The sequence below is a fragment of the Diadema antillarum genome, unplaced genomic scaffold (assembly GCF_040938485.1).
Source record: "Diadema antillarum isolate AM-2024a unplaced genomic scaffold, OU_Dant_1.0 scf00000043, whole genome shotgun sequence".
Lineage (NCBI taxonomy): Eukaryota > Metazoa > Echinodermata > Echinoidea > Diadematoida > Diadematidae > Diadema > Diadema antillarum.
The window spans coordinates 1,550,595-1,618,566 of record NW_027270932.1 but is presented as its reverse complement, the minus strand read 5'-3'; the positions used below and the strand labels follow the sequence as shown (position 1 = coordinate 1,618,566).

The 67,972-nt window shown below is 38.9% G+C and overlaps 2 protein-coding genes across 2 annotated transcripts; one reads left to right on the top strand and one right to left on the bottom strand.

The window, feature by feature from the left end:
• The first annotated feature begins 9,914 nt into the window (after positions 1 to 9,914).
• Positions 9,915 to 35,260, top strand: LOC139713406 (urease accessory protein UreG-like). The gene is made up of 7 exons (XM_071625144.1): positions 9,915 to 9,969; positions 23,864 to 24,009; positions 25,000 to 25,124; positions 25,675 to 25,771; positions 27,127 to 27,274; positions 28,219 to 28,322; positions 35,123 to 35,260. The coding sequence occupies exons 1-7, from the start codon at positions 9,915 to 9,917 to the stop codon at positions 35,258 to 35,260; spliced, it is 813 nt and encodes a 270-aa protein (XP_071481245.1).
• Positions 35,261 to 39,862: 4,602 nt separating this feature from the next.
• Positions 39,863 to 48,709, bottom strand: LOC139713250 (coiled-coil domain-containing protein 63-like). Its single transcript, XM_071624998.1, has 11 exons — positions 48,637 to 48,709; positions 47,805 to 47,904; positions 47,047 to 47,177; positions 46,323 to 46,504; positions 45,467 to 45,580; positions 44,708 to 44,963; positions 43,916 to 44,133; positions 42,732 to 42,900; positions 42,044 to 42,219; positions 41,271 to 41,447; positions 39,863 to 39,979 (listed from the first exon to the last, which is right to left on the bottom strand). The coding sequence occupies exons 1-11, from the start codon at positions 48,707 to 48,709 to the stop codon at positions 39,863 to 39,865; spliced, it is 1,713 nt and encodes a 570-aa protein (XP_071481099.1).
• Between the last annotated feature and the right edge of the window lie 19,263 nt (positions 48,710 to 67,972).

Below are 67,972 nucleotides of genomic sequence, written 5' to 3'. Positions count from 1 at the left end.
CCAATATCTTGTATCATTTACATAAGTGGCTACGACCTGTAGTATTACTGGTTCATTATTTTGTCTGACTTCAATGCCTACCGGTACCGATGAAAACAGTATAAGATGTGTGCGTATAGGATGTCTGACTGTCTGTCTGTCTGTCTATGTGTTTATCGGTAAAGATATACCGACAGACAGACAGAAGAGGGGCGACTGACATCTCTGCCTCATTGCCCTCTAAATGTGGGTCCACTTCAACAATGTTCAAAGCACCGCCTCCGCATCGTTACTTACCAATCATATTGTTGATAAAAACGCTGAACATTTTGAAAGACGAACAAGGTAACTAGACTACGTGCGCGCACTGTACGGTAACATACGAGCCAACTTTAGACGCAGGCTGGCGATTACAACACGGCATCGTCTCGCTGACGCTAAAAGTGCGTTGCACTGTGGTCTAGACCACAGTGCAATGCACTTTTCAAGTTTCAAGTTTCAAGTTCCTTTATTTCACCAAAGCAAGGAACATATTAAAAAAAAGACCAAATACATACATCAATATTCGGATACTTTTACAAACATATCAGTAAGCGGTGAAAAGGAAAAACAAAATACAACAAAAATAGATTGACAATTACACGTCCATAGGTTTAACAGTAATGCTATGATAGGTATATAGCAGCCAGAAGGGAAATGTCCCTTATTTTAGCTGACCTAAAATTATTCACTCAATTTCAATTATCTATAATGTGTGAAAATTGATGTAAAACGTAAAAAAAGACAAGACAAAACAAAATACACAATGACAATAACAAGATACAAGATGTCTCGAAACGTAAGGGATAAAAGATTATACTCTTGACCTCAATGAGTTTGGCTGTAATTATAGAGGAGAGCTTTTTTTGTAATCAGATTTAAACATATTCAAAGAGTTAGCATTACGAATTGCACAGGGGAGAGAATTCCACTGGGTATAGGACCAATGTAAATGATAGATCGTTGATAAAAACAAGTACGAGATAGAGGTAGGTGAAAATCATTCGCGGATCGCGTGCTGTAATTATGAATTTGATTATTAAAAGTGAACAAATCTAACAGAGTCTTCGGTAATAAACGATTTATACACAAATACATAAAAATGCCAAAATTATAATTTGTATCACGCGTTAGGACTGTGTGGACTAAGAGATCAGCGAACAAAAAATACTATCATCATAGAGTGTAACGAACTTTTCTTGTCAGGTAATGTGATGGGCAAAACTACGCTTTATCACGTGATCAGCTCTTGACCAATCCTATAGCAAGATTCTTAGTACTAGGTGTTACAAAAAAAAAAACATTTCCCACTTTTGATGCTTGATAGTTCGAAAACTATACATCAGATAAAATTGCCATTAATATGAGTAATAGCTGAATGTGTACAATTTAGTTGGAGGTGATTTGAATATGAAATCCTGTATCAGTTTCATGAAATCCATGATTAATATCAAAGTTAGGTTCCAGATTTGGTCAAATTTTAACCCTCTGTACAAAACCTGAACTTTACACAGGAACTAATGATGTGTATGTGAGTGTGTACTTACAATGACCCTGAACAATGGACATGGATACCACCTGTTCAGAGCTCTGCTCCAATGCACATGAATGCTTTATTAATTATTCATCATGGATTGCCCTGGGCACTGCTAGTCTGAATTCAAGACAAAGGGTGAAATTCATGCACTTGAAAAAAAAATAAGCACATGTTTCCATATGCTTGCATACACCACATTTCAGAATGAATCGACTCTAGCTGTGAAAGTGGAATTCCTCATGAATAAATTTTAGAGCATTCCGATCTTGGCCATTGTTCAGGACCATTGTCTGGATGTCAACAACACACTCGCATACACACCAATTGACTTCTGTGCAAAGTTAAAGTTTTGTACAGAGGGTTGAAAACAGAGCAAAATCTGAAACCTAACTGACAAATCAATGTTTAATTTAATGAAACTGAATGATGCTTTCATTCTAAAATCATCTCCAACAAAATTGTACACTATTCAGCTACTGCTCATATCAATGTCAGTGTTATATCTGATGTATAGTTTTTGAACTATTAAGGATCAAAAGTGGGAAATGTTTTTTGTAACGCCTATAGTATGTGGAACATAATACATAATACCCTTGATACTTCATCGTGTGTTTTGTGCGCTTGTATTAAAGACAAAACGTTCTCCCAGTCGCGTTCATAATTTAAGATCAGTACGTAATACTGCTGTAGACAGACCGAGGAATATTATCCTGTTTGAAGTGGGTCTTCTCAGTTTTGGTTTTGGTTTGGCTGTTGTTGTTGTTGTTTTTTTTTTCTGTTTCTGTTTTTTTTTCTAGCTCTGCTGCTTTACCAACATGATTTAATAATGAGATTGTTGGTTGTTGGGTTGAATGACGCTTAAGAAAAGCTATATCATCATAATGGTCTTAATAACCTCGCCCTCGACTATAGCAGCAGTTCAAGTTCAAGTTCAAGTTCATATTTATTCGTTTTTTCCACAATATACAAACATAAATCTCACTTTCTCAAGTGACAAAAACAATGCATACACTTGTACAAAGAAGACAACAATAATGGGAAAAAACTAACAGTAGCGATACATTGCGACAGTTTCTAAGATAACGAAAGTGAAATAGTTTTCAATATATGCACTGTGTGAAAAAAAAAGACGGAGGGACCCACGAAAAAGACAGCTTGTAGAGTGTGGTCCCCTCTTGTATTAAAAGCCCGATGCAAAAATTGAATTGAAAACAACAACAAATCGGCACAAAAGGTTCGTCACTGACGGAAGAACACTCGTCCACAATAGGTACTTATCATCGATGGTATTGAGTCGCAGACATTATGTGTAATGAGTGTTCATTGGAATACTAGTCAATTAAGCACAACTTTAGTCTGGAAACAAAGACTAGCAATGACATTGAGATGACCTTGAATGCACTACACAAGTAACGATAAGCTACTAGTAGTAAATTACGTGTGTATAGAACTTGTGTATGTGCTGCACATTCATGTTGCACACTATAGTCCATGGGCCAGGCCAGATATTGGTACCACCAGAGGTGGCAAAACCTTTTTGGTGTCATTTTGTTTGTCGGGCATAGATATGCTTATCAAGCTATGATAGCATTTCCAAATGAGTAGCTTAGTCATAATAAATGAATTCTTAACCAATTTGGTCTCGTTGTTATATCCCTATACTTCTGAATCGAAATTAACCGCTATACAAATAAGAGCACTGTCTTCTGAATGTTCACAGGTGTTCTGTTGTAAACGCGGTGCGCTTAGCCTTTATTCAAGGCAGCGAAGGGAATATCCAAAGATTATGATGTCCACAGCGCTTAGTCTTTATTCAAGACGGTGAAGGGAATATCCAAAGCTTATGATACAGTGTATATCCCTATATCTAAATACAACCTAAAAAAAGCAATTCGTTGTGAATTTTACCGTATTTTTCAATTATTTATCATTTTCCGGTGAAAACGCTACCGTGAAAACACTAATGCCACGCCAATGTCGCTTTATTTCCATCCAACAATGAGAGATTATGCAAAAACAATGTACCGGTACACTACAATACATTATGATAAATAACATTGTAAATGAACAGGGTGATTTTTGTTTTAAACTGATGTATTTGTTGAGAGGGTATAACAGTATGGATAATCCCTTTTATTAGGAACTTATGATAACGGTATATACATTGGTCTAGATAAAGACTAAGCGCACCGCGTGACAGCTATGGACATCATAATCCTTTGGATATTCCCTTCGCTGCCTTGAATAAAGACCAAGAGCACCGCATTTACAACAGAACACCTGTGGACATATACAGAAGACAGTGATCTTCTTTGTATAGCGGTTAGTTTCGATTCAGAAGTATAGGGATATAAAAACGAGGCCAAATTGGTTTAAAATTCATATATGACTAAGCTACTCTTTTGGAAATGCTATCATAGCTTGATAAGCATATCTATGCCCGACAAACAAAATGACACCAAAATGGTTTTTACCACCTCAGGTGGTACCAATAACCCATTTTTCGGGTCTTGGCCCATGGACTTCTAGGACACAAGGGAAGCCAGATGATGATGATGGCTGTTGTATCTTCACACCTAAAACTTCGTCACTTTCTTGCATCTTTCGATGCCTTTGAGTTGAAGAACCTGTTGAAGGAGGCACAGAGTTTTCACGGATTGTAACTTACACGGAATGAGTACCAAGGCAACAGAGTGTACAAGGAGTGTACAACAGAAAGAAGACAGACTAGAAACAACAAAAGAGTGACGGTATTATCATTGTAGACATAATATGAAGGAATGCTATGGATGAAATAGGAACCAGTCCTTCTGAAGGAATGATACATAGAGTGACAGAATAGAAGGAAACACACACATTGTTACCAGATGGAATGCAGGGTAGGGAAGGAAACAGAGAGAGAAAGAGGAAGGTGTTTCTGAGATATTGCGATCCCGAATAAAGTGCGACATTCCCGTAAAAACATTTGTCTCCGTTGATTTCTTCGTGCGATTGACCACAACTGCACATGAGGCCCTATGTTTGCAGGGTGGTTGAGATTCGCCAGCATCTTTTCACGCACGGAGTGGCTATGCTAATATCCGTCAAGGTCAGTTAGTTTCTATTCCTGGGCTTGCTATACTGTGCTGCCATAAGCATACAGGTTGGCTAATGTGTACGTAAGTACTTTATTTTACGAACGCAGAAAGTAGAATTAACATTTACTATGCTTCATTGCTGTGTGTCTAGAGTAAAGATAAAACTATGACGTCTGGCGAGTTAGGCTAATTCAGCTCTCGAGGAGATAACATCAACACTTGTTTTGAGATTGTATTGGTACTGGTCTTGCCGTCCAGCTACTCTCTTCCCTCTTTCTGTTCTGGTTACTTTATACTAACTATTACTTCTCTCCTTTTTTTTTTTCGGTTGTCTCTCATTACTGCATGCTAATCTTCCACCAGATGGATTATAGTGTTTTGCCCTTTATATATAGTTGTAGCACTTCGTCCTCGAAAAAGTGTTTCGGCTCGTTTGTAATAATTTAATCCAGGGATAACGGGAGTCGAGGTCGTCCAAGGCCAGCCGGCACGCGACTGGCCTTTAAATACTCGGCCTGGATAGTGAGTCTAAGGGGGTGTTGCAAGAAAGTTGCAATTGATTGCAACTCGACTTTCTTGCAACACCCCCGTAGAGTTGCGGTTAGTTTCCTCATCGGCACCTTTCTCCACAGCCGATGAAGATGCACAACTGGTTCCGGAGCGTGCCGGACTGAGAGTGGCATGTATCACCATTGTACCAGCACTGTCGTGGTGCAAGGACCGAACTGATTAATAAACATAAATCAATCAATGCTGCTAGTACTTCATCGGAACTACAGGGCTTTTTACACTTGTAAATTTTTGCTTTATAGTCCCGTACCAACGGTGGGGCTGGGGGGGGGGGGGGGGGGGCTTAGCCCCACCGTTGGTACGGGACTATAAAGCAAAAATTTACAAGTGTTAGCAGGGTTAGCACAGCAATTGCGGTGCCAAACAAGTGAGTGTAAACAGAACGAAAAAATAATCCTGGGCTAAGCGACGGAGACGAAGTCCGACCCCCACTGACCAATCAGAAACGAGGTAATCAAGTGCTGCCGGTGCGTGTCGTGTACGTGTACAGTACACAGCGTAATCATGAATAGTCATGTGGTTTCGAAAGTCCGGGGCAAAGAAATACGAGTGTGAAAAGGTCAGTTTTCTCCTTAGCCCCGGACAAGAGATATCTAGTACGGGACTAATTGGCGAGTGTAAAAAGCTGAAAAAAAATTGGTACGGGACTAACGATAGCCCTGGGTTAGAGAAAGTCCGGGGTTAAGAAACACAAGACAAGTGTAAAAAGGGCTCAAATCTTCCTTGCATTTTAGTCTGCACCACGCTACCTGACGAGAGCAACTATAATGAGTGTGTATCGTGTTGCTGACACGATTATTAACCATCCTATGACTTGATTTCTGGCAGCATTATAGGAGAGACCAACACACGCCACAGTATATTGGCATAAAATCAATACATTTTTGTTGTTGTTGTTCTCAGCTGGTTAGGCGCTTCACTGGTGTTCGAAGCGGCATAATGTTTAAGCTATCCGGACGTAAACATTATGGATTCATATCAAAACAAAGAATGAACTTGTGTGTAGATCAGGTGATCAGAGCTGGCCTTCAATTGACACTCCGCAGGTACCAATTTCATTGTTTCGCACAGCATGCATTAACAACATTTTCTATTAATATTAACAAATACCAGACTTGTCAGGTGCAAGTGCCAGCAAGCATCATTACAAGGATCATTATAAATTACTATTACATCACGATGCTTATCTCAAGCGAATTTAGAAACCAGCCTTATTGTCCACTACCTTTTTTCTGCTCATGCGCAAATGGAACTGTGAATCCTCTCATTCTAATTCAGGCAAGGTTCTACTGTTGTTGTTTTTATCGCTGAGTCCGCACTGGTGGATCAGTGCCGGGATATGATTAAGTAGGCCCTAAGTATGGAGAAAGAAAATTAGTCTGATACTTACATTTAGGCCTATAGCATGCTTTGTACTTGGAGCATCCATATCGTTAGAGAACTAGCCACTGAATGTCTTAACTAGAAATCCATGTCTGACGACCTTTTGTTGGTTTTGTGATGTAAGGTCACATAAGTCTTGGCAAAACAAGCTCAGAGAGACAGCGTATTATTATAATACTCTCTAAAAAAATCGAGTGAAAATATTTACTCTTAATGGAGTGAATACAAAAAAGAGTGAAATTGGAGTGAATTTTGAGTGAAAATGTTCATTTTCACTCGTTTTGGAGTGACCTCAGGGATCACTCCAAAATCTTCGAGTGATCCCTGAAGTCACTCCAAAATGAGTGAAAATGTACATTTTCACTCAAAATTCACTCCAATTTCAATCTAAATTCACTTTTTTTGTATTCACTCCTTTAAGAGTGAATATTTTCACTCGATTTTTTTTTAGAGAGTACTCCAAGGAGGCAGGGAGGTGCATGCCTCACTGGAGGAAGAGAAGAAAGCATGGATAAGTATATGAAGAGTTTGTTTGCAAAAACCGATAAGTCCATATTTGCAAAATGGAGATATTTGCGATTAAAGGTCAAGAAAAATAAAGAGAATAATAAGAAATTTTTTGCTCCTTTTGACCATAACTTGAAAAATATACCTTTATATGTAGTGACCAATATATCATTTAAAAGGTATTATTTTGTACTTTATGACAGAGATCGTACTTCAAAATCTTCAAAAATGGACTTATCGGTTTTTGCAAACAAACCCTTCAATATTATTCACCAGTACCCATTATCATTTCATAATCATACTTTACAAACGATGTAGGATTATAAGGAACGTGACCTCATTTTTTTTTATTGGCATTTTCACCTATGATTATCATAATTTTCTTATATTCTTCCCGTAAAGACTTCCTTATAGGACAACCACCCCAAAAATTTTGCAGAACCACTCTACACTTTCTTATACGCATGCGCGCACATTTCGCAAGGAGGCAGCAGGCAGCCCAAAACGGAAGCCAACTGTTTCCCAAAAGTGTATCGGGCCAAGAAGTAAAAGTATGATAAGAGTAGATATTACACAGTGCTAACTACGTGTATTCATATGCCTGTACAAGCGGTATAAGTGAGAAAAATCTCTTTGATCTCAGCCAAGTATATATTTTTTCGATATACAGTTCGACCTCGATTATCCGGCCATTTCGGGACCGGCGCTCATCCGGATAAGCGAATTGGCCGGATATGGGAGGCACAATGTTTGTAATGTATACAGCTGCCGTCCAAGCTGCCGTCTCAGTACACTGGCAGCTAGGCAGGTAGCGTACCCCGCAACGGTGGTGTAATCTATGATAGCCTGCGCAAAATTGTAGTCCCTTAGTCCCAAAACTAAAGTATATCTTGTAGGTAAATCGTGTGAGTTTTGTAGAAATCTTAATTGAGTTTAAAGTCACTGGTTTTTTTTTCTAAGTTTTTGGATGAAAAAAAAAAGTCCTTCACTGCGTGAAAGCGTCCGGATAATATAGAGATTTCCGGATAAAAGGAGGCCGGATAATCGAGGTCGAACTGTATGTGGGTTCTATATATGGGCAATTCCGCGGTTAGTAACGTTACATTTGAACAAATTTAGATATTTGTTTTTACTACTAAATTACCATTTATTCATTTAAAGCCAAAATTATGTCAAAAACATATTCATCATTCCCAGGTTTATGATACAGAAAAGAATGAATACAATCCAAGAAATAATAGCATTGCTATGGCAACTTAAAGGGCTGGTTAGTAACGTTACGAAAAAAGGACATGACAAAAAAATCAAAGTCTTGTCACAAAAAGTGTGCAAAAATTCAAGATACTTCAAACAAAGTGTTGCATTAATTTCAATTATTGCATCTTGACAAATGTTCACACAATGCTTTTTAGCAGTTCGACCAATAATTTCTTAGCTAGACCCCCAAAAGCATGGTTAGTAGCGTTACGGTTAGTAACGTTACATTTGTCCAGAGTAATTCCGCAGGTCATTTCACCCTTTTGTAATTGACAAAATGTCACATGACTTCTAGAGTATTTAAATGTATTTATCTTTTACCCTTTAGCAAAACTTTGAGGAAAAAATTTCAAAGGAACCCACTGTAATTTGCATTTAAGTGAATTTCAGCATCCCCAGTCCCACATGTACAATTTAAATGATGGTTTTAGATCTCGCGAAATCAATAAATACGAAAGATAAAATCTACTGAATTTGAAAGACCTTAATGATTGGTGAACATCCATGGCATTAGTTGATACCTAGATTAAAGAGTAAGATAAAGAGGCACATTTCTTTTATCCATGTCATGTCCACCTAACTGCGGAATTGCCCATATATACTCTTATTTAACTAGCAATGACTCGCCCTATTGAAACAGATTGTCCAGTCAATTCTTTTAGTCGATGAATATTACCTTGGGTTTTCTGAGATATGTATAAAATATGCACTATTCCATTCAATTCAATTGGCATTTACTTCCATTTTTCCGTCCACAAAAACCTTAAAAAGTAGGCTACACATTACACAGTCATTGTTTCGCATAAGAGAATTTCTATTCAATTCAATTCATTTTTTTTTCATTCTCAAAAATAAAACATAACACAAAATAAATCGGGAATTGCTTTATCTTAATAATCAAACGAATCATGAAGTAGGCTGTAATAAACTATAGGCCCTACATGAATTTCCAAAATCCAAACACTTAAAAGACTGACCAAAAGAAAAAGAAAATAGAATGGAAAAAAGTAGCATACAAGCCTACTAAATATCATCCGAATATTACAAAGTATAATATAGTGCCGCGTAATACCTAAAAAAAAAACATCGCGATCATAATATTTCTATGAAATAATTGCTCTGTTATGTACCAAGGAACAACATCAAAATTACATATGTCCTCCAAATCCGTAACACCTATTGGTTTAACTGCAATCATTATGAGTACAGTTCTCATATTGCTCTGGAATTTATTATAGATAATAAACACGTCCTGTAACATAAGCATGCATACACTAAATCATAATGATTGTTTCATTGATCGAATTCTTATACAAAACGTACGCGTACGTGTGCGCCGAGGCATAGACACAATTTTATGTTTGTGTAATCAACTAATTCGCTCTCCGAGGGCAGCCCAACCATGTACAAGTGCTGTACGGTCGTTCGATGGGAAGCAGGCCCCCATCACTCCCATGCATCCTGAGATTATGACGGCGATGCTCACATAGTATCGTAGGCGTACACGTGGTTCAGTTTGATCCCAGCGAGACGCGCGCGTCCCGGTCATCTCACCTCAGCGCAAGATGTCTGAGGATACTAACCGGAGTGAAAACAACGACATCGTACCGTTCCTGAAAGGTAAATCTCGCACATGAAATTCATGAATTGCGCTTATTTAATTCAACTCTATAGCCTGCATTATAGATATGACATTATAAATAATATTATTGCACAAGTCCTGTCGATGGGGCGTGGCGAGAGGATGCGTAAAGATGTTATTTGAAGTGTACTTAATTACCCAAACGACAGTTTGCGACGTCCCTCGATTGTTTTTCTCACATGTTTGAACCTGCTTCTCACCGATTATCAATTATGCAAAGCATGCTATGATATTCTTTCTATCGCGAAGGCGAGTCTTTCTATTCTAGACAAAAACATGCGAGCTCTCAGTCGCTTCTTTCTGTGTTTGCGGTCAGCAGATGCAGACTATTGGTACCTTGCCTACTCATTAGTCCCGCGATCCTAATTTAAAAGAAAAACCAAAGAAACGAGGAACATATTCCATCAATAACTAACGGGTGGATAAGACAGAGAAAATGTTATTTTACCTGGATTCACGAATACACGGGTTCCATTACACATAAGCTTTCTATCGCCTGGATCGTTTGTTCATGCCGACAGATATCACAGCACGCGTCGGTCGAGCAGACAGGGGCGGCGCGGCGAGCGGAGGCAGCACGAGTCGAGGTGTACGCACGCCACATCTGCTAATCAGCACCTGATTGGTCAATCAAAGGTCACGTGGTCGCAGCAAAAGGTTACGTGACTTTTACTGAGTCTTCCCCCAACCCCCCCCCCCCTTTTTTTTTTTTTTTTTTTTTTTTTTTACTCCACTCAAGTTTTGCAGAGTTCTCGGGTATCGCAGTTCTCGGCGTATCGCAATCCTCGGGTGTCACGCCCTCATACGGCTTGACTCGTACACAATCACCGCTACGAGTAAAAAGAGTCCAGAAGCTAGACTAATTCACAACCAGAGAGTAGCGCAGCAGTGCCATTGCATGTCGCTCCGTTATTGCATGCTGTCCGTAATGTCGGGCCAGTCAAAAAAAGTGCTGAAAAATACGATCACATTGAAAAACAAAAGTGGGGGATAAAAAGAAAGTATGATACTTCCCGAAGAGGTCCGATGCCCGTATAGACTCTTTAAACTTCGATGAAATCGCTATATACTGAATGATTAACTGCTGCCACCAAAAACAAGAAGATAACAGCAAGTCATAACGTTGACCGAAAGATCGGTGTACTGGGTGCCCGAATAGCGAATAGCGAATACTGAATACGAATACCGAATACCGAATACTTCTATGTGAACGCAGCCTTTCTGTAAGGTATTCAAATTTTCTATACTTTTTCTCCCTCAACAAAAAATGAAAGATTGAAAGATTACCAGATGTTTGTCCTACCTATAGATAACAGCAACTGATGAATGTCAGGTGAATTCTTGTCTTAGAAACTCATTCTGTGGGAGCAGGTGAATGAAATGCTTCGCTACTATAATAGGCCGTAGGAAACGAAGCACCCCCGAATTTCAACGCACTGCAGAAACAGTCTATTAGGCTGCGTTCACAAAGAAGTATTCGGTATTCGGTATTCGGTATTTGCTATTCGCTATTCGCTATTCGCTATTCGCTATTCGGGCACCGAGTACACCATCACCCGCACCGTCAACTCACCATCCCATGCAGTGAGGATTTCTTCCTCCTACATCCCAGCAAATCTTATTAACAATTTCTAAACTGCATCAGAATATCAGTCTACATGCTTATTTTTGCTGAAGGGCAAATCCAGACCAAAAGTGTCATTATTTCATAATACACGAGAGACGGTATACGCTGCAAGAAAATCAAACAAGCTCGATTCCCACTTTGCTATACTATTCGCAGCTATCCGGTACTTTCGAATAGTGCCCTCTTATGTGAACCGGTGTGAGGAAATCCTATCGTTCGATTCAAGCTATTCGCGTGCCCTCGAAAAACGAACCCGAATACCCGAATAGTATACGTCTATGTGAACGCAGCCTTAAAGACACAACACGCAACCCATTCTTTTGAGCTGTGTGTGATGCCATGGACGAAAGGAAAATTTACCTCATGGTCACGAATCTTTGATTTGTCATGTGTTCGGGTCAGGGATTTAGTCAGACTAAGGAGTTACTGGTAACTCCTTGGTCAGACAGAAAAATCCTTCAATCCGGACCACGAGTTTTGATAACAGGTTTTTACTTTTAAGGTCTTACTCCGGCAGGAGGGGATTCCGTAAGGCTGCGTTCACATAGAAGTATTCGCTATTCACTATTCGCTATTCGCTATTCGCTATTCGCTATTCGCTATTCGAGCACCGAATACACCAACACCCGCACCGTCAACTCACCATCCCACGCAGTGAGGATTTCTTCCTCCTACATCCCAGCAAATCTTATTAACAATTTCTAAACTGCATCAGAATGTCAGTCTGCATGCTTATTTTTGCTAAAGGGCAAATCCAGACAAAAATTGTCATTATTTCATAAACGAGAGACGGTATACGCTGCAAGAAAATCGAACAAGCTCGATTCCCACTTTGCTACACTTTTCGCAGCTATTCGGTACTTTCGAATAGTGCCCTCCTATGTGAACCGGTGTGAGGAAATCCTATCGTTCGATTCAAGCTATTCGCGTGCCCTCGAAAAACGAGCCCGAATACCCGAATAGTATACTTCTATGTGAACGCAGCCTACAGGCTGCGTTCACATAGAAGTATTCGCTATTCGCTATTCGCTATTCGAGCACCGAATACACCATCACTCGCACCGTCAACTCACCATCCCATGTGGTGAGGATTTCTTCCTCCTACATCGCAGCAAATCTTATTAACAATTTCTAAACTGCATCAGAATGTCAGTCTACATGCTTATTTTTGCTAAAGGGCAAATCCAGACAAAAATTGTCATTATTTCATAAACGAGAGACGGTATACGCTGCAAGAAAATCAAACAAGCTCGATTCCCACTTTGCTACACTTTTCGCAGCTATTCGGTACTTTCGAATAGTGCCCTCTTATGTGAACCGGTGTGTGGAAATCCTATCGTTCGATCCAAGCTATTCGCGTGCCCTCGAAAAACGAGCCCGAATACCCGAATAGTATACTTCTATGTGAACGCAGCCTAAGAACATTATCCGAAACATTATCCCCTACAATAAAGACTGATCTTTCGGTCAAGGGTCGAAATTTGCTTGGTCATTTTCAAGTAAAACTTCTTTAAATGCAATAACTATTTTCGAAGCAAATCACAAGGGTACCTCCTCATTGAAAATACTCGGGACATAATTTGCATTAGTAGCAATTGCTAGTCATGTAAATCGAAATACAGTTGAGTTCGTAAATGACAACAACTGAGATAGAGAGCATCATAAAATCATGCTGTAACAGCGCCATGAGCATTTTTCACAATCGCATCACGCATACTATGCGTGTCGTGCTGTTCCGATTGGAAAAGTAGACTCTGCGTGATTGTGTTAAAACCGTCGAAGCTGTTATGTAGACACAGTTCCTCTGGTCGCTCATCTACAGACATCATGGTATCACTACGTGTATAATAATGTTTGTTTGGGAGTAAAACCAGGCTTCGAAATTGATATTTTTTGTGTGAGTGTGTGTGTGCGTGTCGACAGTATTTTTAGGGAACATTCTTAGGATTCTTCCTCCTCCGGTCTAGTGCAGTCCCCTTCTAGCGCATAGTCGTATACGGTACCTTTTGTTTGCTATAAAAGTGTGCATTGTCCGAGTAAAAAGCCTGTACAATTCAATTTCAATTTCAATTCATTCATTTCATTCTTTTTTTTAAACAAAACATAACACAGAATGAATCATGAATGATTATCATATGCATACTTTCGACCCTGTATGAGACAAATGATAGTTAACAAAGAAGATAACATGCATACCGGAAAATTAAGTTAGTTATGTTAATAGAGAAAATAAGAATTGAGAGGTCCGCGAAAAAGCATGCTTGAATATTGTGAAGCTCTCAATTTTCTATATGCAGCTAAAAAAAGCAAATTGGAACTTTAATGAGAGCCCCAAAGAGGATTTGTGATTCTTTTTTTTCCCCAGGAACACTATTTTCATCAATCGACTGCTGTCACAGACGGTTAGCTATCCAGTCTCATTGTCATTAGAATGCTGTTCATGCATGATTATAATCACAAAATCTGAGTACGGAACGTTACAGACTGAACTGTGACGATTCTATTGAAAGGGCTGAATTTGATCCTTTGTTCCATAGGCGTTGATCAGAAGCTCGGCTCCATCTGACCTGGGCCCCGTTTCATAAAACTTGTAATCAATAACAAGTTACAATAGTTGTTATAAGCTACTGAAATCCTTGCAGCCGATTGGCTGAGAGCAAAATAATTTGTCATAGAAATGTGTCAGGTGTTTAAAATACTGATAACACGTTTTAAGAAACGGGTTCCTGGATTGTCTCGTATAGTACATGTTTTCTCATCACACCCAATAAATGTAATCTTTGCACATTCGCATTACGCACGGTTCGAGCTTGTCGAATGAAAACAAGGTTTGTTCTGATTATCTGGGGTCTGTGGAGCCGGGAAATGTGCAAACGCCTTGCCAGGAAATGTGCAAACGTCGGGAAATGTGCAAATGTCTCGCCAGGAAATGTGCAAATTTCATCAACGGGACATGTGCAAACATGACGCCGGGCCCAAATGTGCAAAAGTTCAATTTTGCCGGGAAATGTGCAAACGTCGCCGGGAAATGTGCAAATCATTTACTTTAGCAATACTGTGTATAAAGATGGTAGATAAGCTCCATGTCAAAACTGCCCATGAAGTTCCACCGTTTATGTTTTCTTATTGAAATCCTTTTCTACATTTTCAGTATCTTCTTGAAAAATCTACGACAGATTTTCACTAAACTTGTCAGATAACCTCATTACGGTGATATGATTTTTATAAGTTGAATTTAGTCCCCAATCCACCCCCCCCCCCCCCGGCCGAGCCTCAGAGTCCCTAAACTCTGGATTTTTTAATCTTCTTCTGTCGAACCGAAAAAGATAGAGCTAAGTTAGTGCTTTGAAGACAATGACTGAAATTTCATGTTTGATTATTCTTGATAAATCTCAAGAAGGATTTTCACCAAACTTGGCAGATAGCATCTTTACGGTGATATGATCTTTGTTAAATTTTGTTAAAATGGGGGGAGGGGGGAGTTGAACCTTCAGGTCCCTAAACTCTGGAATTTGTAATCTTCTTCTGTCGAACCGAAGAATATAAAACTTCGTTATATGAAGACACTAGTTACTAAAATTTCAGGTTTGATTATGACGGGTCTCCAGGAGTGCCCTGATAGGGGGTGTGAGGGGGAGGAGGGGGATTTTCCACATTTTCTGCATAGTCTTGTAAAAATCTATGACGGATTTCCACCGAACTTGGCAGATGGTATATTCATGGTGATTTGATCTTAATTTGTTAAAATGAGCGCCCCCCCCCCTACACACACACACACACACACACACCGCCGAAGAGGAGGGGGGGGGGGGGGTTGAACCCTCAGAGTCCCTGTACTCTTGATTTTTTTAAACTTCTGTCGAACCTAAAAAGTTAGTGCTATAAAGAGATTACTGACCGAAATCTCATGTGTGATTATGGCGGGTCCGGGGGTGCTCTGATCGGGGGTAGGTGAGGGTGAGGGGGAGGAGAAGATTTTCAAAATTTTCTCCATCTCCTTGAAAAATCTATGACAAATTTTCACCAAATTTGGCAGATAGCATCTTTGTGGTGATACGATCTTAATTTGTTAAAATGAGCCCCCCCCCCCCCCGCAGAAGATTGATGCCGGGGGGGGGGGGGTGGGGGAGTTGATGTCTCCCATTCGCTAAAGTCTGGATTTTTCTTTTTTTAATCTGCTTAGATCTGTCGAACCGAAAAAAAAGAAGAAGATAGGTGAAATTTCATGTCTAATTATATCGGATCCAGGGGTGCCCTGATAGGGGGGGGGGGGATGGGAGGGGAGGTGCGGGATGAGAAAGAATTTGTACATTTTCAGCATCTTCTTATAAACAAACGTGGGAGGTAGCATCCCAATAGAATCTCACTAAGGGGCAACAAACCGCGGGGGGGGGGGGATGGGCATTGTTTGAGTGAGACGAAGGCTCAAAGGGATTGAGAGTGAGGATATATAATCATATCTCTCTCACCATACGTGAGAGAGATTATCAAGATAGTACTGTGCTTTATTAGTAAGTACAGTTAATGCATGATGTAGGTTCAAGTTTACTATGGCAGATGAAGGGATGCCCAAAAAGGGGAGGGGGTGTTGGAAGGAGGCTTAATTTTCACATTTTCGTCTTTTTCTTGAAAACCCAAACGCGTCCCTCGGTTAATGAAATTCCATTTCAGCTTTAAAAAAAAATCGAAAACCTTCTACTGAGTATACAAAAGTGATGGAGTTAATAGAGTGCTATATAGTAAATTAATACATGAATTAATTTTAAGGGCGGGGGAGGCGGATTTTTCACATATTCAGCTTCTTCTTGAAACCCGTTATAATAGATATTCGCCAAGCTTGACAAGTAACGTATTTATCTGGTGATAATGATCTCAATTTGTTTGAATGAGCACTGCCCCAACCCCTATAGGTGGGAGGAGATGGAGCCCCCCCCCCCCCCCATCTCTGCCCCTTGAAAGGGGCCAAGACGATGGGGTGGGGTCGTTCGGGTGGAATTCAGAATTTTCTTGAAAACCCTATATACATATGAAAAAAAAGAATACATATGTATTTGAAGAAATTTTCTGTACAGCCAAGAGTAATAGAACACAATTTTATCACATTTTTAGAAGGTAGAGCAGATACTGCGATGAAATTTCACGCCCGCTTATGACGTGGGGGCTATACTGGTTTTATCCCCAGCTTTGGGGAAGGGGAACAAAATTGCCCCCACGAACAAAGTGGGATTACTACAGATGCTACCTCCCACGTTTGGTGAAAATCCGTCAAAGATTTCTCAAGAAGATGCTTAAAAAGTGGAAAATTCTTCTCTCCTTGCCCTCACCCCCTCGATCTGGAGACCCCTTGATCCGCCATAACCAAACATGACATTTCATTCATTAACGTTGTGTCTTCATAGCACTAACTTAGCTCTATCTTTTTCGGTTTGACAGAAGAAGATTAAATTAGGGACGCTGAAACTTCGAAACTTATTTGAACAAATTAAGATCATATTACCATAAACATGCTGTTTGTCAAATTTGGTAAAAATCCTCGTAGATATTTCAAGAAGATGCTGAAAATGTGGCATATCCACCTCCACCCCTCACCACTCCCCCCCCCCCCCCGCACCCCTTGATCCGCCATAATCAAACATGAAATTTCATTCATTAATGTCTTCATAGCACTAACTTAGTTCTATCTTTTTCGGTTTGACAGAAGAAGATTTTTAAAAATCCAGACTTTAGGGACGCTGAGGCTTTAACCCCCCTCCTTCGGCGATGAGGTAGGGGGGGGGCTCATTTTAACAAATCAAGATCATGTTACCATAAATATGTACACGTATCTGCCAAGTTGGGTGAAAATCCGTCCTAGATTTTTCGAGAACATGCTGAAAATGTGGAAAATCCCCCTTCTCCCCCTAACCCCCCGATCAGGGCACCCCTGGGTCCGCCATAATCAAACATGAAATTTCAGTCGTTAATGTTTTCATAGCACATAACTTAGCTCTATCTTTTTGAAGATGAAGAAAAAAAAATCAAGCGTATAGGGACTATGAGGCTTCAACTCCTCCCCCCCCCCCCCTCCTCAGGGGTGGTGGAGGGGGAGGGGCTTATTTTAACAAATTACGATCATATCACCGTTTAGATGTTATCTGCCAGGTCTGGTGAAAATTCGTTGTGGGGTTTACAAGAAAATGCTGAAAATGTAAAAAAAAAAAAAAACAAGACAGATGGTCGCTAAGACAGGTGGTAAAGATGATAATAATGGTTCATGGGCAGCTTTGATTGAGAGTTTCTCTGCCATCTATACATATAGGTGAAATGAATGGTTTGCACATTTCCCGGTGGCTTTTGCACATTTCCCGGCAAAATTGAACATTAACTATTTGCACATTTCCCGGCGTCACGTTTGCACATTTCCCGTTGATGAAATTTTGAGATTTGCACATTTCCCTGCAAGACGTTTGCACATTTCCCGGCGTTTGCACATTTCCCGACGAGACGTTTGCACATTTCCCGGCGTTTGCACTTTTCCCGGCTCCATAGGGTCTAGTCCATAGGGATATTCTGATAGATACATGCCGTCCATATTTCGTACCGTATAGTAGCAATAGTAGAAGCCAAACGAGACGTAGATAGATATAGGATGAGGTATGGACATTCTTGATAAAAATCTTCATTGTGACTGACACTGGGGGTGGTATGGCCCGCTTGACGTTCAGGTTGAACAATTTTTGTTTCGCCGAGCATCATACCTCCTTGGTTTAAGGGATGGTATAGTATTGGTTTAGGGGAGAATTTTGCTTTTAACTTTTTGCGAGATACTTAGAAACCACTCTGAAATGTAAAAAAAAAACATACAAAAAGAATGATGAAATGGTTGAAATGTCCAAAAACAAAGTAAAACACAGTGATCTTATCATATAAGGTGGGTCCTACCTTTTATTGGGATCGCTTTGTTTTGGATATGTCAGCCAGTTGTCATCAAATAAACTTTGCATTCCTCTTAGAATTATTATGCTCTTTCATATTTCACATGAGAGGTTTTTCATCATCTGAAAAATGATAATAAAAAAAAACGTTGAAAACCTTACGCCCCATCTCAACCAAAACTGTACCATCCCTTTAATCAAGGATTATGATGACACCTTCTCGGTTTGATCCGGTCCATGGTTTGATTATGGTTTGACCAAGGAGCTTCGAGAAATGGAGTCAAAACAGTCTTATTCGCTTTGATCCCTTGCTCGAAGCCGCCACTCAAAAATATTTGAAGTATGTGTCAAACTGGATCTGCTGCTCAGATGCGAAGACAATTGACTCGTGTCTCATTGCATAATCACCAGCCACTTTCCAAGGAAGATATGTCTTTGTGATGGTAATTCCTTTTTGCTATCCCTACTTACAAACGATGGGCGGTAGACAATGGTAAAGGCATGGGGGTGCGCGAATAGAAATTACTCAAATATTGCTGAAATACATATCTTACTCGACTGTACGTGTCCAGTCTGTACGCTAATCTGACATATCAATTTATAAAGAACTATACTTGAAGATGATGCCATATTTTAGTTTCATTTGGCGGAAATAAGGAGAAAAAGTGATAAGAAAATGAGGGTAAAATTTCAAACACTTTCACAAAATACCGCTCAGATTTACACTTTTGCACATATTGACTTTTGTTTTATATGCTTTATCATTAGGTGAAATTTCGTTGCATTTGATATATAAACGAAAAGCATATAACCGATATTATGTTAGCGTTAAAAAAATGAATCTTCAGATTGCTCAAGCATTGAACATCAAAGGCACAAATGCACCTGTGGAATTCTTTTGTCCATCCATAGAAAACTGACAGCTGATTGAATAATAATATAGTCAGTTGTAACTCCATCTCTCGAACCTCCTTGGTTTGACCAATAACTTGATGAAAGAGTGTGTAGATAGAGATCAGTGGTGTGATGTAACCGCTGCAATTACGTAGCTTCAATGGAGTGGGCGGATTATGTAACACGTATGTAAACAACAGGGGGCGCTATTTACGCAAGGCTTTGTCCAGTTCAAGGACGGTACACACCCTACTTTTACGACCTACGTCAGTGGCGAGACCCGAGGGTGGACCAGAGACGCTGCAGAGAATGGTCTTTCTCTTTCTCGTCTGCTCCAGATGTTCACACATTGAATGTAGATAATGTGCATGAATATGAACTGAGACAGGGTGTAGGCCTCCTGTAAGTTGCTGATGTACAATAGACCGGTTCTGCAATGTATTCTTATTTTACGCATGTTTGGTTTACAAGAGTTGCCCTTGACAACCACAAAGCTTGTAGGAGGCTTGTCCTGCTTAGCAACAACTTAATGAACTCCTGCCAATGGAACTTAATAATGAAGGAGCGGACGAATGAAATACTTCGTTACTAGGCTGTAGGGGGAAAAACATCTATATTGTCGTACATTATAATAACGGTCTACATTTTTTTTTTCGTTTTTTTAATGACTCTTTTAAAGTAATGACCACTATTAAGTGAGGCTCGAGAACTAATGTTCGAAAGAGGTAGATACGATGCAATTTATACTCAAATCACACCTTAGTGTAAATTGATTGGAGATAACAATACTCCCGTCAAAACACTTCAACTCGAACAAACTGTACATTATGATTTTGCTTAAATATTGTAAGATGTTATTTTGACATTGTATGTGAAGAGTTTGTTCGCAAAAACCGATAAGTCCATTTTTGAAGATTTTGAAGTACGGTCTCTGTCATAAGGTACAAAATAATACCTTTTAAATGATATATTGGTCACTACATATAGAGGTATATTTTTGAAGTTATGGTCAAAAGAAGCAAAAATTTTCTTATCATTCTCTTTATTTTTCTTGACCTTTAATCACAAATATCTCCATTTGGCAAATATGGACTTATCGGTGTTTTTTTGCGAACAAACTCTTCATATATAGGCCTGTAGACACACAGAAACAAAATTGTTCGCTAACGATGATTTGAAATAGGTCCAACTCAACGGGATGTCTACTGCCCATGGCTTTCCTTCGACAGAAACTGATTTCTAGGACTTATATGTTCATCGTGATTCTTTTAAAAGCCAGACAGATGACCGATTTCTGTTTCGGCTATCAATCCCTTCAACAGGAGCTGAGTTTTAGCCATGCTTCCCCTAGGTCCTTCTCATCGCGATGTTTTTGAAAACCAGAAAGATCTCCGATTCGTGTTTTCACGGTTGTCCCTTTGACAGAAATTGAGTTTATGGGAGAGTGCTTCTTTTTCTAGATCCTATTATACTCATCGCGAAATTTTTGAAAACCGAACCTATCGCCGATTTATTATTATTATTCATTTATTTATTCATTTTATTTTTTTGGTTTACGGCTGTCCCTTCGACAGGAATCGATTTTTGGGACGCGTTTCCGTTGAAAAGATCAGGTGGTTAATTCATGACAGTCTAGCTGATGATGAACTGAATCACGAATTTTGGAGGTCAATGTGAAAGGCAAGGTGACAATGTTGTTTAGTCATCATCGCCACATGCGTCTGCGAGGGTCCTGGATTTTTGTTCTTTTTTTCTCTCTTCCTTGGTCTGTTTTGTAAGTACTCTCCCTGCCCCCCCCCCCCTCTCCCTCTCTCTAACTTTCTCTGTTTGTTAGTCAGGTGTTATCCGAGCTATGCATGCATTCGTCCCCTAACCGCTTTTCAAGATGAGACTGATGTAACGTTAAAAAAATATATATATCTATCAAAATTTGGAAGAGAAATGAAACTAAAATCGTATTTTGTGCCTACCTGTTTTTTTTTTTGTGCACGCAATGTTATGTAGGCACCACTTGCGACAGCTGTCTATCAATGGCAAATATTTTCGCTACAAGTTGTAATAATAGTTTAGGTACTTTGACTGCATGGACCTTGTAGTCCATGGGCCAAGACCTGAAAAATGGGCTGTTGGTACCATTTGAGGTGGCACAACCTTTTTGGTGTCAGTTTGTTTGTCGGGCATAGATATGCTTATCAAGCTATGATAGCATTTCCAAATGAGTAGCTTAGTCATAATAAATGAATTTTTAACCAATTTGGTCTCGTTTTTATATCCCTATACTTCTGAATCGAAACTAAACCGCTATACAAAGAAGAGCACTGCCTTCTGTTTGTCCGCAGGTGTTCTGTTGTAAACGCGGTGCGCTTAGTCTTTACTCAAGGCAGCGAAGGGAATATCCAAAGGGTTATGATGTCCACAGCTGTCACGCGGTGCACTTAGTCTTTATCTAGACCAATGTACCGTTATCATATTTAAAGTTCCTCATAAAAGGGATTATCTATACTGTTTTTATACTACCCTATCAACAAATACATCAGTTTTAAACAAAAATCACTCTGTTCATTTACAATATCATTCATTATAATGTATCGTAGTGTACCGGTACATTGTTTTTGCATTATGTTATATTGTTGGAGGGAAATAAAGCGACATTGGCGTGGTATCAGCGTTTTCACCGTAGCGTTTTCGCTGGAAAATGATAAATAATTGAAAGATACGGTAAAATTCACAAGGAATTGCTTTTGTTGTTGTTGTTGTTTTTAGATAAAAGGATATACACTGTATCATGCGCTTTGGATGTTCCCTTTGCCGTCTAGAATAAAGACTAAGCACTGTGGACATCATAACCTTTGGATATTCCCTTCGCTGCCTTGAATAAAGACTAAGCGCACCGCGTTTACAACAGAACACCTGTGAACATACCATAGAGCTGCATTTTACAGCTCTATGGAACATACAGAAGACAGTGCTCTTCTTTGTATAGCGGTTAGTTTCGATTCAGAAGTATAGGGATATAACAACGAGACCACAATGGTTAAAAATTCATTTACTATGACTAAGCTACTCATTTGGAAATGCTATCATGGCTTGATAAGCATGTCTATGCCCGACAAACAAAATGACACCAAAAAGGTTTTGCCACCTCAGATGGTACCAATATCTGGCCTGGCCCATGGACTATTGCAGTTGATGATGACTTTACCTGGCGGTACTGCACAGACCCTATAGTCATCTAACCACAAGGTTTGATGATACTGTTCAGAGGATGTTGGAACAATAATTGAAGGCCCCTCGACCTCGTGTCCGGGCATGTAAACACCTCACTGTAGCATTGTATGCCATTTTTTTATGCAACCAAGAAACAAACAAAACAAACATAATATATAAACAGCGTACAAATGACCAGCCTTTAGCATTAAATTTAGGGTTAAAATAAGTCACTTAAACTATCGGCCATAATGAAATAACAAAAGAAGATGGATGTCTATGAGATATATAAAAGTAGAGGATCAACCATTACAAAAGCATGGACCACTTCCTCAAATGACGTTGTAATTTACCTTTCTTTTGTGTTATGACATATTCAGTTTCTTTTTATACTTTACTAAAGCCATGAATGCATCAAAATTCAGAGTTGAACCTTAAATTCTACATCTATAGATATAAAACTTAAAGGGGAAGGCTAGTAACAGATCAGTGGGAATCAGTGGAAATGCTGGGAGATGATTGTTCCAATCCTTATGGGATTCATTCAAGAGTACATTTTATATCTATTGTTGTGTGAAAATTATTTGCGTCAGAATGGTCTCATATTCAAGTAATGTGCAGTTTAATGTTTCCAGGTTAGCATGCCTGGTCAGTGATGGGGCATTAAGCTGCACATTACTTGAATATGAGACCGTTCTGAAGCAAATAATTTCCACACAACAATAGATATGTAATGTACTCTTAAATGATTCCCACAAGAATTGGAACAATCATCCCCCAGCATTCGCATTGATTCCCACTGATCAGTTACTAGCCTTCCCCTTTAAGACGAAGAAATAAAAAAAAATTACATATACAAAATTGTATGCCATGTCGGTGGAACATGACTGTATCACCTCTGCCATTCACATGTCTAAACATGGTTTAAAAAAAAAACAATGCTATAGCGCCCTAGTTTGAAATAGGTCTTACACATATTGCGATCTATACTGAAAGCAACATATCAGTGATTTGTGTTTTCATGACCCTATCTTTACGTGAAATACTTGTTTTTAGGGAAGTGTGTTTCCTTTTTAAAGATTTGTTAATGGCAGCACTAAATCATATACAATCCTAGGGTATTTTCTCCGTTTCTCTGTATTGTTTTGATATGTGTATTGACCGTGTGTATGTTTGTTCATGACTAATCTTTACCGGTTTGATCATTTCTTTTCGTTTATTGCCCAATAGGGGGCGGTATATCAGGGGCATCCCCGGCGGGCGCGGGGCACTCCCACGACCATGGTCAGGAGCATGGCCACACCCACGAGCACCTTGACAACGCGGGCTTCTTCATCAACAGGGAAATGCCACTGAGTAGAGCGGACTGGAAGCAGGCAAATAATTATACTCTTCGGTCCCAGCATGATGGAGACAAAAATATGATGAGCTTGTGATATCTTTAAGATGTTGTTAAATTCATATCTTCCCATTCAACAATTCTGTTATGGATAGCTTAAAGGGATCGTATAGTTTTGGTTGAGACTTAACTTCAGGTTTTTATCATTTTTTTATTTTTTTCGGCGAGATAGTGAGAAGCCTTTTATGAAATATGAAAGAGCATGTAATTCCAAGAGTGATTCAATGTTTATTTGATGAAAATTGGTTTTGAAATGGCCGAGATATCCAAAACAGAGCGACCCTAATAAAGTGTAGGACCCATATTCTATTACGATCATGTTGTTTTACTTTTGTTTTTGGATGTTTCAGCTATTCCAAACCCGATTTTTACCAAAAACTTTGAGTTCCTCTGAAAATGGTATGCTCTGTACTACTTCATAAGTGTTTTCTTGGTATCTTGCAAAAAAAGTTAAAGCCCAATTTTCATCTCCACCAATACTGTACCATCCCTTTAAGACCTGGAAGTCACAGAGTGGGGATTAATCGGTGGCCCGATTTATTCGCTGCTCACCGGGGTACATTAAAAAACCATTAATAGCACGGGTCAGCGAATAGTATCATCCATCGAAGCTTATGTTCATCAGCAACAGTCAACCTCAGTCGAGATTCTTCGGCTGTGTGTGTGTACTTACATAGAGAGAAGTGATTTAAAGCTATACACAATTCGTAACGGGGATTCTGGAATATCCAGTAGGGAAATAAAATTGCACCTAGTTGAGTACTGTGTATTTGTGATTCATTGTAATCAGCTAGTATGATGATAGCATGTATTCAAGATATCAAAGTACTATTCATAAGATAAAGAGCTTGCTTCCAAAAGGTGCTAAATCCATCATTTTTTTTCAATGGATTTAGCACCTTTTGGTTGCAAGCTCTTCATATTTATACGATTATAATCATTTCATTTCTCGCTCGTCTTTGTATAGAGAGCCTTTACCGTCGGTATCGGAGGCCCAGTCGGCTCGGGCAAGACTGCTCTCGTACTCGCGCTCTGCCGCCACCTACGGGACAAGTACGGCATATGCGTTGTGACAAATGATATTTTCACAAAGTAAGCACCGAGCAAGGAGCTCCTTGCTTTCTCCTTGCTCGCTTATCGTTTGGAATGCTGTCAGTTTTTTCCCTACTTTGGCGTTGGATCTCCATGTGTTTGAAGCTCCTTGCACCGAGTGATCACTGTACAATAGATCATTGTACATACAATGTATTCCTTTGTAAAATAAATTATCATGACAATGCATGAAAATATCATTGGCGTTTTCAAATAATAGTTTTGGAAGGGATTATTGCTTGGTCTGCAGTGTATCTCACTCTGTTTTTAGACAAGCAATCATGCAAACTTTTGTTTTTACATTGAAGATTTGTGTGTGCGTGTGTGTCTGCTTATAATTTCCTTCACCCGAGCGACTTTGTGATGTGCAGGGAACAACATAGCACATTTTGACAGCTTCACTTTGTCAAGTTTAAGTTTAGCTGTCACCGAAGCTTTCAGAAAATCACCAAAATTTGATAGGTATAGACTATTTTAACCAAATCAAGTATTTTGCCGACACCCATCCCTAATATGAATGCCTATTGTCATGTCTCGCCATAACACACAGAGAGGACTGGGAATTTCTTGTGCGGCACGAAGCGCTGCCGGAGGAAAGGATGCGAGCAGTCGAGACGGGAGGGTGCCCTCATGCGGCCATTAGAGAGGTATTGTTTGCTGTTTTAGGTTTTCTTTCTTTCTTTCTTTCTTTCTTTCTTTCTTTCTTTCTTTCTTTCTTTCTTTCTTTCTTTCTTTCTTTCTTTCTTTCTTTCTTTCTTTCTTGTATCCGGCTGAGGAGGCGGTGCAAGAAAGTTGCAGTCAATTGTGATAAGTCATATTCTTGAATGTCATATAGTTTCGGGGAAATAATTTTGGGGGGTCTTGGTGGAAACGAATTCCAAAGATGTTAAGCTTCAATTCGATATAAAGTTGGCCTACTTCACTGTAAGGAAAATATAACAAAAGTGGAAATTAGAAAATTGTAAAGGTTGTATTGCTAAAGACGGCTTTACGTGCATTTTTCTTCCATTTATGATCTCCGGGTATGAACGTCATGACACACATGACAATTGCAAATCCTCCAAAATCAACTGTAAGTCTTGCAGTTACAATTTATTGCAAATTTGCAATAGACAAAAAAGGGAAAAGATGAAACGTGTGTGTTTTCCTCCCAACAAAGAAAAACATGCAAATGAGTTGATGAATAAATGCAAACAAACCAGAGAATTGTCATCTTATACATTTAAAGATAATGATAACATTCTAGCATACTAAACAATTGTTAACCTTCATTATTTTATGTTATTGCCATGCACTTGTCTTTGAGTAGTATTACAAATTTAAAGTATTCTGTCTGTGTTATTGGTATAATATACATCTGTTACAAGACCGCTCGATGAACAGACCAGGTTACCGAGGCACTAAAATTGCAGGTATACCTGTACAAGGGTGTTTTTTTTTTCTGACAAACAAAAAAATTGCCTGACGCTTGCCCGAGTCTATTCGACATAGCAACAATAATATGCAGATTTGGCTGTATTGCAGCATTGAAATGCCTTCAGTAGACCTACGTAGAAATGTGATGAATATATTGTAAGTAGATTCTATGGGGGTGTTGCAAGAAAGTTGCAATCAATCGCATCTCCCCAAAATCAATCGCGAATCCTGCAATTGACTGCAAATTTGCAATCAATTGCAAGCTCCATTCTTGCAGTGGATATCCTTGCGATCGATCGCAAGTAGCAGTTGATCTATATTGCAAAGTCTGCAATAGATATTTGCAATTGATTGTAACTTTACTTTCTTGTAACACCCCATTAGAGACTTAATGCATAATATTATGAAATCGAATAATCGAATACACCTTGTAGTAATCAGGCATATCGTACACTCCGCGTGCTTTGAATGCCGATTGGCTTAGAAAACTCCATAGCGTTGTACGCACGATAAATAAATGTTTTGGCACATGTTGGGTTAGAGTACATCTTTACCTATATCAATTATTACCTTGCACCTGTTACAGGACTATTCGGTGAATCTTCAGACCATCAAGGACCTCACGGTCAAATTCCAGCCGCAACTTGTCATCGTCGAGTCCGGTGGCGACAACCTGGCGGCGAATTTCAGCCGCGAGCTCGCCGACTATATCATCTACGTCATCGACGTGGCAGGTACAAAAATCTAGGCTTACCTTTTTTTTTTCAGATATGCAGTTTCGATCATTTGTTCCACAGATATCATTTTCTTCTGGTTTTATGTGTAGTGAATAAACCCAAGACGGGACACGCAAGAAGCGATTCAGAGAAGCACGCGAATTAGCCCAAAATGTGTACAGCGTGACGTCTTTCTCAAGTTTCTAGTATTTTATGTATTCAAAATCGTGGGTGTTTGATTTTCCTCCTCTATTGCTCGATAATAAGGCCGGAGCAATCGTGTTTCACATTTATGGCTATAGCTTTCCGATGAGGACCCTATAACATTGCTGTCCCTCCACTTGTGTATTATTCATTACATTCCGGCATTTCCTGAAATCCAGTCTGCTTGCATATTTAGTTGTTCAGTCAATTATTACGTAGGCAGACTTTCTGATTGTCAGAAATAACTTTTGTCATATAGGTATAAACTCTGAATATATTTGTAACCGATGCAATACCAGGTCAGCCAATACAAAGAGCAGCAGATCCCCCCCCCCCCCAAAAAAAAAAGAAGATACACAAGCTTTGGTTTGTAACCTTTGCGAAGTGCGAAGGAATTATGTATGCATCTAAATGCCGCGATAAACGTGCTGACCGCACGGAGCAGCATCAATAAGCCCTTAGGAGATGTGTTTTGAAAAATTGCAATATATAGGCCTATACTATAGGTTCTTAAGAATAATATGACAGTTAAAAGCTGTTCTCTCCCCGTTAAAGACAAAGAAGGGAACAAATAAACGTTCATGGAAGAGAAAAGCATCACTATGTTTGCAAACAGCCGGCTTCCTTCGTTTTGTTTTCTCGTTACCTCAGGTAAAGATACGTTCATGAGGATATTTGCTCTCTTAGCTCAGTCTGGTGTATGTCCAGATCTTTGATTCTCACTGCCGATTCATGTTCCCATGACAACTGATACACAGGCGGAGACAAGGTCCCTAGGAAGGGCGGGCCTGGTATCACCCAGAGTGATCTGCTTGTCATCAACAAGACAGATCTCGCCGAGGCTGTCGGCTCAGACTTGGAGGTGAGCTCGGAATCAGAAAGTCGACCGTTTAGGCCACATCCGATATCTGGCAGAATGACTGCCATATTTACCCAATTTCAAATGTTTACCAGGGTATGACCCATTCAAGTGGCGTTGATTAGAGCTCTTTCAGACCGTATATAAGCAATAACAAAACATTTTACATGAAAAAAAGAAGATATGAAGTATGGTTGATTTGTGACCAGATGGATATGTAAATGAATGAAACATGACCAAAACAATGGGGAAAAGTACATGACGTAATAGAAATTACAAAATGAATGTATTCATTTATTCAACACATCTTCTCCCCCTATCTCATTGTCTACATTGTAAACATGTATTTACATAATACAGTAGTATTTGTATTATGGAACTATGTATTTTTGTGAAACAGTCTTTGTAATATCAATAAACAATGCAACATTCAACGATTGGGCTAAGTCACCTGCATTAAATAGGAAACACAAGGCACAAACAAAATAAAAAACAAACTAAAGTCCAGTAATATACCCCAATAATTATATTATATTGGATGGCTATGAATGGGATACCAGGGAATATTGCACGAGTTAGGGCCAATATTGCACGAATCGAAGATGAGTGCAATATTGACCCTAACGAGTGCAATATTCCCTGGTATCCCATGAATCAAGGCCATCCAATATAATTATTATCATCTATATAATCAAGCAGAGCAAGCACAAACTGCACAAAATTACCCGGCTTCAACTTGTCTTGGAAGTTGACTCGGCAGTCACATCCCAGCGCTGAAAAGGGGAAGCCCCTAAAACTGCGTATGAAACAAACAACTAGCAAACAAACAACTAGACGACTTGAGACTTGAGACTTGAGACGGTTGGACGTGTATTTGCTGAGCTCCGGCAGATTGGACTTTATTTTCACTATTGGTGTCTGGTCACGGCTATTTGTACTTCATTTTGAAAAGCTCAGCGAGGTAAATTCGATCAGTTCATAATTTTGTAGATTGCCTTATTCTTTGGGAACGTTTACAGCGGATTTGGTCAATTTTTTAGCGATTCTACGTACTTTAACATTTTGATTTTGATTGCCTATTTGCGCAACTCTGCATCATTGGCGCTCACAGAGTATTGACTCGACCTTGGCAACTACGCCGTCTCCTTAGCGACAGGAGACTGGACAAGACTCTGCGCACCCCTTACAAGTGCGTATATCACACATCTCCAGAAGGAGCGCTCCACATAGCAACACCGAGCAACGCATCTCACGTGCTCTATTGTTACTCCTTTGTGACGTCATGGCCAACTTCAACGTTCTAGATGATGAGGTGTCTATCAAGGAGGAGGATCCCAGCCGAGCTATTAATGATGCTGTGTCCTATGCAGTGGTAGCTTCCATGGGTGTAGATGCGGCGTCCATGAAAGGTGTGGGCAAGGGCTCCGGAAGTCAAGGACGTGGTGCAGCAGGTGGAGGATCTAGGTCTACCAACACCAAGGGAGGAGACACCACTAGCCCTACAGTGGCTGGAATTGATGATGCGCTGATAGCCAACATAGTCGCCAAGGTTATAGTTGCTATCCAGCCTATCATTGTCCAAGCCGTATCTTCCGCTGTTACCGCTGCAATGAAGACCTTGCTTGAGGAACAGAAGACTTGGAAGGAACAGAATGAGGAAGGAAGGGCTAGTGGGAGAATGAAAAGGTCTGTTCAAATTGGTCATTTCGAAGTAGAACGACTCGAACAATACACAAGGAAGGAGAACGTGAAAATCTACGGTCTGAAGGAGGAGCAGGGTGAAAATACGACAGGAGTGGTGCTAGACCTAGCGAAGCAAATGGGAGTAGACATCAAGGCCACGGATTTGAGCATCTGCCATCGATTGGGCTCAACATCGGCGGATGACCATCAAAGGAAGAAAGCGCGCACCGTCATTGCTCGTTTCACCAGGCGTGAGGCAAAGGCAACCTTCATGCGAGCCAAGAAAGGCCTAAGAAAGAGAGAGGATCTGAAACATGTTTACATCAACGACGACCTCACCCGTCTCAGGAGCAAAGTCGTCCAAGAGATGAGGAAGGACACAGGCATACTACGCGTCTGGACAATAGATGGAAAGATCCATTACATTAGCAAGTCCGATGGGAGGCAGAGCATCAGAGTTCTAGATTCGCTGGACAACCTCCATGACATCGGATGGGACGAGGACCGCATCAAGAAGTTGGGGGTTTACCTTGACATCTAGGAACTCGCGGCACATGCCTGCTCCGATGACCATAAATATCATTGCTCATCGATTTCAAGGCTGAAGATTGCAGGGCTAAATGTTTGCGGTATTTCTAAGAAATGTGATTATGGCTTCCTACAAGATTTTGTCAAAAAGCATGATATCATTTGTCTCAGTGAAACTAAAACCGATTTGAATTATTCTGAGTATTTTCCTGGGTATCAATATGTGACGGCCCAGAAAAGAAACGTCTCTATCCCCCTCAGTGGGACTCATGGGTTAGCAATAATTGTTTCTGAGAGATTCAAGGGCTGTTATGAAATTTTGAATCAGACTCAGTCTGATTCTATTTTGTGGATTAAACTCGACTTTTCTGGATTCTCTATTTTGATTGGCTCAGTGTATATTCCGCATGAAGGGTCAAAGTACTATACTGACGATATTTTTGACATTATCTTAAATGATTGTACGACTCTGCGGGCTAAATACGATCTCCCGTTTGTGTTGGTAGGAGACTTCAATGCCAGAACAGGGATACTTGGTGATTTTCTTACAGTGGAAGATGATATTCAAAATGAAATTGGTTTGTCATTCATATCCGAGAATATAACTGATTCTCAATCTGAACTTGAATTGCTTGGTATTTGTACTAAAAGGTTCAACAATGATCATCATGTTAATAATAACGGTCATAGATTATTAGATCTTTGCAAAAGTATGGATATACATATAGTGAATGGCAGATTCGGTGATGATTTCGGTATTGGTCGTTTAACATGTGGCAGTGCCAGTACTGTTGATTATGCTTTGGCATCTCCCGAAGTGTTCACAAAAATTGAAAATTTCTCCATCGGTACTTTTGATAAATTTCTATCAGACAAACACTGTCCGATTTCACTCGAAATTGTCAATAAATTTGCTCATGCTGTAGAAAGATCTACTGAAAATTATGTTTTTAGAACAGACGTAGGTAATTGTAATGATGAAAAGTCAATCAAGATCAAATGGGAGGATAAGAAAAGAAATATATTCGTTCAAAATTTTGATGATGCAGAAATACTTGCATCAATAGATTACATAGAGACACTTGCTAAAGGAAACATCTCTCAAAGTGAAATTGATAAGATCACTGGTAATCTACGTAATATCTATTTAGATGCTGCAGATGCGTGTAATATGGTTATTGAGTCTAAAACAAAGAATTTCAAGGCACGCCGAAACAAATTTCACGCAAATTCTTGGTTTGATAAGGAATGTTCTGATGCAAGAAAAGATTTTATACGAGCAAGAAATGTCTTCCGTCGAACTAAAACTGATCACAGTGAGAGTGAAATGAAACGTAAAAGTAAGCTGTACAAAAATGTTATCCGTTTAAAGAAGCAAAATCATACCTGGCAATTAAATTCAGCGTTAAGGAATTTAAAAAGTTCAAATCCGAAAGATTATTGGAAACTGATTAATAGGAAGAATAGATACTGTGAAACATCTCAAGAACTATCATCGCATGATTTTTATGATCATTTTAAAAGTTTGGGTAGTGGTAACGTACGATCTTATGATGCTGGTATTGAAGCACTGCTTCATGATATGTCAAATGAAGAATTAGACAGAGAGATTGAAATATCGGAAGTTGTCAATCAAATGAAACGACTTAAGAATAACAAGGCACCAGGCCTTGATTTGATTTTGAATGAACTTTTGAAGAATAGTTCAAAAAATCTGGTCAAGTTGATAACCAAATTGTTTAATCTTATATTTGACAGTGGCATTGTCCCAACAGATTGGGTAAACGGTTTGATAAAACCATTGTATAAAGGGAAGGGCTCACGAGATTGTGTTGACAACTACAGAGGTATTACATTATTGAGCTGTGTTGGGAAGCTATTCACGGCAGTATTAAATGATAGAGTAACTTTGTTTGTAGAATCACAATGCCTGTTAGGAGAGGAACAAGCTGGTTTTCGATGCGGATATTCAACTATGGACCATGTATTTTCATTACATGCTATTCTTGATTTTTATTTACAGAGAAGGAAAAGGGTGTATACAGCTTTTGTTGATTACAAAAAAGCATTCGATTTGGTTGATAGATCTTCACTGTGGTTGAAATTGTTTGACCATGGAATTAATGGTAAATTACTCCGGGTCGTTAAGGATATCTATAGAAAGTCAAAATCCTGCGTTTTTTATAACAATTCTAAATCAGATTTTTTTAAGAGTAACATAGGTGTAAAACAAGGTGAGAATTTATCACCAATATTATTTTCGTTGTATTTAAACGATTTTTCGTCATTTCTGTCTCAGAGATACCCTGGCCTGGATTTTCTTTCGTCAGGTATCAATGAAACGTGTTCTACCGAAGAAGTGAATATGTTTGTTGATTTATTCACATTACTATATGCAGATGATACGATTGTGTTGGCTGAAAATGCTGAGGAACTCCAGTTAGCTCTTGATGCTTTATTTGATTATTGCCAATTGTGGCATCTGACCGTTAATACTGCTAAGACTAAGATAGTTATTTTTTCCCGTGGAAAAGTTAGAACAGCTCCTACCTTTCTTTTCGGAGATGACAAAATTTGTGTCTGCGATGATTATGTTTACTTAGGAACGACGTTCAATTATAATAATAATTTTAAGAAAGCTATAAACAAACAAGTAACCCAAGCCAAAAGAGCGTTGTATTCTATGAAAAGTAAAATTTTACCTCTCCTCCTTCCAATCGACGTAAAACTAGAGCTATTTGAACGTTTGATCATGCCTATTTTGCTTTACGGCAGTGAAATTTGGGGTTTTGAAGACCTCGCCCAAATTGAAACTTTCTTTTGTAGATATTGTAAGGAACTTCTTGGATTACATAAGCGAACTCCGAATTGTATGGTTTACGGAGAAATAGGTAAAGATAGATTACAAAAAACAGTGACCCTTCGGATGTTAATGTTTTGGTTTAAACTTGTTAACAGTAATATGTCAAAGATAGCGCATATTTTGTATAATTTTCAATATGTTTTATCGGCGAGGCAAGAAAATTCGATGACATGGGTAATTAGGATAAAAGAAATATTTAACAACTTAGGTCTAACTGCAATTTGGAACAGCCAAGCAGCACATCTCACTTTAGCTGGCTTCAAAAGTTTAGTTAGTACCAGATTAAATGATATTTATAAACAAGAGTGGCATAGTAATGTAGACAAAAATTCTCAATGTTTAAATTATCGAATTTTTAAGCAGGATCTTTATTTTGAGAAGTATTTTCGACACCTTAATGATTCACAGGCAAAAATTTTATGTAAATTCCGTTGCGCTAATCATAAACTGCCAATTGTTTCTGGAAGATACAATCAGATTCCAAGAAACGAAAGATTTTGTACCCATTGTAATGAAGAGAAAATTGGTGATGAATTTCACTACCTTTTTCAGTGTAGACTCTTTAATGAACAACGAAAGAAATACTTAAAAAAATATTACTGGAAATACCCCAACACTATGAAGATGGATCAATTATTTAATTGTCAAAAGAAAACAGTCCTTTCCAATTTATCCAAGTTTTGTAATTATATAATGACACATGTTTAGATTATTAGTATTTTTTATCCTTTTTGCAAATACTACATGCCTTTTTTACAGGCTGTGCCTTCTTTACAATTGATTTGTAACTTATTTGTCTTTTCATTCTCTCCTCCTTTTTTCTTCCCCTCTCTACTTCTTCTTCTTCTCGTCCATATTTCCTTCCTTCTTGTTCACTTAGCGTATGAATTCAATTCCATATGTCTTTGTGTGTTTTCTTTTTTTCTGTTTTTTTTTTCTGTTTTTCCTGAACCAAAAGTCACTCGTATATCCTTTGTTAATTCACCAGTCTTGTGTCCTTCTCACTCTCCCTCTTCACCTCCATATATCCCTTCTTTCTCTCTCCTCTCTCTCTCTCTCTCGTCATATTTCCCTTTCTTTGTTTTTTTTTCACTATATATCGTGTATATATTGTATATTTCTGTACATTTTTTTTTCTTTTCATCAATCGCATTTCATTCTTATTTTGTTTGTTATAGTTGTTTTGTACACTTTTCAGAGTTATTTGCAATTATTATTTATTGATATTATAATGTGCTATATGTTTTTCATTGGACTCCGATACCCAGAGTTTGGGTTGTGAGTAAATAAACTTTCAACTTTCAACTTTCAGCAAGATGTTTGCGCACTTGTGAATTGTAACAAAATGACGCGCACTAGTAGCAAGCGTTTGTGCATTCAGCAAGCGCTCGCGCAATAGACGAGACAGAATTGAATATGGTGTGATCTTGAAGGGCAAGTAACAACGGTAGCCTATGGCGAATTAATACGTTGGCTTATGCGTTTCGTTCAATATGCTCTGATATTGAACGGTAAAAATTGAGCGGACTACAATACGCGTTTTTAATGCGCCGCTAAAACGTCCTATATAGATGATAATACGGTATAGAGATATTCCATTGATTTAAGATATCTTAATCTACCTGTGAATATACATGATTATATTCAACAATTATGATTGTAATAGATCAAATAACATTCTTCTCCGCTTTCTCTTATGTACTCTGATATCCTCCTCCCTGATGCAAAGGTGATGAGACGGGATGCTGATCTGATGCGGCAAAAGGGACCAACCATCTTCTCCCAGGCCAAGCACATGATCGGGGTGGAGGACATTGCTAACCTCATCCTCAGATCCTACGAGAGGACGACCGTCCAGCAAGAGTGACCGTTCATTAAGAGTGACCGAGGAGAAACCTCACGGAAGAACAGAGTGGTGGAAAGAAGCCCGTAGGGGGGGGGGGGGGGTTCGAAATTGATTGCTTCGGAAACCACGAATAGGTGTTAGCTACCCTCTAGAGGGATTTTTGTCAAAATTTATCATATGGCAGCTGTTACCGGTGTGGAACCATCATTATTCCTGTAGCAAGATTTTCTTTAGCGTGTCCATAATAGCCTACAGATATTTTCTGACAAAGTGTAGCCAAATTCATATATGCCACAAATGGGCATCGGGGATAACATAATTAAAAAGATGTGACTACTGAACTTTGTCCAAATGTCACAATGGATATTATCTTTTTTTTTCTTTTTCTACTTCTTTAATCCAAGTTAAGTACCAAACATGTTTGCCAAAAGTAAATGCTTTTTTTTATTTCTTCTCACTTTAGTCACAGAGCTGTGAACAGTAGGACCTACGCATAATTAGGCAACGTGAAACATATTAATTCACTTTCACTACAATGATAAACTGTCGTTTCAATTGTGCAAGTCAGCAAACTGGTGTAATACATCCAAGATGCGCAGAAACAGTTCCCCTAACCTTCACACTTATTGCATGCGGTCGAAACGAATATCTACGGGCTGTGATTGTGCCGCTGAAAATAGAAGGAAACAAGAAAAAAGGGGCTCATAAAGTACTATAATTGTGTGCGTCATAATTGTATGTTTATGACGTATAGGAAAGGGTAGGCAGTCAAGGTCTATACACTGTATATAGTCAAGGTGTTTTTTGTATTGTTTTCACTTGCTCTAACTCTCTCTGTAAAGCACAATGTATAGATATTGATATTAATCATACAATTTCCGCGTTACGTTTTATTTTTTTGTTGTACACTTCAGAAAGAAGTGACGGGAAATTTACCTTTGATGATCCCTTGCCATCGTGATTCCCCTTTGATTTAGTTTTTCTTTGTTTCTTGCTTTTTAACCCATAATATATATGTTCTTTCCCTCTTTTTTGTACAAATACATTCAGAAAATAAAAAAAGAAACAAAATGAAGCGTTAGAGAGGTTATCATTTGTATTCTTTTTGTGTGTTGTTGATTTATTGATTTGATTTATTCACATTATATATCTGAATGGGTTTTAAAAGTCAGGAGTATGTGCGTATGTTTGTGCGTGGTTTTATGTCTTCTGTAAATCATGCATTCATGTTCAAATTAATCCATTGTCTCTTCGACTGTATAACACCCATACTGTTATTCCATAAAGCACCAGGTTTCATGAAGCAATGAGTTGATTGCACTGGACGACACAGGGTAAAGAGAACATTGTCACTTAGATTTCTGTCTTCTATTTATTTTCAATTGAACCAAAATCTGCAAAATCTTGATAAACATTTTGCTGAAGTGGAAAGTGCAGTGTAATTTGATGGAAACACAAGACTCTGGCTGTATTATGCGTTGATGTTTGCATTAATTGGGCAAAACGATTAAGGATTTAAAGTAGAAATCCAGTCCAAATATAAGTTGGTCCAAGAAGAAAGAGTAAAATATTACGAGTTCAACGGTATAAATTTGATCAAAATCGGATGAAAAATGAGGAAGTTATGACATTTTGAAGTTTTGCAATTTTTGGGGAAATAGTTCTTGGACAGTCAATATGAATATGCAAATGGCAAAGTGAGCTTGTCATTCCCTCACAACTTACCATATACTGTAGTTTGTATATAAATTTTGAATTTTCCAGTTTTTCATTCAGACGCAATCATGCCGAGGCTCAAATCCCCATATCTAACTGATCACTATTCTGAAGTTATTCAACCAGGAATAACGTCACTCATTAGCTCACTCATTGGCATATTCACACCCACTGTACAAGAACTGTTTTGGAGAAATTATCAAAACTTCATAACTTCCTTATTTGTCATCCGATTTCAGTCAATTTTTCACCGTTGAACTCGTAAAATTTTACTCTCTTTTTATCACACTTACTTAGATTTGGACTGGACTTCCTCTTTATGTGTGACGTGTATGAATGTTCTATGCCTCATAGTGAATACTGGGATGAGGTTGACTGTATGACAAATTAAAGGACAAGTTCACCTTCATATACATGTGGATTGAGTGAAGGCAACAATGTTAGTAGAACACATCAGTGAAAGTTTGGGGAAAATCCGACAATCCGTTCAAAAGTTATGAATTTTAAAAATATCTGTACAATCACTGCTGGAGGAAAAGACTACTACAGTATATGATGTCACATGCGTACAACGATATAAGGAAAATAAAAAGAGAATTTCACAAAACTTGACTTTTTGAATAAAGTGCACATTTCCTCGACATGTTACTGACTTATGTTAGGGGTAATATCATTCCCCCTGACTTCTGAAAGAGAGAAGTCGAGTGTTCTTTTATTATGTGAGAAAAGTGAGAATATCTTGAATTTTTCTTTATACTTTCTTTATACATGTATAGTTGTACTCATATGACATCACAAGCTCTAGCAGTCTTCTCATCCAGCCGTGACTTAGCAGAAACTTCAAAAATTCATAACTTTTGAACGGATTGTCCGATTTCTACTAACATTGCTGCATTCTCTCAACCCACATGTCTATGAAGGTGAACTTGTCCTTTAATGACATGTAATTTGTTGTCTGAGAATGTGAGGAGGAGTGACATGCAAAACTCCTGCTAGACTAGAGTACAGGATGCACAAGTAATGTATGATATGCATTATGACACGTCAGTGGATGCCAATGTCCTAATTTTAAAGGTAATTTTTCATGACGTACATGGTGCTAGTATCAGTGATGTTGTGTATAAATAAAGGTACTGTATACAAATCAGTAGGAATGTTACTATGCAGCTGAAAGAGCAAAGTTATTTTCTGTCCTTCTTTTTGAGATTTTATTAAGCCACAATAATGTTCCCTGCAAGATATACCTGTAAAATTTTCCAAGCATTATACTGAATTCAATTTTTAGTCCTGAATGAGAAAGCATCACTCTGTGCATTAATTTCTATCATTACCATTACTACATCAAAGTGGTACTTGCTATTTGTTCTTCCAGCTATTTCTGTAAACTCGTATGCTTCTATTACAGTACATCACACGACTGGTCCACAGTACATGTAATGTTGCACAACACACAGGAGACACACAGCCAAACAAAACACTCAGCCACTAAGCAACATTAAGCAACAAGTTTTCTTTTCACATAAAACAGTTTATTTACATTGGAAAACTCATTCCCTCTATCCATGTTTGTGACATGGTTGTTATCAGACAATTATGTGAATGAACATGAAATAGAAAATAATCATTATAAGCATGGCTTTACACTCACCATGAAATTGCATGGTTCAGAAAGTCATAAAAAGATATGAAATATAATCTAAACATGATGGAATCAACTCATAAATAATGGTACAAATAGCTATATCATATTACAAACAATAGAAGGTGAGAATAGAAAAGGTGGTCTGTCAAATTATGAGACACAGATATAGTTTTTGTTTCCATAACTAACATATTTTGGGACTTAACATATAAAATGAACTGGAATTATCATTTAATTGCCTAGAATGAATTCTTGCTAGTTCAATTCAACAGATGTGACCACATTTGTTGTGGGATTGTAACAAACATAATTTAAGCGGATGTGAATGTCTTGTGGAAGCGGTTTTGTCAAATAAAGCTGTGGTGGGCATTTACTCAATTACACCGAAAGTGGGGCATAACTTTACACATCTTATACACCCATGTCCTAGTACATCATATTATAAGACATCATTACAGACCACTACAAACTGGGGACACATGTATTCAAAAGCTGAGAAGTATCATCAAGCTTTACTGCACACAGTCACAACAGCTGTGCTACAAATTTCCTGACTTATTTTGTCTCACCACTAAACCTGAACTAGACCTGGGCCCTGTTTTATGAACAGTTATAATTGATTATATAGTTGATTTCTATCATAAGTCTATGGCAGCCTGTGTGGTAATGGAATTTATAATCGATTGTATCTTTTGATAAAACGGGGCCCTGAACACATTCATAGAAACTTTTTTTTTTTCAATGACGAATTGGGAGGATTCTTAATAAGAATACCATCATATAACATCAGGGACTACTGTCTATACCATATATTTAGCTAGTCTTATTTACCGCAACTTGGGATTTTGTGCGAGTGATTAAATTTCGTGACTGTGCACTGAAGGGAGACATGTACACATGCATGTCATATTAATGCCAAGGTCAAAGTTAATAATTCTGCATGTTGTTAAATTCATGAATAGCACCCAACTCACAAAATTAGTGAAAATAAAATCCTTGCGAAATATATGGCATATACGGTAGTTTGTAAGTACTGCGATCTGCCTTAACAATACATAACGGTGACTTTCCTTACGTCATGACTGCCATTCTATTCCGACTCCTTTGACTCATCTGACCTCAACCTATCATCCTTCTGTGGCTCCAATGTCTGATTTCTCAACCACGTACCCCCCCCCCCTCCCCACCCCTGATCCAATCTACCATTTCCTCTCTGTTACCTCACCCTTGTATTCCCCCTCCCCTCCGCTCCCTGATGTGACCCCTCAATGTTTGACACCACGCTTCTTGTCCGGAAGAGCCTGTTTCTGCTTTAAGTCCTTGGCGCCTGAGAGATCGTACTGGAACCCTTTCTTGGCCGCGGCTGCTTCTCTCTTCATAACCTGAAATTTGTCGATGGAAAAGCAAAGAAAATGCTTCATAAGTTGTCAGGTTACAGTCAAAGCTTTGTACACATAAGCATTTGGAAAACATGATTTATTCACCTCTGTCCGATCATTTTGTGACAGATTAAAGGGACATTCCGGACGATTTTCATAATTTCACATCATGTAGTACATAAATCAACAGATCCATGTATAGATTCGTGGAATTTCTTGTGGTCTTTGAGCAGAGAAACCAATAAATTGAAAATCTTATACAATGAACAGTGTTGATGACATCAGGGCCTCATATATTTCAGAAATGTAGCAGTGCAATTCCATTACAATACCACTTGGTCAACAAGTTCACCTGTGAAGAATCTATGCATGCCTTCTTCTTTTGTTCTGCTTCCTTGAACCCCAACTCATGCATTCTCATGGTGAGGCTGCCATATCATCATCCTTGTTCATTACAATTTGTTATAAATTTTGAAAACATTCTCGTTCCTCATCCCATTCACTATAAATTCTGAAACTCTGTACTCAATTTAACTGATTTATAGTTGTTCAAATGTAAAAGTCTGAAAATCATCCGGAGGTCCCCTTTAATTATATAACAGTGAATAAGATAAGATGTAAAAAATACAATCAATGTTACCTTTGTTCAGTAAATGCATTTTTATAAAGAAAAATTTCTAACATGATAAAATTTGTCCACCAATATCTGGATACATGGCTGGCTCAATGTTGGCAGTTTGTGTAGTGTACAGTGTCATGTGTCATAACAAGCATCTTCTTGGTTTCAAATTGCATTTGTATTTCTCTAGCATTTATGCATGATACTGGCAAATTTATATCAATTGCAGAGTTAACAACTGGGGCAAATTTGGGTACAATTTTCTCTAAAAATGCTGCAGGACAGTTCAAAACCTCCACATAAGAATAATATGTAGCCCTCAACTCACTGTGTTTTTTGACAGCAAACTAAGCAGGTCAGATTTACTTAAAGGTATAAGTCAATTAGGCAAGATGTATGGCTACATCACAGCTCCATAACTTTCTTGACAGTACTGTGCTTCATCCATCAATGTTAACAATTTAGTATGTGATATCAGTGACATTATTATGGCACATAGTCCTCGTAGTTACTGATGAATAAAAAGCAATAAACACATACTGGTTGACAGAGGACAGTTTAAGATCAGACCAATTTCTGTGTTCCTGGAAACATAAAGACTAACTGCACTAAAGGGAGAACTTTATTTGATTACATAACATGAATATATCAAATTGACACAAGCCAGTCACATACCCCTTTCATAATTCTCTGCTTGAGTTCGTTCTGCGTCAACGGTCGATTCTCCTCGTCGCTCATCTCGGAGCCCTGGTCACTGTCATACTCGTCGCCTGTAGAGGGCGGCAGGATGTTGAGCTGCTGGGGAGCTGGGATCGGACCCTTGCCCAGGAGACCTGGGATCTTGGCTTCAACCTTGAGGGCAGAAAGAGTAGGGAAAAATAGAGTCATTAGTTCATTTGACCAAACTTTACCACTTTCTGACAATGTTTATGCACCAGAGATTCGTCCATGCCAGGTTTTTTTTTCTCTATTCTTGTTCTATTCTCCTTCGAACACTCTAAAACTCATTTCCTTGGTGAAGCTCATTTTACCTTAAATGAGACCAGTCACAATTTAACCACCACTTACATACTCTCAGGAATTAAAATCACTTGAACAGGACAAACAAATAGACAATGCATTAGCTGTTATCATCATTATCTTTCCTATGGAAGAAAGATGAAGAGTATATGCCATTTTAAAGCTGTATAACCATCACACCACATATATCCTTAAAGAAAGTGTCAAGGGATTTTCCCCATTTCTTTCCAAACAAAATACTGACATACCAAGACAACACATTACAACAGAAAAAAAGAAATATGCCACAAAATGTCTGGTACGATAGTCTTTGCAAAGAGATCTCAGAACGAATTTCTGCACACTGGCAATAGCCACAGGACATGAACACATCTTGTATCATCCGTCCTAAGTTTGTCACTGCAGAAATGGAGAAGACTAAGACCCACCTGTTCGGCATTCTTGGAATCATAGTAGATGCTGACAGTGAGGAGTTCATTGGTGCGCTGCTCCACCAGGCCAAGGTACTGCATGATGGTATCGTCCGTCACGCCCGCCGCACTCCCCAGCATGTTGGTGATGGCCGAGCTGTCGCAGTTGGTCTTGGCAAAGAGGGAGTTGACGCCTGGCAGTCACGGAAAGGCAAAGAGCAATGTTGATGGTTAATTGACTTGAGATGCTATCACGGTTCATATTTGTCCAAAATAACAGTCACTTCAGGGCAGCTGTCTAGTATCATTCATTATGCTCATTGTCATGTAATCATCAGTAAATGCTCCTAATAAAATTTACAATTTGATCAGTTCTAGGTCCTCCATGCTTCTGTTGCAAGCAACTTGGACTACACTATAATATATGTTAGTTTCAGGACAGTTGTGATCTGCTGTTGAAAGTCTACAACATTCCAACAGATCATACTATAAATCATGACGAAAGGCTGTAAATGGCCATGTGGTATTATGAGATTAGGTTGAACACAGGTTAACCCGTTGAAGACGAGTCCCTTGTATACTCGGGCAGGTGTCTGAGGGAAATGTTGTAGCAAAATCAGTCCGTCCTCAACGGGTTAAGCTTAGATGTACCTTTCAAAGAGGAGAAAAGGCAAATACAGTACTATGTAGGATAGCAGCTTCTTACCATCTTTGAGCTGGTCCAGGATCTTGTTGACACTCTTGATCTTCACGCCGTACTCATCAGCCAGCTTGGTGGCGGCCACCTGTTTCTCCTCCAGTCCCTTCAGGATGGCCTTCCTGTCCTCCTCCATCTGGGCTCCCTGGTCCTCAAACTCCCTCATCTCAGCCTTAATCTACAAAATTGGAAAAGTCCGGTAAGAGATTAATGGCAGGCTCTTCCAGAGGGTGGTTTGAATATGTACCCTCAAATAACATTCATTCAATCATGCATAGATTTATGAATAGAAACACACAAAAAAGCAGCATTGAACAATAATACCTCCTCATCAAAGGAGATTTGTCTTGCCCTGGTCCTCAAACTCCCTCATCTCAACCTTAATCTACAAATTTGACAAAGTTTGGGCCGAGATTAATGGTGGGCTCTTCCAACAGAGCAGAGGGTGGTTTGAATATTTACCTTCAAATAACATTCAAGCATAGGTTTATGAATACATACAGAAGAAAGAGCTGTGTTAAATGATAATACCTCCTCATCAAATGAGATTGTATTGCCCTGGTCCTCAAACTCCTTCATCTCAACCTTAATCTACAAAATTGACAAAGATCGGGCTAAGATTAATGGCAGGCTTTTCCATAGGGTGGTTTGAATATTCATCCTCAAATAACATTCACACAAACATTCATGAATACAGGCACACAAAAGAGCTACACCAAATAATAACTCCTCATCAAATGAGAATTGTATCACTGACATATTTCAGGCATTTACTATAATGTGCACTGAATACTTATGTTCAGTTTAATATTACTGCATAAACAAGCAAAAATGCTCCAAGTAGATAGCTGCCAACTCTTCATTAGTATTGTGTTAAATTAAACTGGATATCTTTTGTCTTTTCAATACAACTGTGTTGCACCAAAGCAAGCTAAACATTTCCCTTACATGAGAAGAGAAAGTATATCTATTCTATTTCATCTTGAGTATTGATCACTGCAAACAAACAAGTATCTGTCAGATATGCCTCGTTTTATATTACAGAGTCTACACAATTTGTCTTTTAATTCACCAATCGTATGTAGTTGGGTTCTGCGTTCCTTGTCCCTTTTCCAAATACCATTCCAACCTAATACTGTCATATGCTTAGTTCTTATCATTCTTTTTAATTGTGTATCATATTTTTTGCTCACCTCCTCAATCTGGTCGCTAAGCATCTCCATCTCGTTATTCTTCTCGTTCACGAAGTTGAAGAGGGCAAAGTTGCGATCCTCTGTCTCGATGAACTTCTTGACGAGCATGGTGAGGTCCTCCTCCTGGGTGATCTCCGAGATGCGCTCGAAGGCCGCCTCGTAGGCCTCGATGGAGTCCTCCTGTCGCTCGCGGCGACGCTTGTCAGCCGCCTCCGTTTCTACAGGATGAGGGGAGAAGAAATGTTTAATAACCTTTTCAAACTGCTCATCAGTCATTTGCAGGCATGAAAGTCCAAACTATGAACTGGGAAGGATTCAAAACCCATTAAAACTGTTCCAATGTTTTTGGTTTATTCTAGCTAGATCATATCTCATGACATAATACAAATGTGATCATTTCTAAACTGCTTCATAAAAAGATGAACTCCTTTCATCAATAAGATATGGAATAGACCAACTATCTACAATGGCGGTGAGAAGGGGAGATGAGAGAGTGGGCAGCTCTGAATAAAGTGACAGAAGGAAAACTGTATGAACACATCTTATCATCGCATGCCAAGTAGAGCGACAGAAGCATTGTATGAACGCGCCGTATCATAGTACGCTGGGTAAAGTGACAGGAGTATTGTGTGAACACCAATAGTATTACAAAAGAAGAAGCATGGGAATGCCAGGGATGGTGTGGTAACAATGATACACCAAAGTAACATCATTCACCATTAAATTAATCATCCCGGGAATCATCCACAAGAATGGGTCGGTATTCTCAGATGGACAGGGCAGGACACTCACCTTTCTTCTGGCGCCAGGCCTTGAGGTAGTCGTCCTCCTCGCGCTCCTTGCCCTTGATGTTCATGAACTCCCGCAGCTTGCGGTCATGGTCGATGATGCGCTGCAGCTCCTTCATCTCCTGCTGGTGCTGGGCCATGTCCTTGTCCGCCTTCTCCTTCAGCAGCATCATCTTTGCCTGGGCCTCGTCCCGAGAGTCGTAGGCCTGGGTCGACTGGTCGATGACCTCCCCGATCTCCTGGCGGAGGTCTGTCTTCTCCTGCAGGGATCAAAGATGATGCACACGAGGTGAAATGAGTGAAAATTCTTGCAGAGAAGTGTAGGAGGCACCAATTTCTTGTGGCACATTATAGATTACAAGCACATGCCACACGATCTTTAATTAAATCATGTGCAAGAGACATATACAATGATGCCATCATGCACATATGGAATGACGATGCAGAAAAGAAGATGTCAAATTGTATCGAATCTAATCAAAGCCAGCAGGTAGTATCATCTTGCATCATACTTGTACAGGCATGGACATAAGTAGAGTAACACGAGCATGAAATTTTGCTGGTGCCCATTTCAAGGACAGGACGGACTCTGTATACACAAAATACTTTTCAAACGTTTGATTGATGTAATGGCTTTTTGTCATTGATCAAGCCACAAACAATGCAGCTAATAATCTAAGCAAATTAGGAGCATGCTGTCTTATGATGATTCTCGGTTCAAGTTTCATATACAGTTGGTAGTTGACCTTGAGAAACCACCTACCTTGTCAAGCTTCTTTCGGATGTTCTCGTAGCGTGTCCGTTCCACACGGAAGCTGTCGATTTCCTCACGTAGCTCGGCATTTTCCGTCAGCATGGCATTGAACTTCTCATTGGCCTTCAAAAGAGAACAAAAAATATCATAAAACTCTCACATCATCCATGACAATATTGTATCAACTAGCAGTATGAGGAGAGAGCACGCTGTGAGCAGTTGCTAATGTAGCCATTGTAACCACAATGTGAGACATTTGATAAGGACGTCTTCATTACAGAGGTCGGAAATAAAGCTTGTGGCATACAGAAAATCAGCACAACAAAATTCAGAAGTGAAGAGGGAAACATGATATACATTAAAGGGCAACAGATTAAGGACTCAAGAGGGCGCTGTTACATGGACCAATCTGCCATGTTCAGAACATCCAAATAAGACATATTCGGATACCTCACTTGCAAAATACTGTATACGCCATATTTTTCACGAGTCTAAATTTACGCGAATCAAGACTTCCCGACGATTTCGCGAGTGGTTAAATTCGCAATCGTGGAGTCCCGTACTGAACGGAGAAATGTGTACGCGTACGTCACATTCATATCAGGATCGGAGTCAATATTTTCGCGTGTTTTTAATTTAGCGAATAGCAGCTGACTTGCGAAATTCGCGAAAATAAAGACCTCGCAAAATATTCGGCGTATACAGTTACAAGAAATATTCTAGAAGTTTTGATGAAAAAAATATCCCATGATTTCTTATAACTTTCTTAGTTCTTTTTTAACAGCTTTAATTGCAAATATCTCAACTTAAACACAAAAGGAGTTATCTCCTTTTGCAATCAAACTCTCCAAATGATGATCCCCACCTGATGGAGTCGGTTCTCTTTCACTCGGATGGCCTTCAGAGTCTTCTGGGTGTGATGCTGGCTGGCATGGACTCCGCCCATCTTCTTGTGCTGCTCCCGGATTTCCTTCTCCATCTTGCGGATGCGGGCGTCCAGCTCCGCTTGCTTCTCCTTCTCCTGACTCACTTTCTCCAAGAATTCATCTGAAAAAGGGTTTATACACACAGGCATAAAACATACAACTTTGAGCAAAGGGAACATACATTGTACTTTGGTAATATTACCTCTTAAACAGGCTGAACTACTGTAATTGTGGATTGATTGACAACTTTCCTTTCTTTTCTTTTTTTCTTTTTTTTTTACGGTGTGCTGGACATTAGATACGGTACTCACCCCTCTTATGATACCTTCAAAAATTATATCTTGTTCAGAAGTCCACTCATGGCCAATACCAAATCCGATTTGGTCAAAAAAATAAAATAAAAACACCATAAACAAGCAAATTCAAAGCAAAGGTTGGAAACATGTGTAACTGCAACACCACAGCATGTTTCTTTAACATGTTTGTATGTACGAAATGTAATACTACGTTTGGATCACATACAGTGTATATGTTGGTCTTACACCACTGGGTACCACCCTCTGCAGCAATACAGCATGACATCACAACAGTGCTGATCACAGTGTTATAATTCAATGTAGAACGTGATGCTAAGCATCTAGCTTGCATTTGCCAACTTCATACCTCTCTCATCCAGGAGGTCATTGAGCTTGTCGACGTTGCCGCCATCTCGTGTCTGGTTGGTCTGACTGTCCGAGAGACGCAGGTCCTTCATGAGCTCCTCTTTCTCCGACTCCAGGGTCTTGATTTCTGCCCTAGAGAAGCCAATGGACCAGCATCACCTTGGTCAGTTTTATGTACAATACCTCAGTGGTACACACTAAGTCAAGGAACTCCAGGATTGAATGCACTAACTCTCACACACACACACACACACACACACACACACATGCACACAAATTCAACACTAACTGTCTCGATATGGCCAGGTGGCCTACAAATGTGTATTAAACAAACTATACAAACCAGGGCTCAACATTAACAATAGCATGGTGGCCCGACTGGGCAACTAACATTAAACCGCAATTGCTATTTTTGCTTTTAGTTTGGGCCACTACATATCTTTTTCGGGCCACCAGAATGTCAGATTGAAAGATTTTAGTGGCCTGACGGGGTAACCAGACAAAAAAGTTGCATCAAGCCCTGCAAACTATTCTGGATATACACCACAGATATATGTAAACGTTGATGTTACATGTGACTTCGAGGGGGGGGGGGGGGATGGGGAGATTTCAATTACTTGAAACTCATGCTGATGCAGACCAGAGAATTCTTCATACACTGATAGGTTCTTAAAGTCTTGAACAGACCAGGATTTGACAATCTTTCCCAGGACAGTAAAGCATTTTCTAGCACTTTATATATCCCGACATTCTACTCACAGCTGTCTACGGATGAGGTCCTGCGACTCAAAGTTGTAGGCGTTGCGATCACCCTCCATGAGGCGGTACTGGCGCTGCAGCTTAGCAAGCTCAGTCTCCGCTGCAGTGTCACAAAAACAAGAATAAACATGAACTTTGAAATCCTAATGCATAGATGAAGGATATTATTCTCGTCTGTGCAAGAGTTTTTGAGCTTTTGCTGCATGTTTTTGTTCCATTGATGAATGGAAACCTGTTGTGACTTTTCATTTGAAACTGGATGAGTCTTAAAAGCAATCGTTATTTTGTTGGTTTTTTTTTTTTTTCAATCATTCTGCAATGCTAGGGTTACTCTTGTCAACTAGAATTATCAAAATGCATCAAATTAAAGTCAAGCTTGATTCATTTACCTTGTTAAAGATCGATGCCATAATTTGTGTTGACACTCTTTTTATTGTAGGCTGCTGATATGCACTGCTATAAGACTTGCCTTTTGAAATGAAAGCCATAAACAATTACAAGTAACGTTCTTAAAGGAATCATGTGTTTGGAATAAAGCCTCTGACTGCACTGTGAGATTTGAAAAACAACATTTTGTTGAAACATTAACATATCCTGCTTCTGTAGGACAGGATACATGCACAATGACAAAAAGTATTAGAACAGGTACTGTACATCCACTAAAACAGGTACTGTACATCAACTACACATACAAATTGCAATGCTTACCGATACCAGCACATACAATGTACATCTAACAATAGCAGACTGTTCTGTGCAAAAGAATTATCATGTTGTAGCGACTACAGAATATAGAGGCTCTGGTCCGCAAGTACTTGGCCAGCAAACTCACCAAGTTGTTGGTCTGCATCGACATCGCTGATGTCAGAACGACGACTGGCTGATCGTGGAGCTCCTCGTGGCATGGTGAATGATGTCTGTCCTACTTAACTTTGTTAAAGCTTTGCAAAGATATGTAGGATCTAGTCACTTCACACAGTCGATGGCGAGATTGCAGCTGTCTGTATCCTGTGTCTGTGAAACGAAATGAGGTGTAATAATAGATCAATCATTCATGAATCAGACTAGTCTCAACACTGACAGGCAGCAAAATAAAATGCATATATTGGGCCTTGATGAAATGACATTTGTAATTGTATCCACGTACACATAGACCATTTCTACAAACAGTAGGCCTAACGTTAGGCTGTACTAACAGTTAGATCTAGGATCTCTTGTCTGTCTGGTTGTTGTTGTTGTTGTAGTCTATAGTTTCCAGAATCTTTTTACTAGTTGATTAGGTTAGAAATTTACATTAAAGGTTATCGATAAAATAAACGTCTCTAACACCTCTTGACTGAACTATCAACATGGCAATGGGTAGGGTGTCATGTTTTTGATCACTGTCTCAGTGTCTGTACCTAGCTGTCGATGCCCAACCAGGGGATAAACTTTCATAGACCCTGCTAACATGTTAAACTGTATTATGTAAACAGGCTGTTGCAAATTAATATTAACAGACTATGCTATCAGTTCGGGAAACCCACTCACAAGGGGGGCCCCTCCTTATAAGTAACCCGTCCCCCTTATAAGTAACCCCGTCCCCCTTATAAGTAACCCCCGGGGCACCCCTTATAAGGAGTCTCCACGCTTTTTTGCAATGCAACGCGAAAATGAAAGGAATCAAAGTACATGTACTCAGTCGCCACGTCTGCACTCAAGCATTGCCGCGCCGCCGCACCCGGCGACACTCACGCCAGTAATCGCTCGCACTTCAGCATTCGCATGGGTCGTTTGACATCGCATTTAAATCCATGATTTTAGATATGAATGATGCCTCGAACCGATTTTGCTCAAATTTCGTGAGTAACTAACAGTTAGGAAACTTGTGAAGCTTTATGGACATAATCAAGCAAATTGCCGCAGTCCTTTCATTTTCGCGGTGCATTGCAAAAAAGCGTGGAGACTCCTTATAAGGGGTGCCCGGGGGTTACTTATAAGGGGGACGGGGTTACTTATAAGGGGGACGGGTTACTTATAAGGAGGGGCCCCCCTTGTGAGTGGGTTTCCCGAACTGCTATGAACGTCACATTACAAGTACCGGTATTCTATATTCTAACGTTTAGTCGATAGATCTACCAAAACTGCGGCAAAAGCTTCCACCGTGATCTAACTGTTAAAGTTCATTTACTTTATTTCTGGCACTGAAACCGCGATGGCCATCATTGACATGCCATTTCCCCACACAACCAACGTAAACGAGTAACGTTCCACAGTTCAGCAAGGCAGACAACACAAAGTTCACCAGAATTAAATGTTCAGTCGTATTCGATATTCGCAGTCACTCGAAACTTACCTCTTTTTAATCGTAGTGTCGTGCAGTGTTCACGTTCTCTGATATGTTGAATTCGATATATTCATTCAATGCAGATCAGATTAATATGTCTATAGGATCTAGCACAAATTTCCTTCAACGTCTGCCCACTCTGTAGTAAGCGATCGTATGTTTTGCAAATTATACATGAAGCGGGCACCCCGTTAGACAGAAAGATCCGTCTGTCCGGAGGACTCTTTTGTATTTTGCCATTAACGCTGTCCTCCGTAGACAGACGGAAGGTTGTAGTACCCATTGCTGTGTGGATGTTCTTAACCACTGTCTCTATGGAAAATTGGGTGAGGTACCTCACCCTTCTCGATTGCGTCTAATTCACGGCCCTAGGTCGGCAAATTTAAGCTTGAATAGTTAAATCAACTATTCAAGAATAGACTACACTCACCAGATTAATGAATAATCCAATATTTCGGTAGAATTTTCAACGCAAAACAGACATCAACCCGCCCGTCGCGTCGTCACGTTCAAACTGCAGAAACATACAGTATGAATCTATTAGCCAATCACATGCGAGGTAGTTTCTACGTGTTTTTTTTACTAAAAAAAGCACCTCGCATGTGATTGGTTTACAGATTCAAAATGGCGACCTACAGCTAGCGAACGGCGATGTTGCGATATGGATAAAATTTCTGCATTATAACCGCGTTACTGTGAGTATTTCGATTGCAAAATGTGAGAAATTCACCCCAAATATTGCTGCATAATGTGTCATGTCATGTCAAACTTGTTTGAATGTAAAAAAGCTGTCTGAAATTTGGTTTATCGTAACGTTTGATCTGTGCGCGTTGCTCCACACAGGAGCTGGGATCATTGACTTCGGTCTGTATACGGAGGGGATCCGTGAAGCCAGACGCAGTCTCCGCGGAACATTCCCCGACGGACAGATACAGACCGATCTTTCGGTCAAGCACCCCGTATACTATGCATACAACCTGTATGTACACACACGATAATTGATTGGTTTCTCGGCGGCCAGTGTGTGTAAGTGTGTTCACCGTTTCCTTAGAAACAAGCAGACTCCCTCTACGTTAGATGGTGGTCATGTCTCAGGGATTTCCCTTGTTCATGTAGTTGTTTTTGTTTTTGTTTTTTTTTTGTCATGTAGTTGTTTTTGTTTCTTTTTTTCTTGAACATCGATACATCGGCTAGTCGTAGTCTTGTGGTGCGATGGTCGGAGTATAATACAATGCACTAGCAGTTAATTACTATAAACTCTGAAAGTAAAGACTTGTATACGTCGGGGGGGGGGGGGGGGGGGAGTGAAGGAGGGCACATCCGACGTACATTTTTACTGTGTTAGTGTATAATGAAATTAATATCATTTCAGACGTGTTTTCCATGAAACAATTTTCCTGTTTTCTTTACACTTTTCATTCAATTAATCGCCGTTATAAAGCACACATCCATGTTCGAGTATTGTTTCAGAATAGCGAAATTTCTCCTACCTCCATGCGAATGAAGACAGCGGAAAAATAGAGAAAAGCAACAAAGTGTTTGATGTTATCAGTGCAGCGGTGCGTTTCATACATTGCAAAGAGTCCGGTGTTAATATGAAACACCGAGCTGGTCTTAAATTTGAGGTGCTCATTTATTGGGTTAGATTAACACCTCCGGGTGTCATTTCAAAATATTAAATTGTCTTTTAAATAGTTTCTTAGTTCCTGCACTTCTTGTTGATTTTGAACTTCAACAAGACGATCAAGAATTTTCCAATATTTAAAGTACTTGATTTTTGGAAAAAAAAAATGTGTAAACACATCTACACCACAGTAACACCAGATGGTGTGGTCTCCCATTGAAACTGGACGAGTGTAATTATCTGCGGTGTCATTATTGCATTAACACCAGCAATATCAAATCAACACCATGCGGTGTCATTATTGAATTAACGCCAGCGCTGTGTCAAAAATATCACCAGCTACAGTGTGAAATTGACACCACGAAGTGGCAGGTGAACACTTTTCAACACCATCACGATACATTTTCTACACCTGTGGGTGTGGTCCTCTATATATTGACACTTGATCGGTGTTAGATTTAGCACCCATGGTGTTAAATGCAGAGCTGCCAAGTCTCACGCATTCTGCGTGAGACTCAAGAATTTAGGGGCCATCTCACGATCTCACGCATAACACCCATTTTTCTCACGCATAGGGCGAAGTCTGCAACTTGGGCCTATAATAATGAGCATTGCTCAAAAGATTAAAGTGATAGTTGCAATTGAAGGTATATTTCCCTTTTGTCTTTCAAAATAAGTAAAAAATAATCACTGAAGTGTGCACCTGATCGCACCATTAAGAGCTAAAAATTGAAAAAGCTCCCTACCGTGGGAGGCCACAGGGGGAAAAACCCTCCCACACCCTCGCTCGCGCGCACGTTCGCGCGCCGAGATACCGAGTCATGAAAATCTCACTCATAAAATTGTTTGAACTTGGCATCCCTGTAAATGTAACACCAATGTTTTTACAGTGTAGCATTCTGCATTGTCAAAATGACTTCTACCGCAATTGTTATTGTCATCATTATTTGTTCCTCATAAATCTGTCATGATGCATTGTGAATTTTGAGGAAACCGTCATTTTGAGTTGATAAGCCCGCCATTTCCCGTCCTTGAACTCTAGAAAGCCTATGCTAAGGCCTGACGTAGGTACTTAGTATTGTTTATAGTAGGCTCTGTGCGCTAAGTCGTTTGCAGAGAACATAATTATCATTGCCTTTGTCTTGTTGATTGACGGACTGGTGAATTTCATTGTTGCATTTTTGAGAGGGCTGATTCTTTGTGGAAAGGAGTAATTCATAAGAATACTCGAGAATACAAAATATTTCACCATTTCATGTGCGTCGACTTGTATAATAGCTCTACTTATTGTCCGTTCGGAAGTAAGATTAAGAATAATTTGCCTTTTGAGTATCATGAATATTATAATTATAATTATTATTTTCCACATGGCAGACCATTATCACAATCAAAAACCATGGCAAACGGAGTTGCGAAAATAGGACGGTGTGCAATGATATACTTTCTGCCGGGTGACGACTCACGGAAGGTTCAGGTTTGCGCATCTTGTCACCTTGTATAGAAATAGCGCCACCTATTGACACCTGATTTCAGACAAGACTGCAGGGTGTAGTATTGTTGGAAGTTTAAAACAAAATACTAATACTAGTATAACAAGACAACAGCGATGACCAAATCATATAGATTTGATAGATCAAAATAATGTAGCGTCAGACAAAACGGACAATAGAAAATTTAACTTCAAGACAGCTCGCAAGTTGGGTCATAATTACAATGTATACGCAAACTTTATCCGTCTTCGCCACAAACTCGAAAATATGCCCCCTGTGTTTGTTTGTTTGCTTTGTTTTGTTTTAATCTAGCATTATGCCTCGACCAGCCGGTGTAAAACTGTTAAACAGTTCAAAAAAGATAAAAGATACATGAACAAGAATATGAAAGAAACCAATAAACAAAATGAGCAAATAAATAAACAAGGGATAAAGAGCCTCTTCAAATAGAAAAAAACAACAACAACAACAACAAAAACCAAAAAAAAAAAAAAAAAAAAAAAAGAAGAAGAAGAAGAAGAAGAAGAAGAAACATTAGCACCCGGCATCGGCAGAGTTGGTCGCATGCTACATAGGCCTACATGTCTACCTGTATACCAGCAACGAGCACTCTTCACGACCTTTTCTTATGCCGCAGCATTCCTGAATTTCACACTGTCTGCCACATCACCGCTTCTTGGCGGCCCGGCGGGCACGTAGCAGCATTTTCCGACAATTTCCGATTCAATTTCCCGTACGCGCGCGAAGGAACGATCCCGATTTAAAAAATCAATACGCCGAATTTTATTCGAACTCTCTCTGTCTTTCCAGTACGTATCCCCGCGGTTTCATCGATGAAGTTAAATTTAGCTTCCCAGTACATCCGCTAGTTTAACCCCTGGTATGAGCACTTTTTAAAGAGGGCAAAACGTCTCAAAGAGTCGTTCAAGTAGCCAGGAGCAGCTCAGCAATATACATTAACATTAAGGTATGTTTAAAGCGTATTTATTGTTGAAGGTCCCAAACACACTAAATTGTAGGAGACGTAGTATAGCATCCGCTTTCAAGAAAGGTCATAAGATGTATAATGCACAACACTTCTCATTCAAAAGTAATGTTACCCACGAAAATATCCAACAAAGAGTATAAGTTTCATCATGGCCGAATTTGACGGGTATTGATTTAAAAAGGATGATGAGTTTAATCAAAGTCCAGGACTTACCTTTTTTCTTGTTTTTCATTGAAAAATGAAGCGCAGATTGGTGCAAATGCGGCTTCAACAAGAATATGCAGGGGCATATCCAGGAATTCCATAAAGGGATCGAGGCACCTTTGTCAAATCAAATGGGGTGCACGCCCCCCCCCGTTTTTTCTTTTTATTTCTTTTTTTTAAACAAAAAAAAATAAAGAGGGGGGCGCGTCCGGTGCGCCCCCTCAGGATCCACCACTGATTTCTCTGCTTTCATTATGAACCCTCATTTTCAGATCAAATACAGAGCCCCCTCCCTCCCCCTCCCCGAGAAATGTCGTGTAAGAAAGGGCGCTAAAATCCTCAGGGGTATAGGCATGCTTAAAATAAGCGAATAAGGAGACTTTCACATGAGAACACTCTTCACTCTTTTTGACAGCCCGCCAAGGTTCAATCGAAAATCTTTACGCGAAGATCACTTTCAGTTTCAGAATATCGAGTCAGCATCCCGACCCGCGAGTCTCCACGTACCCACCGGTTTGGGCGATGAGAAACTAAAGAATAACGTGACTTTCTGTCACTTCACATTTTTATGTTCTAGATGTCTATTCTTCACCTTAAAAAATGTTGCCCTCAATTATACTACAATATTGAAGTGGAATTTTACATGCCAGAAAATGACCTATACATGTACTATGACAATAATAATGATCCTAGTCATCGGGTGGGGGCGCTGTAGTATACTCAAGTGACAAAAGGCTCCTGGCAGGTTCTTGGTTCGAATTCTGTGATGGCAATGATTACAACCCCGCGGAAAAGCAGTGTGGTCACAGGGAAGCTGCTTCTGGTAGGTATGGTATGGATCACAGCATTATACGCAAACACGCTGAACTGGACTGGAGCTTGAATTTGCGATGGACTACATCAGCACACGATGTCATTAAATTTCCAGAGTGAACATTTTGAGCAAACATAGTTTGCAATAAGATATTTGCGATGCTATCACAGTGACGCCAGTGACCGAGGAAGAATGTTTGAAGTATAGGCAATCGATCCAGTCTATATTCAGGTTCTCATAATGATAACGTCATCTTAAAATCCCTCCCAATTCTGACTAATTAGTCTTATGCCGCAGTGGCAGTATTTTTCTCCGTTAATCACTCAAAATGACAGGTTACTCACAGCACTAAAGCATTGTCCGTCCATCAAAAATCTGCTTTATTGCGTGTAAAGTGACTCCTTTTCAAACTTTCTTTATTAATGATAAAAGCTCTTTCTATTGCTTTGAGGCTTTCGTCCGGTATAGCACCATCTTCCCGTGTAAGAAGAAGAAGGAGAAGAAGAAGAAGAAGAAGAAGAAGAAGAAGAAGAAGAAGAAGAAGAAGAAGAAAAGAGACAAAGAATAAGAGCTTCATTTAAAATCATATAATATAACTATATTTATATAACTGTATTTATATACCCGGAAAGACGGCGTTGCCCTGATGACGGTGAACTTTCTAGAAACGTCTGGGTTAGATATCGGGGTTTTTTTTTTCAAGTGGAAGATATGCATGGGGGACAAGCATCAGGATTCATTATCCTCATATTTTATTTTTGTGAGGCTCTTTAGATATCGTTATATTTGTTCGATTTTCATTCAATATGCAATGATTTAATGTATCCCCGAAGAAACACCTTCCTTTTCTTTCTTTCTTTCTTTTTTTTCTTCTATCGCTTAAATTTTTGAGAGACTGGATGTGAGCAAACATTTAAACATAATGATAAACAGGACACAAAGAAGAAAAGGGAATGAGAAACGAGGATAGGGATAGTGATGACAAGAAGAAGAATTAAGGATATAGTGGAAGAAGGACAGGGAAAGGAAATAAGAAAGGAAGAGAGGGAAGGGGTGGGGTGGAGAAGAAGAAAAAAACCGAATACGTACTCATATAGACATGAACTGCAACAATTACAACAAGTTAGGAGTGCTTTGCCACTCATTGTAAGCTATACTCAACAAGCTCGAATAATTAGACACACAGAGTATTAGAAATTGCAACAGAATCGAGTATCTTTTTTTTATTAGTTTGTTTATCGGATTTATTCACCAGTTTCAAAAGAATATGCGGTTTCGAATATAGATTTAGCTTTATAGTATTTTTTTCCCTTCATTTTGTGCATGAATTATCCTCTCCTCTTCCTCTCTCAAACACTTTTGTGCTCACTTCACGTATCCCTACTCTCTAAAAAAAATCGAGTGAAAACATTCACTCTTAAAAGAGTGAATACAAAAAAGAGTGAATTTCGAGTGAAATTGGAGTGAATTTTGAGTGAAAATGTTCATTTTTACTCATTTTGGAGCGACGTCAGGATCACTCCAAAATCTTCGAATGATCCCTGACGTCACTCCAAAATGAGTGAAAATGAGCATTTTCACTCAAAATTCACTCCAATTTCACTCGAAATTCACTCTTTTTTGTATTCACTCTTTTTAGAGTGAAAATTTTCACTCGATTTTTTTAGAGAGTATAGCTCCTGATGAGGAGTAATCAAACACTGTTATTTTCCAGGGAGATACGGAGCAATCCGTTAACTTATGCTAGTCTAACAACCCCTTGTTTGCCTAGTGCCGTTTACAAAATCGGTGGTGATTTGGCCGGCCGCCATGCTAAACAGCATCTGCAGCTATACCCTAACAATTTAAAATTGCATAGGCCTGATATACTTCTGGGGAAAATTGCAATCGTCGATGGAGTCCAAGAAAGCTTTGCGCAAACATTAGACCCTCCTTATAGATCTAGTGTAATGCGAATATAATTCTCTTTTGAATTGTTGAGTCTCAAATTTAGTGTATAATGTTATACATTGTTGAAAGCGCTTTCGCTTTGGCGGCACTTCTTTGCATTTTGCAGCTGTATCATGTCGTTTGCTTCTTTTTTTCTCTTCAGTTTTTGTTTGTTTGTTCGTTTGCTTTTAGAGCCGATCTCCTGTTATTGTTCAAAGCCTAAACGATTTTCCCCGTATGCAGTTGATTCTGTCACATTTCAAAATGAGGTCCAACCCTTCTTCCTTCATGTAAAGTTATTATTTATTTAAAACTTATCAAGAAGATATCTTATAAATGGGTAAGTGAATAAATCTGAATGAATTTGCCAAGGAATATGGAAGTTGCCACTTTTTCTTTTTTAAACCTGGCAAGGTCATGAGGAGAGTTGTCAAATTTGCGACTACGTGTAGTTGCGGAAAGTTTTTCATTTTCTTTATTGTTATTGTAAAAGTTGACGTGTTTCGTTGAAATCAAGATATGGTATGATGCAAAAACCAATGTATTCCTCATGACTATAATCATATATAGCAATCCAGTCAAACGAAGATATAAAAATGCAATAACATCCAACAATAGGAATATAAAGGTGATGGAAAGTATTCATCAACTTACTCTTCAGCTGGACATTTATCTTACTTTTTGCTCGACTTTTTTTTTTAAAATATTTCACCGCCTCATGCGTGTAGAAAATAAAGTCACCCGACCTGAGAGTTTTAATTTCATTGCACTCTTCGCCTGTTATCATTATGATCCTTGAATCCTCAGTTTTCGTGAAGATTTTAGTGACTTAATGTATGAACAAACAGACAAAACAAAACAAACAACATCTTCACAGATCAGAACAGAACGAATACCTATATTTCTATACATGTATACTTTGTTTGAAAGACATCAGCGCACACATGCTTCTTGTTTTTCAGTATCTGTCAATGCATGCCAAGCGCACAGATCTGTAAGACGGTCGATGATCACCATTTGAACAAATCTCATTCAATACTGATTGTTAATAATACTGTATTGCCAAAGCGCTGCTTCCCCTTCAATAATCATTGTCAATGTACAACGACTCATGATAAAATAGTTATCATTAGCACTATACTCGTACCACAAGCACAGTGTATTACCATGCATCAATGTTGTTTGTTTCTCACCACCAGAATATAATTCAGTATTATTTTCATTATCAATCACTGATCATATGCAATACAGTGACAATTATTATGAAATGTAATAACTATCATTATTGTTATACCTGTGAACGACAAGACAGGTGCCAGTTTTTTTTTTGTTTTTGTTTTTTTTTTTTGTTTTTTTGTTTCCATAATATCTATGCTTGGTCATGAACACCAATGAATGAAGATTATGGTGTATTTCTTATTCACTTATATATTTATCTATCTATTCATTTAGTTATTCATCTCTCCATTAATTTATTCATTTCATGTTAGTTTCCATCTTCTTCAAAAGTAGGATAGTCCCATTCAGAGCCTAAGGCCTGCTTTTAAAGGGAGGGTACAGTATTGGTGGAGATGAGAATTGGGCTTTTAACTTTTTGTGAGATACAAAAAAGCACTTACGAAATAGTACAGATCATATCATTTTAAGAGGAATTCAAAGCTTATTCGATGAAAATCAGGTTTGAAATGACTGAAACATCCAAAAACAAAGTAAAACAAAGCGATCGTAATAAAGTGTGGGTCCCACACTTTACGAGAATCGCCCTGTTTTGGATATTTCAGCCATTTCAAAACCAATTTTCATCAAACAAACGTTGAATTCCTCGTGGAATTACATGCTCTTTCATATTTCATATGAGGTTTCTCATAATCTCACCAAAAAATGTTAGAAACCTGAAATTAGGTCTCAACCAAAACTATACAATCCCTTTAAAAGGAGCCCTGCGTCAATATACATTACAAAGTGCGCACAATAAAAACAAATACAAAACGAACATAAATATGACACAATTGATAGACAATCGATCAGTAAGAGCATTTATAAAAATATAAAAAGGCAAAAATGATGATGATGATGATGATGGCGATGATAACAATGGGCCTAATGATCTTAATGATGATAATGACCAGCAGTGATATTCATCACTCTAGTGTCCATAGTTGATTATCAGAGATTCATAATCATCACCATCATTATGATCATCTTCATCGTCAACATTACGATGGTCGAGTTTCTCCGTTCTGAGACTATATTTTTTTTCCGTCTTAGACGACTCTCGCACGTTGCGAGAATCTTAATCTATCCCCCTGCTCATTCCCTTCTATTTTAACGTATTTTGATAACTTCCTTATTAAATAAAAAAATGTTACAAGATCAGTTAAGCCCACGTATATTTGAAGTGTTTAATCGCAAAACGAGTTTTCTCCTTCTTTACTTTGTGAACGGGAGCATTCAGGCCTGACGGGGCACTGCAATGCACCCCGAACGCCACTGGTAGAAGCGCCAGATGATCATCTGGGGTCAATGGACTTCGAACGCAAGAACACACACGTACACACACACGCACCCAAACACACCACAAGTAGTTTCAGCTGAAGAAAAAAAAGTTTGCACATTTTGACGTCCTACCAATTCTTGTAGTGGAAAATAGGGCGATCCCAGCGTACAGTGTTCTGGCGAACTCAAACAGTGCAAGTTTTCCCCAAGAAGGTACATACCAAAGATGATAGAGCGCCGATCTTTGGTACATACAGCGTAGTCTTCGTACTCAAGAAGGAGACTTGGAAACTTTGTCAAAGTAAGTTATGTTAACTAATGGCTCGAGCACGAATGTTGTATAGAGTGTGTAATTGCCTTTTAATATGTGCGCGAAAAATCGATGTTGGAAGAAAAGTAGCCCCTGGTGGTGTGGGTTGATCTAATTTCTCGCAGATTCCGTACGAGTGTGCGTGGGATCGACAGTGAGTAGGTTGTGACTTGCGTTTTCTTGAAGGAATTCGAACGTGCTTTTGGACCCATCCCTGCAGACGTGTTTCCCCGGGCTGGTAGGCGGGGCGGGGCCGGGAGGGGCATTCGTGGTATGGTGTAATGGGGGTAAACCAACCACCTGACTGTCAGCTGGAATTGGGAACTTGGGGAAATACCAGTGGCTAAATTGTAACCCCGCAAGGCACTGTTGAGCAAACTACTGGTATATGCAGTGATGAGAGTACAAACTGTAACTGCCGTTCAAATGTCTGTGAAATAGTTTAGCTAAAAGAGTTCCAAGGCAATGACATGTCTGTTTAGTGTTATAAAATCTATATTGATAAATGATAGTCTATTATGTTGCCACTGGCACTAGCGCTCAACTCAAGCAATGCCTAATAGGGTAATGGGCCGATACCCAACAAGGTCAAGGAGGTACATGTAGGCATATTAGGTGGGACTACCTAGTACCTCTTTGGAATACTGTAGTCCTTACACCTACTTCAAGGCATTCAAAAGGATTGTGTTAAAAAGGACATAGGTCTAAACATCGAAATTGTACTAACACATGTTTCATCATCAAAATTTGTACCCTGTGAACTTATGATGTAAATATATTCATCCCTTTTATGATGTTATTCTTTTACATATCAATGACCGTGTACATAAATAGTGATCAAAGTGTTCTGCATTTATTATTCTGGCTGAAGAAAATGACTAGATATAGTCCAATTTCCCCTGGAAGTCTGTGGTTGGAGTTTAATTTTTGCTTTATTTTGATGTGTAAGGAGCTGCTCAGAGAATAAACTTGTGAAAGATTTTTTCCTACCATTATTGGCAAGCCTGCTTTGCTTTGTTGTGATACAAATCTGAAAGCTTGACGACGCAATTTTGCTTGTTGTCTTGAGTGAAAGGACAACTTCCAAGTTCCAGTGAGAATTTGATCACTTCACAGCAGGTTTATCGGGATCTCTACACACCCATACATGTATCTGCAAATGCCAGGATGTGGTGCATGGCAAGGATGCCCTTGTTACCTTCGCCAAGGGAGGAGGTTATATTTTCTTCGATGTTTGTTTGTTAGTTTATTTGTTTGCTTGTTTGTCCGTGTGGAAAATAACTCAAAAAAATGTGAACGGATTTTGATGAAACTTACAGGAAAGGTTGAGAATGACAGATGATTACATTTTGGTAGTGATCCGGCAATTTTTTTTTCTTTTTTTTTTGATTTTATGAAGGATTTTCAATATTTTGGCAGGTACATGTAGGGTGAATGAACTTGAGAGTACAAGCTGCGAATTTTTGAGGTTTTCATACGCGCACCAAGGTGGGTGCTCTAGTTTCTGCTAAGGCAAGGTGCACCACACAGCTGGAAGTTGATGACGTAACAAAAGGCTTCTACACGTATATTGGGAAATCAGGTGATTTTCAGCCCGCAGACGTATGGGTGGAAATCACTGGTCTCTATGGAAGAACAAGATCAGTGGTAGAAATGAGCTGCTTGGTGATGGTCTGCACTCTCAGAGTGCTTCTCTAATTTTGAGAAGGTAATGGCCAAGCAATCCAACCCTCTCTGAGCTAAAAGTACCGGTACTACTATACATGCCAACTTCTTCCTTATCATGAAAAATGTGAAGTGTATTATGATATTCCACTCTGTTCAAGTTGAGTATTAATCGATAATGTAAAATTAGTCAAGCAGACTTATAAAAGTTTCATCCAATAGCACATAGAATAAAAAACTTTCAGAATTTCAAAGACTTGCATGCTTTCATCAAATTTGCACAAAACTTGACAAGGTAATGATGGCATCACCTTATGGCTCTCGCTCTATTACTGGTAGGTTTCAAAAACATTAAAATCATGATTTTTGTTAATAATTCAGCAACTACACATTGTGTACACCCTCTTTGTTTATAGAAGTAGGTACTTTGTACTACTACTACTACAATAATCTGATGTGAAAAGATGCATCGTATTCTCAGTGATTTCAGTAGAAAAAGGAAATTTAGTGAAGAATTGTGTATATAAATTGCAGCGGGAGACCAAATTGTTAGGTGATGACAACATCAAATTTGCCAGTACGAGTATGTGGTTGCAAGTTCTGATTATTTTTGTACGTTCAACCTGACATACATCATAGATTGACATTGAGAGGAAACTGGGAGGACACCAGACTGGCGCAGTGTACCGTATGGGAGTGCGGATCCATTTAACTTGCCACGTTGGGCACTCCAGTAGTCAGTGAGGGTGCTACAATGTTGCAAATGTACATACACTGTAACTATTCTAAAAGTAGTCAGTGCTTTCTCAAGAGGGGTTACATAAACAGTATCAGAGCAATTACCCCCCCCCCCCCTTAATCTGGCTAAATACTGGTTAGTGATGCATGTGAGGTTATACAGAGTAGAGATTAGGGTTAGGGCTAGGTTTAGGGTATAGAGTTTGGGTTAGGGTTATGAATAGGATTAGGGTTAGGGTCAGGGGAAGGGTCCTGGGTAATTGCTCAGGGAGTAATTGTCCTAGTCCGGGCATAAACATGCTTGTGGTATATTAAGGCAATAAGCAAAATATCTCTGTGTAGACTATCACTGCAATATATTATTGCAATCATTTTGAACTTCTGCATTCACTTGATAACTTTTACACTATACATGAAGAGTTTGTTTGCAAAAACTGATAAGTCCATTTTGGAAGATTTGGAAGTACGGTCTCTGTCATAAAGTACAAAATAATACCTTTTAAATGATATATTGGTCACTACATATAAAGGTACATTTTTGAAGTTATAGTCAAAACAAGCAAAAATTTTCTTATTATTCTCTATATTTTTCTGGACCTTTAATCGCAAATATCCGATTTCACTCTCTTTAATATCAGAGCCAGTTTGAACACACTCGCTTGGAGTTGCACTTTAAATCCAGATACGGAAGTCAGACAGCTGATCCAGCATTTCAGTCAGTGGAGATGAAGAAAGACTTTAAGTTTGCGTGACAGACTAAGGCAGAAAGGCAGAGGAATGTTTGCTGGGGCATACACAATCAACACAGTTTAATTGTCAAGTTCATGGTTCAGCAAATTATGGGTTTTTTTTTTTAGTTCTGTGCAAATGTTTAATTGTATCTTTTTTTATTCGGAGATTCTTGCAATTACAAGTATGTCACTTCTCTGCAGCAGTATGTAAGCGTGAAATTAGAAGCATAATTGATGGAAATCAACAGTAGAAGACTGAGCCAATTCAATTTCCCATTATTCAGGGAGAGAAGTAAATGTGTGTATAGCTCTCTATCTCTATCTCTTTCTCTCTCTATATTATATATATATATCTTTCAGTCTATCTTTAGCTTCCCAGAGACCTATTTTAGTATTGTTTGAACATTTTCATAGCATTAACCCTGCCAAAATCTTGATTCTTGCCACTTTTACCTTGTCCAACTACAATAATTTGTCCTTTCCCTGTCACAATATACATTCCCATCAAGACAAGAATGTAGCAAACCAGGCATCATATTCCTAAGACAAGTGTGCAATGATTATTCCAGAGTTATGTATTTGTTGAACATAGAATAGAAAAGTAGAGATTAGATGATGTGGATATCATAGTGTCTGTTCTACTATTAAAAGAGCTTGGGTTTGGGTGCTGTGAATCCATGTACACACTCTGTTGAGGGTTGCTTGTGTCCTACAGTAGATTTGACACACTATTTACCTCTTAGTATTGAATAAGAAGCATTCAAGACATGAGTCTGAACTTGTTTGAATATCTCAACAATATTTGGTAGTTAAGTATAGTGTTTGTCGTTCATATTTGTAGTATTTTGTAATTATCGCTATATTTTTGTACACATAACTTTGATTAATCAGTGATTATCTATGATTGTTAGGGGGCATAGAGACTATTATGTAACATGCACCATATTAGAATGCATTGTTATTATTAATTTCTACAATGTGTGTATGACGAACCATATTTCTCTCCCATTTGGGCAGTTGCGTTCAAAGGAATTATGACACAACGCAGCACTACCCCATTCTTTTGAGTTCATTTAGAGAATGGCATCAACATAATCAGTGAAGAAGTGAGTCACTGAGATAATGTTTTGAGGAAAGCAAGTGACGGACATTTCCTGTATGCAACAAATGAAGTGTTAGCGCATCGTAAATATCACACATAATAGGCATTGGCAACATCAACTATGAAATGCCTATGGCAAGTCACAACTGGCTTTAGTTTATAAATGCTAAATATCTCGACATTCAAATTGCAGCATTCTTAAGGCATCATTTACCATTTGCAGATGTAATATAAACCCAACATTAGTCCTTCACAATAGTTTTAAAATGTGAGTTAGGGATAGAAACAACTAATAAGTGGAAATATTTGAATTATTATAATCAATGCTAAGTATTGTTAAGTATACAAAATGAGAACAATGGTTACATGTTTCTATCTCCGACTGTCTATGTACAGTTACGATTTATTAAGAAAAATAGTGATATCTCCTTATTTTTCAGGTTTTATTGTAAAATTTTTATATGGTGGGATGTTTTGTGACACAACTGACCTGTACACATGACACTGAGGGCAGTGAGTTGGCTCAGTCGGTAGCGCGTCTGCCTCACGATCACGCGGCCCAGGTTCGAACCCGAGTCTGGACTGACAATGTTGTGTGTAAACATACCGTCCCCTCTAGCAAGAGGCAAAACACTCTGTCCCTCGGATAGGACATAAAATGGAGGTCCCGTGTACACGAGAGAGTCACAGCTCATGTACGTAAAAGATCCTGCTTCATTCATTCATGGCAAAGAGCAGGGTGTCTAACCCGGTGAAGTGGTCCCACCCCACATCCAACTGGACCCCATGGAAGACCAGCTTAGTGTAGCTGAATATGGGCTATCCAGCCATCTTCACAGATGGAAAATGAACAACAACAACAACAACAACACCTACAACATGTTTAAATGCATCAAATGCGATATCTTGAACATTTTTTTTAAATCACTGCTCCCAATGGTAATTAGGACCTTTAATGCTCATCCTTGTTTTCTAGGATTTTTACCACACTATTGCTTTTCTTCCAGAGCTTTCAGGAAAAATAAGAACAAAAAGTGAAGAATTCAAAGCCCATCAAAAACTGAAACGAAATATCAAAGCAAAAGCAGAACAAAATTTGTCATAAAGTAACACAGGGCCTATGCGTTTATTCTGAGAATTTGAGGGTCTTGCTCAATTTCATTTTAATGAGAGAAAAAGTCCTCATTAATTGAATCATAATGATCCATTTGCCTTGAAAGGTGTACAAGGGCAAGTTCAATGTATTGTTTTCCAACCACAAAGATTTGTTATTGTGCACATTTTGAGGCATGTCTGTTGTGCGTACATGTACAACTGTAGATTCATAAGATGTTAACCTGTTCAATACTGAATTCTGAAATCCCCATAGACTCACCTAAAGTACACAGGCCCCCAGGTTCCCGTATGGAACGGGTTAACAATAGTACATATTATCTGTGAATTAGGGAAATGTACAGTACAATGCACAATGTATGTACTTGTACATTGTACCTGAGGATTTCCATTGCCTACAGTGTACATTTGCATGTATACCTTGATTGGAGAATTGTTGATAATTAAGTGTGTCTTTTGCTCAGACTCAGAGATGCATGTACTAAAGCTAAAAATTTCGAAAACAGCATTAGATGCTAATTAATGTTTGATGACATTTGGGAAAAATCAAACTTTTACTAGGAGAGGACACCCAACTTGTATTAAAGTCTATTTTGACAGTGTATACATGTATGCATCTGAAATGGGAATTTCTGTTGTATTCTATTTGCATGGATCCAGAAATATCGTGGAAGTAGAGAGAGAATTTGTGTTTACCCAAGTTGTCAGAGCAAGTTGACAATCATTGTTGCTCAAGTTCAAAGGTCATTGCCACTTCATACATGTATGAGGTGTAAAGTCAAATCAAGACCAGAATCGTCTTGCAGTGCTTTAATCTACCAAAATCTGTACAATGATCGATTAACATTTTGTACAATGTACAAAACTGTAGTTGTTGTGCTATTCCGGTGCTCTTGAACCAAATTACGGTTTGTTTCATGTGGTTGCCATGGAAACAATGACTGCTTGTAAACAAGCTGCCAATGACAGACGGTTTTTTAAAGCCGGTCTGAAGGACTTCTGGAGTCCGTAAAACAAGGAGAATTAGGGTGAAGAGCAAGAAGCTGCCCCCCTGGACAAGCGTCCTAACAATTTTGTTTGCCCTGTATGAGCTCTAGGCCCAAAACCACTATTTCGGCGCAATTGGTCAAAAATCGTGTCGCTTATGTTCCTACTCACCTAGGAGAGATAAAAAGCTCTTTCAAAATGCCCCTGTGATTTTATGTGATGCCAAGGGACATATAAACAAAAACTGAAATCATTTCGAAGGCGAAATTATACCACTAATCCATTGGTGGAGGGTTAAGTTCGGCCAACAGGCTTAAAAGTGCATGTCGCCAACGATGATTTTTAATGTTTTCTCAACTTTATGGGAAAATTTGAGCATAAAGAGGAAGCTTATTCACGGTTTCAGAAAAGTGGCTTAAGGTTCTATGAAAACCTAACACAACTTTTTAAACTAACCATTCTTTATCAACAAAATAACTGATGGAAATGTGTCGCCAGATCCGCTGAAACATACGTTACCATCTTTGTACTGCCAACTTGGTTATGCTATTACAGTGAGTACTACACAATTGTATTGTTTTTCTGACCAAAAGGGGTGTAAGTTTATGTTAAAAGATATTTCATCACTCAGCTTCAAAAGACATGCGACTGCTAATCTCGCAAATATAGATTTTAAAAAGGTAGATTTAAGAGAAGTAACATACGTTACCATCTTTGTAAAAAGTATGAAGGTGCATGGCTCTGAATGATTGTTCTAGAGTTGAGACTAATGGAGTAGATTGTCGTCATACCCATGTGTGGCAAAAGATTCATTATTATGTTGCTAACTTATACGATTTAATCCACAAGTGTAACATACGTGATGTAACTTACGTTACCACCAAATGACAGAAAGCTTAATTACACCATTAATTACCACCTAAATGTACATTTCTCGAATCTGTGCCGTCGATTTGAGGTCATGGGATAGCTCAGCAACTTCTTTCAATGGCATCTTGAGCATTGGCAGCGCGCAAAATACCTTTACATGATGTGTTGAAAAACTGAGTAAGTATTTGATTGTTGGAAATGTGTTGTTGTTTTTCATAGAATCATGCTTTACTTCTGTTTATTGTGTCTTTATTAAGTCAGTAGATTCCACCGTAAAAATCCAGTTATTGCTTTGCTGTACAGGTTTATTCTTTTGAAATAAATCACTCAATTTATTACGTAACGTATGTTTCAAATTTTGGTAACGTAAGTTTCAAGATGTTGTCATGTTGATAACAGACAATCCACAGAAAAGCCCATTTAATTTGAGACAATTTAATTGTTGCAGTTATGATGTTGATGAGTTTCTCCGTCAAAACATATCAAATTCATTTACAGCCGTATGTTCTTGTTTGTTAGGAGGATGCAGTAAAAGGGGACATAATCATAGTATCTTTGAAAAAAATCGTTTGGTGGGGTTGATGTTCAACTTGGCTTTAATGATGTCATATTCCAGGTATAAACAATGAATTTAACATTGTTTTAAGAAAATTCAATAAATAGCTAATAAACTTAGGGATTACGCAGATCTCTACTTCAAAACTATTGGATCAGGTCCCTGCATTAATATAGTAACGTAAGTTTCTAGTTTTGGTAACGTAAGTTTCATCATTTCATGTCA

What these genes read in the sequence shown, in the direction of transcription:
- LOC139713406 (XM_071625144.1), top strand. Translation starts at nt 9,915, where the DNA reads ATGTCTGAGGATACTAACCGGAGTGAAAACAACGACATCGTACCGTTC. An exon ending in GTAGAGCGGACTGGAAGCAG is followed by an intron (nt 24,010 to 24,999) that starts GCAAATAATTAT and finishes GTCTTTGTATAG; the next exon opens with AGAGCCTTTACCGTCGGTAT. An exon ending in CTCATGCGGCCATTAGAGAG is followed by an intron (nt 25,772 to 27,126) that starts GTATTGTTTGCT and finishes CACCTGTTACAG; the next exon opens with GACTATTCGGTGAATCTTCA.
- LOC139713250 (XM_071624998.1), bottom strand. Translation starts at nt 48,709, where the DNA reads ATGCCACGAGGAGCTCCACGATCAGCCAGTCGTCGTTCTGACATCAGC. An exon ending in GACCTCATCCGTAGACAGCT is followed by an intron (nt 47,178 to 47,804) that starts GTGAGTAGAATG and finishes TGGCTTCTCTAG; the next exon opens with GGCAGAAATCAAGACCCTGG. An exon ending in TTAGCGACCAGATTGAGGAG is followed by an intron (nt 42,901 to 43,915) that starts GTGAGCAAAAAA and finishes CCAATTTTGTAG; the next exon opens with ATTAAGGCTGAGATGAGGGA.